Raw genomic sequence first — 72,089 nt, 5'->3', positions numbered from 1 at the left:
CATGCAGGGACAATTTCTACATGACACCCTGCAGTACACCACACTTGACATGTTTGACATTTGACATTTGAGAAGCTTCCATTAAAGAAAACTCTCTGAGTTCTATTAGATAGATAGCTCTGAATCCACGATATGTCAGAGGTTGAAAAGCCATAACACATACATTTTCTCAACAACAGGTTATGGTTACGGCTGTTGCGGTTATCATATTACCGGCACACCGGCAGTCATGATTCATGACCACAGTAAAATTCTAGATGACCGTTGAGTCACGGTAATCTCCTCTTATGCACTCTGGATGTGTTAGTAGTACCCAACTCGCAAACGATCATCAGGTTGCTAATGGCCTGGTACTCATGGTTCTATTGTCCCTCTGACCACTGTGACATCAATGCAAATGCTTTTGAAAATCACATCAAACACTTATCATCAAAACAGGATGTGCTTTTAAAACTAACACAATGAAATCGACAGGGCTTTCTAAGGTGAGGATTAATTCAAAACACCCATATGCCTTGAAAAAAAACCTGAATTAAAATAATGATTTATACAATAAATAGCCTACCACATATTACACATTACATAATTGGTTTAGCCTAAATTAAACAAATTCAGAGTTAGCCTACACTTACAGTGAATTTGTATTTGATTTTGAATAGCCTAGTAATAGGGAATTGTTAATATTTTCATACTTAATTGGCTCACACATGACCTTCAGCTACAGAATATCTCACCACTGTGTGTTTCCATCTCCTCCCCTCTCTCCTTTATTTCGCGCAGAGAGAGGGGTTGTCAACAGTTTAATTAAATATGTTTTGTTGTGAAAACATGTTAATATCAGTGGACTTTCAGTTTGCCGTTCTCCCAGGGAGAGATGGATGTCCTGAAAGAGACTTGCAGCAAGATGACACAAACTGTAAGTCAACGTGAGATGACATCAGCACTGTCTGTGAATCATTATTACAGATTACTGGGAAAACAGGTTATCTAGAGGGACAATCCAGGAGGAATAACATCGTTGTGGATGGCATACCAGAGTCTCCACATGAGAACTGGGCCGAGTCTGACGAGAAGAAAAAACGTATCACTGAAAAGCTGCAGATCATAGGAATATACAGAATCATGTCAGATTAATATTGATCACAGTGACACATGCTGCTCCTGGGGTCTCATTCGATTCAACTGACCGCCCACAATCAATTATTGATCATCCTTTGATTATCTGTTAATATGCTTTGTTTTTCTTTCCTTAGCAGGGCATCATAATGCTGCTGGTATCTTTGATAAGTTAGGTGTTGGTTGTTCCTGAGCTGAAATTTCCCTGACAATTTGATTCCCAGACAATACAAGAGCCATTATCTATCTGAACACCTGCCAAACTACATTGTGGCTCAGTTCTTATAAAGTATGGCACTTGCAACTCTAGGGTTGTGGATTTGATTCCAAATGGTGCCACCCATATGACAACGCACTACTGTAGAATGGGTGGAATGGCACTGGAGGGTATGGCTGCGGTTTTACTAACCAATTGTGCTATTTTGTGTGTTTTTTCGCATTGTGATTTTGTAAATAATATTGATGCTACCGTCTCTTATGACCGAAAAGAGCTTCTGGATATCAGAACAGCGATGTAACACCCTGGCTCTGGGACTCTATATGTTGAGCCAGGGTGTGTTCTTTCATTGTGGTGTATTTCTATGTTGGGAGTTCTAGGTTGTTTATTTCTATGTTGGCCTGAGTGACTCCCAATCAGAGGCAACGAGTGTCAGCTGTGGCTGGTTGTCTCTGATTGGGAGCCATATTTAAACTGTCTGTTTTTCCCTTTGTGTTTGTGGGTTCTTGTTCCGTGTTGGTCTAAGTTACCTAGGACGTTACGAGTCGTTTGTTGTTTTTGTTTACTGTCCGTGTTTATCGCTAATGATAAATAAACATGTTCGTTCATCACGCTGCGCCTTGGTCTACTTCCTACGACGATCGTGACAAGCGATTACTCACCTCGAACTGGACAAATATTTTTTCTTTAATGAGTCTGACATTAAGGATATAATACTGCTCCCAGACAAGGCCCAAATCCCAGTCATTCGCATGAAGAAAATAAGGAAATACAGGGGGCAGAGATCAGGGTGCCTTTCATTCGTCGGCAAGTGGGTAACCTGCCTCTTCCATCCATTCTATTGGCCAACGTGCAATCACTGGAGAATAACCTGGATAAGCTCAGTTCGAGACTATCCGACCAACGGGACATTAAAAACTGTAATATCTTATGTTTCACCGAGTCGTAGCTGAACCACGACATGGATAATATACAGTTGGCTCGGTTTTCCGTGCATCAGCAGGACAGAACAGCTATGTCCGGTAAGACGAGGGGTGGGGGTGTGTGTCTATTTGTCAATAAACGCTGGTGCGCGATGTCTAATACTAAGGTAGTCTCGAGGTAGAGTATCTCATGATAAGCTGTAGACCACACTATCTACCAAGAGAGTTTATCTGTATTTATCGTAGCCATCTATTTTCCACCACAAACCGATGCTGGCACTAAGACCGCACTCAACAAGCTGTACAAGGCCATGAGCAAACAAGAAAATGCTCATCCAGAAGTGGCGCTCCTAGTGGCCAGGGACTTTAATGCAGGCAAACTTAAATCCGTTTGACCTAATTTCTACCAGCATGTCACATGTTCAACCAGAGGAAAAAAAACTCTAGACCACCTTTACTCCACACACAGAGATCCGTACAAAGCTCTGCCTCGCCCTCCACTTGGAAAATCTGACCATAATTCTATCCTCCTGATTCCTGCTTACAAGCAAAAACTAAAGCAGGAAGTAGTGGTCAGATGACGCGGATGCTACGCTACAGGACTGTTTTGCTAGCACAGACTGGAATATGTTCTGGGATTCATCCAATGGCATTGAGGAGTATACCACATCAGTCACCGGCTTCATCAATAAGTGCATCGACGACGTCGTCCCCACATTGACGGTACGTACATATCCCAACCAGAAGCCATGGATTACAGGCAACATTCGCACCGAGCTAAAGGCTAGAGCTGCCGCTTTCAAGGAGCGGGACACTAATCCGGACGCTTACCAGAAATCCCGCTATGCCCTCAGACGAACCATCAAACAGGCAAAGAGTCAATACAGGACTAAGATTGAATCCTACTACACTGGCTCTGACGCTTGTCGGATGTGGCAGGGCTTGCAAACTATTACGGACTACAAAGGGAAACCCAGCCACGAGCTGCCCAGTGATGCGAGCCTACCAGACAGGCTAAATGCCTTTTATGTTTGCTTCGAGGCAAGCAACACTGAAGCATGCATGAGAGTATCAGCTGTTCCGGATGGCTGTGTGATCACACTCTCCATAGCCGATGTGAGCAAGACCTTTAAACAGGTCAACATTCACAAGGCCGTGGGCCAGACGGATTACCAGGACGTGTACTCAGAGCATGCGCGGACCAACTGGCAAGTGTCTTCACTGACATTTTCAACCTCTCCCTGACCGAGTCTGTAATACCTACATATTTCAAGCAGACCACCATAGTCCCTGTGCACAAGAAAGCGAAGGTAACCTGCTTAAATGACTACCGCCCTGTAGCACTCATGTCGGTAGCCATGAAGTGCGTTGAAAGGCTGGTCATGGCTCACATCAACACCATCATCCCGGAAACCCTAGACCGACTCCAATTCGCATACCGCCCCAACAGATCATCAGATGACGCAATCTCAATCGCACTCCACACTGCCCTTTCCCACCTGGACAATAGGAACACCTATGTGAGAAAGCTCATCACTAAGCTAAGGACCCTGGAACTAAACACCTCCCTCTGCAACTGGATCCTGGACTTCCTGACGGGCCGCTCCCAGGTGGTAAGGGTAGGCAACAACACATCTGCTACGCTGATTCTCAACACGGGGGCCCCTCAGGGCTGCGTGCTTAGTCCCCTCCTGTACTCCCTGTTCACCCATGACTGATTTGCCAAGCACGACTCCAACATCATCATTAAGTTTCCTGACGACACAACGGTGATAGGCCTGATCACCAACAACGATGAGACAGCCTATAGGGAGGAGGTCAGAAACAACAACCTCTCACTCAACGTGAGCAAGACAAAGGAGATGATCGCGGACTACAGGAAATGGAGGGCCGAACACTCCCCTATTCACATCGACGGGGCTGTAGTGGATAGGGTTGAGAGCTTCAAGTTCCTTGGTGTCCACATCACCAACAAACTATCATGGTCCAAACATACCAATAAAGTTGTGAAGAGGGCAGGACAACGCCTTTCCCCTTCAGGAGACTGAAAAGATTTGGCATGGGTCCCCAGATCCTCAAAACGTTCTACAGCTGCACCATCGAGAGTATCCTGACCGGTTGCATCCCCGCCTGGTATGGCAACTGCTCAGCATAAGACCGTAAGCGCTACAGAGGGTAGTGCGTACAGCCCAGTACATCACTGGGGCCAAGCTTCCTGCCATCCAGGACCTATATACTGGGCGGTGTCAGAGGAAGGCCCAAAAAATTGTCAAAGACTCCAGTCACCCAAGTCATAGACTGTTCTCTCTGCTACCGCATGGCAAGCGGTGCCGGAGCGCCAAGTCTAGGTCCAAAAGGCTCCTTAACAGCTTCTACCCCCAAGCCATAAGACTGCCGAACAATAAATCAAATGGCCACCTGGACTATTTGCATTGACACCCCCCCCCCCCCCCCCCCCCTTTTAGTTTTTACACTGCTGCTACTCTGTGTTTATTATCTATGCATAGTCACATTACCCCTACCTACATGTACAAATTACCTCGACTAACCTGTACCCCCGCACATTGACTCAGTACCGGTACCCCCTCAATATTGCCTGATTATTGTTATTTTATTATGTTACTTTTTTATTTTTTATTTTTTACTTTAGTTTATTTAGTAAATATTTTCTTAACTCTATTTTCTTAAAACTGCATTGTTGGTTAAGGGCTTGTAAGTAAGCATTTCACGGTAAGGTCTACACCTGTTGTATTCGGCGCATGTGACAAATAAAGTTTGATTTGATTTGTAAGTCGCTTTGGATAAAAGTGTGCTAAATGGCATATACTGTACATTATTTCTGTCACTGAGGATATACCAGGATATACGTTTATTTAACCCTATGTGACATTTATGTAAGCCTTATAGCTTAAGTGAGTGAATGGATAGTTCCATCATGTCACTTGTACTGTAACTACAGAATACCTCCTCTGTTGCCCTTGTTGTTGCTGTTGCTCAGGGCTCTGCCACTGAAGTGTGCAGTAGAGCCTTGTTATTGAATCCGTCTTCAAGGCAAAGAGGGTTTTGCTACACTGGCTCATAAGAGAAGCCCATAGCCTGGTCATTCATCAGCACCCTGTAGTGTGTGTGTGTGTGTGCGTGTGTGTGAGAGTGTACACGGCTCTACCTCACTCCTAGACCATAGCAGGGGAGCACAGTGGACCTCTAACGATGTGACACTCTCATAATAATGATGACGGAGTGTGCTCTTTATCAGTATGTGTGTGTGTGTGCAGCCTGTGTGTGTCTGACAAAATGTTGAAAAAGTCCAAACTTAATCTAACGATTAAACCCTGACGGTTGATAATGAGGTTGTGTTGCCTCCACTTTTTTTGTGTGCTTGTCACTGCTCATTATATTCCAGCAGAGACACCTGCAGTTTCGCTCTGTGCATGCAGTCCACACATTACATCAAAGAGTGGAGGCACTGGAAGCTTGCACGCTATATGTAGCTACTGTATAAGCAGTGGTAGGCTACACTGTGTATCCTGTCTAGCACTAAGCATACATGATATAAAAGCATGCAAATTTAACCAAATGTATATCTCTGGGAATATGCAGAATCAGGTCAGATTAAAATGACATGAAATAATGCATGTTCATAACGCAACATTTCCTCTTGTGAACACAGTTTACATAACAAGGGCTATACACACACTTCCCATGCTCATTTATCTTACATTCAATTAAATCCGCTCGGCCGTGTTTGTTTTTCCCCTCCTGTGTTCCAATTGTTCTATGACCAAAATCAATGATCCATCCAGTAATGTAACAAATGTATTCCTACACCACATTGATTGATGTGTATACAAAGGTGAGTGTTTATCCGATCAATTGAGTCCAGCCATCAGTAAAGAATACACATTGAATGCGTTATTGGAACATTTATATATTTCTAATCCCACTACAATATCTCTCTAATAAAGTAAAGTGTTTCACGGCCTAGGGAGATGGTAATAAGGCACTGAAAAACTTGGTGAAGTCAAGTGTTTTAACACCAGCGGAGTTGCCAACAACCGGATGCATCCGGTTTTCAGGGATACAGCTAATTCAACCTAGCTTCTTTTTCCACTTAAAACCGGATGTGGGAACTCCACTCAGATGTCTTTTTACGCCTGCTACGTTAGGTTAGTGTTTTATTTACAGCAGTGATCAAGTGGTAGGTAGTGAACTTGGATATTTACAGGATGGATCCCCAAATCAAGAAAAGCTAGAATATAAAACTGTCTAGCACACACTCTTTACAGTGAACTACAGCTATTACCATTGAGCTACACTCATGCCTCACAACAAGCATCTTGTAGGCCTAGATTGAAAATGGCGGACGGAGAGGTAGGTTACTATCAGCAGTCTAGCTGCTTCCTCCTGGAACTTTCAATAAATTCCCTGGTTTCCCAGAAATCCTGGTTGGATATCCTGCTTATTCCCTCCTGATTCCGGGAAAAGCAGGGAATTTATTGAATTTTCCAGGAATTTTGCAACCCTACCAGAAGGTATGAAACAGACTGGTAACCCTCCTACCTGGATTGGATCATACCAACTCACTTCTACAGAGAGTTCACATTATCTCTCTAAAACACATCACAGTATTACACTCATAATCAAATTAATGTCCTTCATAAATTCATCAGCATAGAGCAAAACGTCCATACAATTAATCAATCTCATACATTTATATTATCAATATAACAAACAGGGAGAAATTAAACCCCTGCGCCAAACTTGGCGCCTCCAAACTCGGTAGCTATGAATGCGCACCCAACCCCCCGACTGTGCCATTGGCATAAGATGTGGTTAGCTGATATGTAAAATACATATCCAGGCGTTGTAAGATATGGCATATGTCAGCAACGTCTGAGCAGGGGAACACGACTGCTCTCTGGTTAAGCATGTTTTCGATAATCTAAGTAAACACAAGAACTGGAGGATGCTGTGAAAGAAACAACGTGTGGATGAGCGAGCGAAGGAGGGCGCATGGCAGCAGCTCGATACTGAGTTTTCTGAAGTCCCACACGGAGATGGAAGTCATCATGTTGGAGGACCGAGCGAGGAAGAGGGCGGATGGCGAGAAGAAGCGAGGCAGAAAGAAGGGTGTGAGGTGCAAACCCAAACCGACTGCGAAATACAAGCTGAATACTTTCTCCTTTGGGTCAAGTACAGGAGAGAAAAATGCATGTTCCATGCCTGAAGACCCAGCGCAGTTGACGGATAGTGAACTTTAAATTTATCCTGACAAAAGTGAGGAGAAAGAACATGCATCGTCAGATGAGGTTAAGGCTTCCGAGCCCCACCCCAATGATCAGGAAAATGCCAGAGAATACTCTGGCCTAGTGGGAGTACAATTTGTGGAGAAAGTGGATCCATGCCTTTTGGCCAATCTGTTTGTGGTATCAGGCTGAGTGAAGAAGGAGTTGGGTGCTGTCAATTAGGTCAAAGTATCCAGAGGTGGACTTGTGTTAATTTTTTGTGTGTCTGCTGCTCAGAGGGAGATGGCGCTGCACGTTTCGAGTCTCGGGACGAAAGCGGTGTCCTGCTTAGCTCTCCGGAGCAGAGCGCTGCTGAAAGGAGTGATAACTGGAGTGGGGTTGAGTTTTAAGTGTGGAGTGGGGTTGAGTTTTAAGGTGGATCAACTGAAGTTGGGGATCCCCGATGTCTGTGATGTACGCTGTTTGGTGCGACACAGACCCGGTGGCGAGCGCGAGACTGAGGAGAACCTGTCTGTCCTTCTGAGTTTTGATGCAGAGTGTTTACCGGATAAAGTTATCATGTGAGAGCTTTTGTTCTGAATCCACTACATTGTTTCAGGTGCCAAGTTTATGGTCATGTTGCAGCAGTATGTAGGAAGGAGATTGAGGTGTGATACGTGTGCAGGAGGGCATGGGACAAAAGAGTGTGTAGTTTCGGTGGAAAAAGCTGAGTGTTTCATTTATGGGGGTGGCCATGTTGCTGGGGATCAGAAATGTCCTGTGCGAGTGAGACAGATTGAAGTTACCAGGGTGAGAGCAGTGCAGAAAGTGTCATATGCTGAGGCAGTGAAGAAAGTAGAGAATGTTGGGCAAAGGGTGAAAGGAGCCTGAGAGGATCCCTGTGAGTAGTAGGCCAGTACAAAGTGACCTGAACAGTTTGTGCTTTAGTAAGGTTGGCTTCTTGGCGTTTATTGCTATGGTCATTAATTGTATAACACAGATGGAAAGGAAATCCCAGAAGATTGATTTGGTAGTAACTTCAGCAGAGAAGTTTTTGGGTATCAGAAGTTTCAGTGCAGAAAAACAACAGGGGGTTTTGAGAGAAGGGGTTACAGCCTCCCAGGTGTAGGATCTGTTGGGGGCAAAGTAGTCGGAAGGGGTGGTGGGGTGTGTTGGGATGGGGATAGTGGTATATACTCTGAGTATCTCAAACATTAGGAACACCTTACTAATATTAAGTTGCACCCCCACTTTTGCTCTCAGAACAGCCTCAATTCATTGAGGCATGGACTCCACAAGGTGTCAAAAGCGTTCCACAGGGATGCTGGCCCATGTTGACTCCAATGCTTCCCACAGTTGTGTCAAGTTGGCTGGATGTCCTTTGAGTGGTGGACCATTCTAAATAAACACAGGTAACTGTTGAGCGTGAAAAACCCAGTAGTGTTGCAGTTCTTGACACAAACCGGTGCGCCTGGTACCTACAACCATACCCCATTCAAAGGCACTTTCACCCTTTGAATGGCACAAATACACAATCCATGTCTCAATTGTCTTAAAACTTAGAAATCCTTCTTTAACCTGTCTCCTGCCCTTCATCTACACTGATTGAAGTGGATTGAACATCAATAAGGGATCAAAGCTTTCACCTGGATTAAACTGGTCACTCTATGTCATGGAAAGAGCAGGTGTTCTCAATGTTTTGTATAATCAGGGTTAGATGGCGGTGCAATTTCCTTTTTTTCCCCATTTCCCTTTTTGTTGTAATCAAATGTGGAATGCACTTTCCAAACTGTGAAAGGCAGCAATGTGCAAACAAAGTGTCTAGTCTGCCGAAGAAGAAGAAGAAGAAGAAGAAGAAGAAGAAGAAGAAGAAGAAGAAGAAGAAGAAGAAGAAGAAGAAGAAGAAGAAGAAGAAGAAGAAGAAGAAGAAGAAGAAGAAGAACAAGAAGAAGAAGAAGAACAAGAAGAAGAAGAAGAAGAAGAAGAAGAAGAAGAAGAAGAAGAAGAAGAAGAAGAACAAGAACAAGAACAAGAAGAAAGAACAAGAAGACCGAAATCAAGCAAACACAGTAGTAGGTGATTTATTTTGCACATATTTCAAAACATGACCGATATTAGTTAGACAAGGACTTTGATAATAATGTTATAAATACTGGGGGTAATCCTACAGCATAAAATCAAATGTTTAGGCATAAATTAATATATGCATTAAATATATTAAATATTAAAGCATTAGACCTCTCACAAAAGGCGTCAGTCATACAAAAGTTATATTAAAATCCAAACTGGTTGTCTAGCAGATTAGTAAGAATGTCTACCCATGTTCAAGAATGGCCTTTTTCCCTTTATTCAGATTACAACCTCTCCCTTTTGGTTATTTGAAAATGAAATAATCTCCAAAATATCGCTATTTTTTAAACAAGCCATAGAAAGATTTTTGCAATCTCAGTTTAATCCACCAGAAAAAAACATAACAAATAATACAACAAATATTGTGGTTAAACTCATATACTAATTGATTTTAAAAAACAGTATAAAAAAAAAAAAAAAAAAAAAAGGTATAATCTTTGTAAATTATATCATAAATAGGACTGGTGGAGTTGTGTCACACATGCAGCTAACAAAAATATATGGAAAGGTCTGCTCTACCCAAAATTACAACCAACTAACTGCAGCATTACCGCAAAAATTGAAGAGGCAAGTGGAAGGGGGGAAAAGTAAGGAACTGCTGGCCCTGCATTAAAGACCAAAATTGGTTAAAGAAATTTGTGATCAATAAAAAACTATACCTGTTTCATTTAAGGACAAAAAAATGCACAGCTATGCCATATAGATTGCAAAATAGTCGGGAAGAGATTTTCAATGTACCGATTCCATGGCACATGGTTTATATTTATATTTTAGTCATTTAGCAGACGCTCTTATCCAGAGCGACTTACAGTTAGTGAGTGCATACATTATTTTTAATTTTTTTCATACTGGCCCCCCGTGGGAATTGAACCCACAACCCTGGCGTGGCAAACGCCATGCTCTACCAACTGAGCTACATCCTTGCCGGCCATTCCCTCCCCTACCCTGGATGACTTGTGCGCCGCCCCATGGGTCTCCCGGTCGCGGCCGGCTACAACAGAGCCTGGATTCTAACCAGGATCTCTAGTGGCATAGCTAGCACTGCGATGCAGTGGCTTAGACCACTGCGCCACTCGGGATGACTTTAAGAACTGATACGCAAAACAATGTCGGATTCAAAACTTGGAATTTTTCAATTTAAATTATTATACACAATTCTTGCAACCAATAGAATGCTATATACAGTGGGGAGAAGGTTTTCCTACTTACAAAGCATGTAGAGGTACACTTCAACTGTGAGAGACGGAATCTAAAACAAAAATCCAGAAAATCACATTGTATGATTTTTAAGTAATTAATTTGCATTTTATAGCATGACATAAGTATTTGATCACCTACCAACCAGTAAGAATTCCAGCTCTCACAGACCTGTTAGTTTTTCTTTAAGAAGCCCTCCTGTTCTTCACTCATTACCTGTAATGTAAATGATGTAATGTAAATGTAATTACCTGTATTAACTGCACCTGTTTGAACTCGTTACCTGTATAAAAGACACCTGTCCACACACTCAATCAAACAGACTTCAACCTCTCCACAATGGCCAAGACCAGAGAGCTGTGTAAGGACATCAGGGATAAAATTGTAGACCTGCACAAGGCTGGGATGGGCTACAGGACAATAGGCAAGCAGCTTGGTGAGAAGGCAACAACTGTTGGCACAATTATTAGAAAATGGAAGAAGTTCAAGATGACGGTCAATCACCCTCGGTCTGGGGCTCCATGCAAGATCTCACCTCGTGGGGCATCAATGATCATGAGGAAGGTGAGGTATCAGCCCAGAACTACACGGCAGGACCTGGTCAATGACCTGAAGAGAGCTGGGACCACAGTCTCAAAGAAAACCATTAGTAACACACTACGCCGTTATGGATTAAAATCCTGCAGCGCACGCAAGGTTCCCCTGCTCAAGCCAGTGCATGTCCAGGCCCGTCTGAAGTTTGCCAATGACCATCTGGATGATCCAGAGGAGGAATGGGAGAAGGTCATGTGGTCTGATGAGATAAAAATAGAGCTTTTTGGTCTAAACTCCACTCGCCGTGTTTGGAGGAAGAAGAAGGATGAGTACAACCCCAAGAACACCATCCCAACCGTGAAGCATGGAGGTGGAAACATCATTCTTTGGGGATGCTTTTCTGCAAAGGGGACAGGACGACTGCACCGTATTGAGGGGAGGATTGATGGGGCCATGTATCGCGAGATCTTGGCCAACAACCTCCTTCCCTCAGTAAGAGCATTGAAGATGGGTCGTGGCTGGGTCTTCCAGCATGACAACGACCCGAAACACACAGCCAGGGCAACTAAGGAGTGGCTCCGTAAGAAGCATCTCACGGTCCTGGAGTGGCCTAGCCAGTCTCCAGACATGAACCCAATAGAAAATCTTTGGAGGGAGCTGAAAGTCCGTATTGCCCAGCGAAAGCCCCGAAACCTGAGGGATCTGGAGAAGGTCTGTATGGAGGAGCGGGCCAAAATCCCTGCTGCAGTGTGTGTAAACCTGGTCAAGACCTATAGAAAACGTATGATCTCTGTAATTGCAAACAAAGGTTTCTGTACCAAATAGTTCTGCTTTTCTGATGTATCAAATACTTATGTCATGCAATAAAATGCAAATTAATTACTTAAAAATCATACAATGTGATTTTCTGGACAGAATCATTAAATAAGAGAGACAGAATCATTAAATAATTTGTTTTGGTACTGTCCATATGTAGCTTGTTTTTGGTCGCAGGTCCAGGAATGGTTGAAGAAGCACTATTGGGTGATTTGAAAAGTCATAGGTCAATCGATCAATAATATAATAATACTTTTAGCAAAAATGTTTATCTTTAATTTACAATCTGTAAAAACGATGAGAATAGAAAGATTCAGAACTTTTGCGAAACATCACAGCACAGTTGAAAAATATATGGCAAATGGAAATAAAAAATGGATGGTGTTAAGAGATAGATGGGAGGGGTTGAGTGGAGCTGAAGGGTGGGATTAAAAACAACAAGATAACTAATGTAAAATATACTGTGTCCGTAAAATGTACTATATAGGTTCAGAACTTTTGTGAAACAGCACCATAGAAAATACACACTACCAGTCAAAAGTTTGGGCACACCGACTCATTCAAGGGTTGTTCTTTATTTTTATTATTTTTTACATTGTAGAATAATAGTGAAGACATCAAAACTATGAAATAACACATATGGAATCATGTAATAAACAAAAAAGTGTTAAACAAATCAAACTATATTTTATATTTGTGACGAGTACTGAGGATACGAAGAGGCAGGACGCAGATGCAGGAATCAACAATGTTAACGTTTACTTAACACTGAGCAAGAGAACAACAAAGAGCGAGTACACGACAAGACACTAACAATCACACACAACATAACAGGGCTATATAGGGGTGGTGATGAGATGATGAGGTGCAGGTGCGCTGGAGGTGATTAGGGTGGGTTTGGTTTCCATTCCGGTATTGCCGAGGTGGTGCGCTCAGACTGGTGGCTCAGTAGACCGGCGAATCAGAACTCCGGAGGGGAGCAACGGGAGGAGATGTGACAATATTTGAGATTCCTCAAATAACCAAGACAGCTTTGCAGACGCATGGCATTCTCTCAACCAGCTTCACCCAGAATGCTTTTCCAACAGTCTTGAAGGAGTTCCCACATATGCTGAGCACTTGTTGGCTGCTTTTCCTTCACTCTGCGGTCCGACTCATCACAAACCATCTCAATTGGGTTGAGGTCGGGGGATTGTGGAGGCCAGGTCATCTGATACAGTACTCCATCACTCTCTTTATTGGTAAAATAGCCCTTACACAGCCTGGAGGTGTGTTGGGTCATTGTCCTGTTGAAAAACAAATGATAGTCCCTCTAAGCCCAAAACAGATTGGATGGCGTATCGCTGTAGAATGCGGTGGTAGCCATGCTGGTTAAGTGTGCCTTGAATTCTAAATAAATCACAGACAGTGTCACCAGCAAAGCACCCACTCACCATAACACCTCCTCCTCCATGCTTTACGGTGGGAAAAACTAATGTGGAGATCATCCGTTCACCCACATAGCATCTCACAAAGACACGGCGGATAAAACCAAAAATCTCAAATTTGGACTCCAGATCAAAGGACACATTTCCACCGGTCTAATTTCTATTGCTCGTGTTTCTTGGCCCAAGCTGGTCTCTTCTTCTTATTGGTGTCCTTTACTAGTGGTTTCTTTGCAGCAATTCGACCATGAAGGCCTGATTCACACAGTCCCCTCTGAACAGTTGTTGAGAACAGATGTTGAGATTTGTCTGTTACTTGAACTCTGTGAAGCATTTATTTGGGCTACAATTTCTGAAGATGGTAACTCTAATGAACTTATCCTCTGCATCAGAGGTAACTCTGGGTCTTCCATCCCTGTGACAGTCCCAATGAGAGCCAGTTTCATCATAGCGCTTGATGGTTTTTGCGACTGCACTTGAAGAAACTTTCAAAGTTCTTGAAATGTTCCATACTGACTGAGCTTCATGTCTTAAAGTAATGATGGACTGTAATGTATCTTTGCTTATTTGAGCTGTTCTTGCCATAATGTGGACGTGGTATTTTACCAAATAGGGCTATCTTCTGTATACCCCCTACCTTGTCACAACACAACTGATTGGCTCAAACGCATGAAGAAGGAAAGAAATTCCACAAATTAACTTTTAAGAAGGCACACCTGTTAATTCAAATCAAATCACATTTTATTTGCCACATGCGCTGAATACAACAGGTGTAGACATTACAGTGAAAAGCTTACTTACAAGCCCTTAACCAACAATACAGTTTTTTAAACAAAAATAATAGATTACAATAAAACAAAAACAGAAATAATAAATAATTTAAAATAAGTGCTAAGTAAAAAATAGATAGATAAAAAATAAAATATAGCAAATAATTAAAGAGCAGCAGTAAAATAAAATAACAATAGGGAGGCTATTTACAGGGGGTACCGGTACAGAGTCAATGTGCGGGGGCACCGGTTAGTCGAGGTAGTAGAGGTAATATGTACAGTACATGTGGGTAGAGTTAAAGTGACTACGCATTGATAATAAAACAGAGTACCAGCAGCGTAAAAGAGGGGGATGGGGTGGGGTGGTGTGGGGGGCCAATGCAAATAGTCTGGGTAGCCATGATTAGCTGTTCTTGAGTCTTATGGCTTGTGGGTAGAAGCTGTTAAGAAGCCTTTTGGACCTAGACTTGGCGCTCCGGTACCGCTTGCCGTGCGGTAGCAGAGAGAACAGTCTATGACTAGGGTGGCTGGAGTCTTAGATAATTTTTTGGGCCTTCCTCTAACACTGCCTGGTATAGAGGTCCTGGATGGCAGGAAGCTTGGCCCGAGTGATGTACTGGGCTGTACGCACTACCCTCTGTAGTGCCTTGCAGTCGAAGGCCGAGCAGTTGCCATACCAGGCGATGATGCAACCAGTCAGGATGCTCTCGATGGTGCAGCTGTAGATATTTGAGGACCTGAGGACCCATGCCACATTTTTTCAGTCTCCTGAGGGGAATAGGCTTTGTCGTGCCCTCTTCACGAATGTCTTGGTGTGTTTGGACCATGATAGTTTGTTAGTGATGTGGACACCAAGGAACTTGAAGCTCTCAACCTGTTCCACTACAGCCCCGTTGATGAGAATGGGGGCATGTTCAGTCCTCTTTTTTTCCTCTAGTCCATAATCATCTCCTTTGTCTTGATCACGTTGAGGGAGAGGTTGTTATCCTGGCACCACATGACCAGGTCTCTGACCTCCTCCCTATAGGCTGTCTCATCGTTGTCGGTGATCAGGCCTACCACTGTTATGTAGTCGGCAAACTTAATGATGGTGTTGGAATCGTGCCTGGCCATGCAGTCATGGGTGAACAGGGAGTACAGGAGGGGACTGAGCACGCACCCCTGAGGGGCCCCCGTGTTGAGGATCAGCGTGGCAGATGTGTTGTTACCTAACCTCACCACCTGGGGGCGGCCCGTCAGGAAGTACAGGATCCAGTTGCAGAGGGAGGTGTTTAGTCCCAGGGTACTTAGCTTTGTGATGACCTTTGAGGGCACTATAGTGTTGAACGCTGAGCTGTAGTCAATGAATAGCATTCTCACGTAGGTGTTCCTCTTGTCCAGGTGGGAAAGGGCAGTGTGGAGTGCAATAGAGATTGCATCACCTGTGGATCTGTTGGGGCGGTATGCAAATTGGAGTGGGTCTAGGGTTTCTGGGATAATGATGTTGATGTAAGCCATGACCAGCCTTTCAAAGCACTTCATGGCTACAGACGTGAGTGCTACGGGTCGGTAGTCATTTAGGCAGGTTATTTTAGTGTTCTTGGTGACAGGGACTATGGTGGTCTGCTTGAAACATGTTGGCATTACAGACTCAGTCAGGGGACATGTTGAAAATGTCAGTGAAGACACTTGCCAGTTGGTCAGCGCATGCTCGGAGTACACGTCCTCGTAATCTGTCTGGCCCTGCGGCCTTGTGAATGTTGACCTGCTTAAAAGTCTTACATCGGCTACGGAGAGCGTGATCACATAGTCATTCGGAACAGCTGATGCTCTCATGCATGTTTCAGTGTTGCTTGCCTCGAAGCGAGCATAGAAGTGATTTAGCTCATCTGGTAGTCGTGTGTCACTGGGCAGTTTGAGGCCAGTGTAGTATGATTAAATCTTAGTCCTGTATTGACTCTTTGCCTGTTTGATGGTTCGTCGGAGGGCATAGCGGGATTTCTTATAAGCGTCCGGGTTAGAGTCCCGCTCCTTGAAAGCTCAGTGCGGATGTTGCCTGTAATCCTTGGCTTTTGGTTTGGGTATGTACGTACGGTCGCTGTGGGGACGACGTCATCGATGCACTTATTGATGAAGCCAGTGACTGGTGTGATGTACTCCTCAATGTTATCGGAAGAATCACGGAATATATTCCGGTCTGTGCTAGCAAAACAGTCCTGTAGCTTAGCATCTGCGTCATCTGACCACTTCCTTATTAACCGAGTCACTGGTGCTTCCTGCTTTAGTTTTTGCTCATAAGCAGGAATTAGGAAGATAGAGTTAAGGTCAGATTTGCCAAATGAAGGGCAAGGGAGAGCTTTGTACGCGTCTCTGTGTGTGGAGTAAAGGTGGTCTAGAGTTTTTTTCCCCTCTGGTTGCACATTTAACATGCTGGTAGAAATTAGGTAGAACGGATATACGTTTCCCTGCATTAAAGTCCCCGGCCACTAGGAGCGCTGCCTCTGGATGAGCGTTTTCCTGTTTACTTATGGCCTTATACAGTATATTGAGTGCAATCTTAGTGCCAGCATCGGTTTGTGGTGGTAAATAGACAGCAATGAAAAATATAGATGAAAACTCTCTTGGTAAATAGTGTGGTCTACAACTTATCATGAGATACTTTACCTCAGGCGAGCAAAACCTCGAGACCTCCTTAGTAATCGATTTTATGCAACAGCTGTTGTTTACAAATATACACAGACCACCACCCCCCCCCCCCCCCCTTGTCTTACCGGAGTCAGCCGTTCTATCCTGCCGATGTAGCGTATATCCCGCCAGCTCTTTGTTATCCATGTCGTCGTTCGGTGAAACATAAGATATTACAATTTTTTATGTCCCGTTGGTAGGATAACCTTAATCTTAGGTCGTCCAATTTATTTTCAAATGATTGAACATTGGCTAATAGGATTGATGGAAGAGGCAGTTTACCCGCTCGCCGTCGGATCCTTACAAGGCACCCCGACCTACGTCCACGATACAGTGAGGGAAAAAAGTATTTGATCCCCTGCTGATTTTGTACATTTGCCCACTGACAAAGACATGATCAGTCTATAATTTTAATGGTAGGTTTATTTGAACAGTGAGAGACAGAATAACAACAAAAAAATCCAGAAAAATGCATGTCAGAAATGTTATAAATTGATTTGTATTTTAATGAGGGAAATAAGTATTTGACCCCTCTGCAAAACATGACTTAGTACTTGGTGGCAAAACCCTTGTTGGCAATCACAGAGGTCAGACGTTTCTTGTAGTTGGCCACCAGGTTTGCACACATCTCAGGAGGGATTTTGTCCCACTCCTCTTTGCAGATCTTCTCCAAGTCATTCATCAGTTTTGAGGCTGACGTTTGGCAACTCGAACCTTCAGCTCCCTCCACAGATTTTCTATGGGATTAAGGTCTGGAGACTGGCTAGGCCACTCCAGGACCTTAATGTGCTTCTTCTTGAGCCACTCCTTTGTTGCCTTGGCCGTGTTTTGGGTCATTGACATGCTGGAATACTCATCCACGACCCATTTTCAATGCCCTGGCTGAGGGAAGGAGGTTCTCACCCAAGATTTGACGGTACATGGCCCCATCAATCGTCCCTTTGATGCGGTGAAGTTGTCCTGTCCCATTAGCAGAAAAACACCCCCAAAGCATAATGTTTCCACCTCCATGTTTGACGGTGGGGATGGTGTTCTTGGGGTCATAGGCAGCATTCCTCCTACTCCAAACACGGCGAGTTGAGTTGATGGCAAAGAGCTCGATTTTGGTCTCATCTGACCACAACATTTTCACCCAGTTCTCCTCTGAATCATTCAGATGTTCATTGGCAAACTTCAGAAGGGCCTGTATATGTGCTTTCTTGAGCAGGGGGACCTTGCGGATTTCAGTCCTTCACGACGTAGTGTGTTATCAATTGTTTTCTTGGTGACTATGGTCCCAGCTGCCTTGAGATCATTGACAAGATCCTCCCGTGTAGTTCTGGGCTGATTCCTCACCGTTCTCATGATCATTTTAACTCCACGAGGTGAGATTTTGCATGGAGCCCCAGGCCGAGGGAGATTGACAGTTTTTTTGTGTTTCTTCCATTTGCGAATAATCGCACCAACTGTTGTCACCTTCTCACCAAGCTGCTTGGTGATGGTCTTGTAGCCCATTCCAGCCTTGTGTAGGTCTACAATCTTGTCCCTGACATCCTTGGAGAGCTCTTTGGTCTTGGCCATGGTGGAGAGTTTGGAATCTGATTGATTGATTGCTTCTGTGAATAGGTGTCTTTTATACAGGTAACAAGCTGAGATTAGGAGCACTCCCTTTAAGAGTGTGCTCCTAATCTCAGCTCGTTACCTGTATAAAAGACACCTGGGAGCCAGAAATCTTTCTGATTGAGAGGGGGTCAAATACTTATTTCCCTCATTAAAATGCAAATCAATTTATAAAATTTTTGACATGCGTTTTTCTGGATTTTTTTGTTGTTATTCTGTCTCTCACTGTTCAAATAAACCTACCATTAAAATTATAGACTGATCATGTCTTTGTCAGTGGGCAAACGTTCAAAATCAGCAGGGGATCAAATACTTTTTTCCCTCACTGTATCTCCGTCTCGCATTCCAGGTGACTACCTCATGAAACTGGTTGAGAGAATGCCAAGAGTGTGCAAAGCTGTCATCAAGGCAAAGGGTGGCTATTTGAAGAATCTCAAATATAAAATATATTTTGATTTGTTTAACACTTTTTTGGTTACTACATAATTCCACGTGTTATTTCATTGTTTTGATGTCTTCACTATTATTATACAATGTAGAAAATAGTAAAAATAAAGAAAAACCCTGGAATAAGTAGGTGTGTCCAAACTTTTGACTGGTAGTGTATACATGCATTAAGTGGGAACATGAATTAATGAAAACTGCGAGGCTGGCATCAAGACACATATTCACAATTTCTAATTAGGCCTAGCCTACATTATGCCGATTGCAAATCTGGGAAAGTTTAAACCGTTTTTATTTTATCAGTACTTAGAGTGGGGGTGCAATGACCGTGCAAGTATTGTCTGGTACATACAGTAGGCAGCTGGTTCGGTCCCATGGTTCTTAACTCCAGTCCAGTTTTTCCACAATGCGTGCTCAGCCCAAACGCAGTTCCATGCGATCTGTGATGCTGCAGCGGCTCACAGACCGTCAGGTACAGGCAGCCAGTAGCCTACAGACTGGGACGTGACAAACAAACAGTGGAGCTCCTATTTGTCTCAAGTCGAGCTTTCATTAGCAGAAGATAAAGCTAATATTCAAAGGTGGCGAATTGTATAGGATTATAACCAGGAAGTGCTTGCTGTTTTCTATCAACGCACTTTAAGGTAAATGCGCAAATTAGACATAATCTGAGTTTGGTTCGTTTCATTGTAAAATATTGAAATAGTTACATTTTTCATTTACTACAATGTATGCAATGACTATGTTACTATTGACAGCTGGCGTCTCTAATTTATAATAAGGTTGGGCTACTTTACTTTATGTTGCATTTTAATTAAACACATTTCATCAGATAATTTAATGGGACATTTTCTTTGGTTTATACACATGAACGAATTGGCTATTTTATCTTTGCAAAGAGTAATACTGAAACTAAATAAGGGGGGTAAGCAAATATCGCATGTCATTATGTTGGTTTGCTTTTTCCAGTTATAACCCATGACATGCCGCTTTGTTGATGTCCAGTCCATATATTCACACCTATAAGTGCATCAACCCTATTCAAGTAACTGCCAAGCTTACCATTCCGTTGTATTGCTTGCTTATTGAGTGACACATTAGCCTATCAAGTGATAAGAGTCGGTCCCGGAGGCATCACCGACGCACCACGATCTGAGTGAGCGAGCGCATCGTTATAGGACGGTGAAATAAACAAACATTTCGGTCCTGTAGCAAAGAGAAGCATTTTAACGAGGCAGCCTACATTTAACATACTGGTTCCGAGAAGGAGACTTGCGGTGAAGCAAAACAACCAATGGTATTGGGATACACATTGGGCTTCAGTGTATTCTATTCTACATCTGAAATTGATTGCTGGTCAAAATAACATCGCCTATGTATCCTCTTTATTGCCGGTTAGCTATGTTATGTTGCTTTATCTAATTTCCATAATTGAGCAAGTGGAAGTCAAATATAGACTTTCGACTGATGGATTGTAGGAGGAACGCATGCACCAACTGATATTAAAGGGTCTATTCTCATTTACAAGATTTAAGGACAATTTCGAGAGATTCTTGAGAGGTATCGAATCTCGAGAGACGTTACTGTAATCTCGAACGCTAGCTCACACAGTAGTCTGACAGTTGACCCCCTCTAAACAGGGCAGTGTAAACAGAATTGTCTCGTTGAGCCAAACATTCATACATACAGTTAACATACTAATGGCTAAATAGCAGAGCAATGTTTTTGAAACAGCTGTATATGTGTATGTATAGACATTTTCATTATATTTTAGAATTGTTTTATTTACCTGAAATTGCAGTAACAGCCTGTTAGATTCTGAAATTGTAGCAGTAGCTTTAAAAAACGGAAGCTCAACTGTGTTTTCCCCCAATTGGCTGCCCTGGGCCCCCATCCAGGCAATAAGCATGAAGCAAGAAGCTAGATAACCTCAAAAGGGAAATTACTGTTGTTTTTTTTTGCACTTTGGTGCAGTTTGAACAAGTACTGTATGTGGTGCATTTTCACAACTCTTAAGCACAAAAATCTAAACAGATCATCAAAATGTCTCAGGTTTCAAAACTCTAAGCACATTTAAAATTGACTGAGTACAACAAACAAATTCACAAAGTCACTTGTTCACTGCACCTAATTACTCTTTCAATTTGGATATACAATATATTCAATCTAAGCATCTGCTTTTCAAAATGCAATATCCGCTTTATTTTTGACATGATTTTCTTGTCATTTGTTAACAATATAATTAACTATCACTTAATCAAACTGCTCAAAACGAAGAACTCGTTAAGGTATATAGTTTGATAACTGCTGAACCCTGTACAATTCTATATTTTCTATACAATTCTACATAAATCTGCATTTAGACATCAATTTATGTTGGAAGGTAAAACCAAATCATATATGTATAAATACTACATTATCATTTTCCATCAGCCAGTGTGCTTCAATAGGACAAAGTGGAAACAGTCACTCTATGTGCGATCATGTGGAATTATAGTGTAGTGTACAATGCACTGCTGAAATACCTGGGTTGTATATAATAATATATTCCACTTTATCTGAATTTCATTGATACACTGTCAGCTGATGAATTTCAATGTAGGGAGACAGGTGATACTGTATCAGTTGACAAAGGTGATCTTGTGCAATGTTTCATTGGGCAGAAATGGCATACAACGCTGTGCTACATTTTTCCAGCAGCCAATGGCTTTACAATACCCCTATTTGATGATTTGTCCTACATACAGGTATGTACTGTATAACAACCTGTGATTGGATTAAAATGTGCTTGTCAAGTAAGTCAAATGTTGTATGGAAAATTACTATTCTTTCTATTCAGCACTTCAAAAAGAAGAGTTTAGAAATGTTTATGTTGTATTTTTGCTATTGGATTAAATGGTAGTTAAATTGACTAAATGGTGAGCATATCATTATCTGATGTATTGATGACTAAACAAAATATCCCCAAAGTGTATTGGTCACGTACACAGTTAAGCGAAATGCTTATGTCACCAGCTCCTAACGACGCAGTAAAATGTCAACAAGCATATAAATAATAACGAAAAACGAAAAAATAAGTTAACCCAAATAGCACTGTAACAGTAATCCAAATGCAATCTATATGCATATACACCAGTTGAATTTACACTATATACTAAGAATGATAGATACAGCAGTAGATGCACAATATATACAAAGGTATGTGGTCACCCCTTCAAATTAGTGGATTTGGCTATTTCAGCCACACCCGTTGCTGACAGGTGTATAAAATCGAGCACACAGCCATCTCCATAGACAAACATTGGCAGTTGAATGGCCTTACTGAAGAGCTCAGTGACTTTCAATGTGGCACCGTCATAGGATGCCACCCTTCCAACAAGTCCTGAGTGGCGCAGTGGTCTAAGGCACTGCATCGCAGTGCTAACTGTGTCACTAGAGATCCTGGTTCGAATCCAGGCTCTGTCGCAGCCGGCCGCGACCGGGAGACTCATGGGCGGCGCACAATTGGCCCAGCGTCGTCCAGGGTAGGGGAGGGAATGGCCGGCAGGGATGTAGCTCAGTTGATAGAGCATGGCGTTTGCAACGCCAGGGTTGTGGGTTCGATTCCCACGGGGGGCCAGTATAAAAATAAAAAAATTAATGTATTCACTAACTGTAAGTCGCTCTGGATAAGAGCGTCTGCTAAATGACTAAAATGTAAAATGTATGTAAGTCAGTTCGTCAAATTTCTGCCCTGCGAGAGCTGCCCCGGTCAACTGTAAGTGTTGTTATTGTGAAGTGGAAACGTCTAAGAGCAAAAACAGCTCAGTCTCAAAGTGGTAGGCCACAAAAGCTCACTGAACGAGACCGCCGAGTGCTGAAGTGCGTAATGCGTTAAAATCGTCTGTCCTCGGTTGCAACACTCACTGCCGAGTTCCAAACTGCCTCTGGAAGCAATGTCAGCACAATAACTGTTTGTCGGGAGCTTCATGAAATGGGTTTCCATGGCCGAGCAGCCGCACACAAGCCTAACATGCTACCCAGACCGCACGCGCGCAAGTTGATTTTGTCCCCCCACACCAGACGCAATCAGGACACGCAGGTTGAAATATCAAAACAAACTCTGAACCAATTATATTAATTTCGGGACAGGTCAAAAAGCATTAAACATTTATGGCAATTTAGCTAGCTAGCTAGCTTGCTGTTGCTAGCTAATTTGTCCTGTGATATATACATTGGGTTGTTATTTTACCTGAAATGCACAAGGTCCTCTATTCCGACAATTAATCCACAGATAAACCGGTAAAAGTTTGTTTTCTAGTAATCTCTCCTCCTTCAGGCTTCTTCTTCTTTGGACTTTATATTGCATTTGGCAACCAACTTTAAAAGGTGCAATACCACCACCAACTGGACTGGAGTGTGTCTTTCAATCACCCATCTGGATAGATGCTCCTAAAAACCAATGAAGAGATGGGAGAGGCAGTACTTGCAGCACATTGAGCGTCACAAATAGAACCAAGTTCTATTTTAGCGTCTGGCCACGCAGACGCTCGCGAGCAGCATGGGTGCAATGATTGAATAACATGTATGTGTACATTTATTTTACAACGCTCGCGCACGTGACGCATGCGGTGTGGTCAGCATGTAAGATCACCATGCGCAATGCCAAGCATCGGCTGGAGTGGTGTAAAGCTCGCCGCCATTGGACCTCTGGAGCAGTGGAAACACGTTCTCTGGAGTGATGAATCAGGCTTCACCATTTGGCAGTCCGACGGACTAATCTGGGTTTGGCGGATACCACGAGAACGCTACCTGCCCCAATGCATAGTGCCAACTGTAAAGTTTGGTGGAGGAGGAATAATGGTCTGGGGCTGTTTTTCTTGGTTCGGGCTAGGCCCCTTAGTTCCAGTGAAGGACAATCTTAACGCTACAGCCTATAATGACATTGTAGACAATTCTGTGCTTCCAACTTTGTGGCAACAGTTTGGGGAAGGCCCTTTCCTATTTCGTGCACAAAGCGAGGTCCATACAGAAATGGTTTGTCGAGATCGGTGTTGAAGAACTTGACTTGCCTGCACAGAGACCTCAACTCCATCTAACACCTTTGGGATGAATTGGAATGCTGACTGCAAGCCAGACCTAATCGGCCAACATCAGTGCCGACCTCATTAATGCTCTTGTGGATGAATGGAAGCAAGTCCCCACAGCAATTTTCCAACATCTTTTTGAAAGCCTTCCTAGAAGAGTGGAGGCTGTTATAGCAGCAAAGGGGGGACCAACTCCATATTAATGCCCATGATTTTGGAATGAGATGTTCGACAAGTAGGTGTCCACATACCTTTGGTCATGTAGTGTATATTACGGTGAGATATGTCAAGAATCCATTATATGAATAAATATGTGGTGTGTATAAGCAGTGTAACTAAAATGCAATATACAGTAGTAGAAATAATAGAATGAGCTATGTCAAGAATACAGCATTTACATTTCACGGAAAACTTAGATTTTGCATGAATGACTCAGGGGTGAAAGATGTCTGAAACCTCAATGAATGCACAATCACAAAGGTTCTGAACATAAGATAGGGGGCATTACAAGTGTTATCATTTTAGAGTTTTGGTACAGTTTTGAAAATCTACCACTTACTGTACATCTGAAAAATTCACCAAAGTTATTGAAAAAACTGCATAAAAATGTTCTGTTGCAATTTTTGCATTTACCTCATATAATAACTTCCAGGAAATGTATAAAATTAAGCGTGGTTTGTTCCAAGTAGGCTTGGGCGATATACCGTTTATAAAATATACCGGGGAATTTTGAAATACCAACAATAGTACTGTTTATCAATTTTGAGTTGCGGGAGTGCGTGCTACTCCACTGCTTAGAACTATAGGTCAAGTTTAACTATAAGAAATCTAAGATGTGTCAAATAAATTATATCCAGTTCAGGGCTCCAGCTATACATTTGGTTTCTAACTTGCTAGCTAAGTGGCTATATGTCAAGATCAAGCTTACTGGTTACAGCAGAGATATTGTGCACCCCCCCCCCCCCCCCCCCCCCCAAAAGATATATATATATATATATATATATATATATAAAAATTGGATACCGCCCAACCCTAGTTCCAAGGTAACTTCCAAGGTAACGCTGAAACTGTACTTTTATATTCGTATGAGAGGGGTAAACGTTCATGTTTGATATGCTAACGTTACTAGGTGTGTTATTGTCTTGCAAGCTACATTTAATGCGTGTACGAATGAGAAAATCTGCCCATGTTTGTGAATTGTTACTTTATTAGAAAGATGGCGCCGGAGGAGATGGCTGCCGTTTTACAGCCCTCTAACCAATTGTACTATTACATGTGTTTTTTCACGTTATTTGTAATTTATTCTGTACATAATGTTTCTGCCACTGTCTCTTATGACCAAAAAGAGCTTCTGGACAGCGATTACTCACCTCGTATTGGACGAAGATGTTTTCTTCAACGAGTCAGACGCAAAGGATATTCTACAGACACCCGACAAGGCCCAAGTCCCCGTCATTCGCATGAGAAAGAGACGGAGATATCGTGGACGTAGGTCGGGGTGCCTTGTAAGGATCCGACGGCGAGCGAGTAAACTGCCTCTTCCATCAATCCTATTAGCCAACATTCAATCATTCGAAAATAAATTTGACGACCTAGGATCAAAGTTATCTTACCAAAGGGACATTAAAAACTGCAATATCTTATGTTTCACCGAGTCGTGGCTGAACGACAACATAGATAACATACAGCTGGCGGGATATATGCTACATCGGCAGGATAGAACGGCTGACTCCGGTAAGACAAGGTGTGGCGGTCTGTGTATATTTGTAAACAACAGCTGGTGCATAACATCTAATACTAAGGAAGTCTCTAGGTTTTTCTCACCTGAGGTAGAGTATCTCATGATAAGCTGTAGACCACACTATTTACCAAGAGAGTTTTCATCTATATATTTCGTAGCTGTCTATTTACCACCACAAACCAATGCTGGCACTAAGATTGCACTCAATGAGCTGTATAAGGCCATAAGCAAATAGGAAAACGCTCATCCAGAGGCAGCGCTCCTAGAGGCCGGGGACTTTAATGCAGGGAAACTTAAATCCGTTCTACCTCATTTCTACCAGCATGTTAAATGTGCAATCAGAGAAGAAAAAAAAACTCGGTTAATAAGGAAGTGGTCAGATGACGCAGATGCTAAACTACAGGACTGTTTTGCTAGCACAGACCGGAATATGTTCCGTGATTCTTCCGATAGCATTGAGGAGTACACCACATCAGTCAATGGCTTCATCAATAAGTGCATCGATGACATCGTCCCCACACTGACTGTATGTACATACCCCAACCAAAAGCCATGGATTACAGGCAACATCCGCACTGAGCTAAATGGTAGAGCTTCCGCTTTCAAGGAGTGGGACTCTAACCCGTAGGCTTATAAGAAATCCCGCTATGCCCTCCGACGAACCATCAAACAGGCAAAGAGTCAATACAGGACTAAGATTTAATCGTACTACACTGTCTCTGACGCTCGTCAGACGTGGCATGGTGTGCAAGCTATTACAGACTACAAAGGGAAGCACAGCCGCGAGCTGCCCAGTGACACGAGCTAAATCACGTCTATGCTCGCTTCGAGGCAAGCAACACTGAAGCATGCATGAGAGCATCAGCTGTTCCGGATGATGATGCGATCACGCTCTCCGTAGCCGATGTAAGTAAGACTTTTAAGCAGGTCAACATTCACAAGGCCGCAGGGCCAGACGGATTACCAGGACGTGTACTCTGAGCATGCGCTGACCAACTGGCAAGTGTCTTCACTGACATTTTCAACATGTCCCTGACTGAGTCTGTAATACCAACATGTTTGAAGCAGACCACCATAGTCCCTGTGCCCCAGAACACTAAGACAACCAGCCTAAATGACTACCGACCAGTAGCACTCACGTCTGTAGCCATGAAGTGCTTTGAAATGCTGGTCATGGCTCACATCAACACCATTATCCCAGAAACCCTAGACCCACTCCAATTTGCATACCGCCCCAACAGATCCACAGATGATGCAATCTCTATTGCACTCCACACTGCCCTTTCCCACCAGGACAAGAGGAACACCTACGTGAGAATGCTATTCATTGACTACAGCTCAGCGTTCAACACCATAGTGCCCACAAAGCTCATCACTAAGCTAAGGACCCTGGGACTAAACACCTCCCTCTGCAACTGGATCCTGGACTTCCTGACGGGCCGCCCCCAGGTGGTAAGGGTAGGTAACAACACATCTGCCACCCTGAATCTTAACACGGGGGCCCCTCAGGGGTGCGTGCTCAGTCCCCTCCTGTACTCTCTGTTCACCCATGACTGCATGGCCAGGTACGACTCCAACACCAACATTAAGTTTGCCGACGACAGACAGTGGTAGGCCTGATCACCGACAACGATGAGACAGCCTATAGGGATGAGGTCAGAGACCTGGCCGTGTGGTGCCAGGATAACAACCTCTGCCTCAACGTGATCAAGACAAAGGAGATGATTGTGGACTACAGGAAAAAATGCATGCCCCCATTCTCATCGACAGTGCTGTAGTGGAACAGGTTGAGAGCTTCAAGTTCCTTGGTGTCCACATCACCAACAAACTATCATGGTCCAAACACACCAAGACAGTCGTGAAGAGGGCACGACAAAGCCTATTCCTCCTCAGGAGACTGAAAAGATTTGCATGGGTCCTCAGATCCTCAAAAAGTTATACAGCTGCACCATCGAGAGCATCCTGACTGGTTGCATCACCGCCTGGTATAGCAACTGCTCGGCCTCTGACCGCAAGGCACTACAGAGGGTAGTGTGACAGCCCAGTACGTGACTGGGGCCAAGCTTCCTGCCATCCAGGACCTCTATACCAGGCGGTGTCAGAGGAAGGCCCTAAAAATTGTCAAAGACTCCAGCCACCCTAGTCATAGACTGTTCTCTCTGCTACCGCACGGCAAGCGGTACCGGAGTGCCATGTCTAGGTCCAAAAGCCTTCTTAACAGCTTCTACCCCCAAGCCATAAGACTCCTGAACAGCTAATCATGGCTACCCGGACTATTTGCATTGCCCCTCCACCCCACCCCACCCCACCCCCTCTTTTACGCTGCTGCTACTCTGTTTATTATCAATGCATAGTCATTTTAACTCTACCCACATGTACATATTACCTCAATTACCTTGACTAACCGGTGCACCCGCACATTGACTCTGTACCGGTTCCCCCTGTATATAGCCTCCCTACTGTTATTTTATTTTACTGCTGCTCTTTAATTATTTGCTATTTGTATTTTTTACTTATCTATTTTTTACCTAACATTATTTTATTTTTTTCTTAAAACTGCATTGTTGGTTAAGGGCTTGTAAGTAAGCATTTCACTGTAAGGTCTACACCTGTTGTATTAGGTGCATGTGGCAAATTCATTCAAATTGATTCATTCATGAGTGTAATATGGTTTAGACTGTAGTTAATATCTTTTAGAGGAAAAGTTGGCGCAGTGGTCTAAGGCACTGCATCGCAGTGCTAGCTGCTAACCGGGAGACCCATGGGCTGCGCACAATTGGTCCAGCGTCGTCCAAGGTAGGGGAGGGTTTGGCCGGCAGGGATGTGGGTTCGTTTCCCACGGGGGGCCAGTATAAAAAAATAAAAATAAAAATAAAAAAACATATGCATTCACTAACTGTAAGTCGCTCTGGATAAGAGCATCTGCTAAATGACTAAAATGTAAAATGTAAAAATGTTGAAACATTTAAAAGCTTACTGGCTAGTCAGTGGCTACAGATAGGGACGTCAAACATTCAGCCTTCTGCACAGGCCCTATGGAAGCTCCGGTTAAATTGTGTTTAGGAGTATAATTGTTGAAAAAACTGTGAATGTGCTTAATTTACTATCATCTTAAATCGAAATATTGAATTATTTTGACATTGGGAATTATTTTATAAAACGCATCATTTCCCTATGGTATGACTACATTACAAAGAATAACGTTTTCACCACACAAGAATTGCAGGAAATACGAATCCTTTTTACCTCAGATTGGTGATAGTACAGTATAAAAGTTTATAGTCATCCCGATCTCACAAAATTGAATGCTTAAAACAGATTAATATCTTTGGTTTAGTACATATCGCCACGGTTATTGTCCCAGTTCCATTGATTTCAATAAAATATTGATGTGTGTGATTAATTCGTGCAAGCTATTGATTACAGTAGAACAAGCTAATCAATTTCAGTCTCGAGTGACTGTTTGGTAAAAGTTGGTGCATGTGCAGTTAGTAAGGTACTAATTTAGCAAAGTACAAGTAATCTGAACACAAGTGTGACACATTGGTGTGTAGGGCGGAATTTCTATGTCTTGGTCTTCAAAATATCACAACTTATTTCAGCATATTGATTATGAATTTGGACATTTACAGTAAAACCGGTGTTTTGACACTCGGCTATAAATAAAAAATGTATGACAACAGGAAGTAGCAATAGTATAATTTAACTGTTTTAGGAATATAAATGGTACTTTAAACATTATTTTTCAACAGGATTCTACTTAATCAGGTAAAAACCACTGAATGAGCCCAAAAATGTGCTATGATTGATTGATTTTGATGACATTAGTGAAATCGTGAAAATACATTTGTCTTGCCTTGCCTACTACTGGCTACTGTGATACTGATATTTACGGTAAATTTGGCGCTGCAGAGCAAGAAAGTCACATTGCCAGCCACAACGAAAAGTAAGACAAGGATGTAATGTAAATTGAAAAGTTTATGTACATATTATGTAAATTGAAATCTCATCGCGCTGCCTCTCCTTAAATGTTTGTCAATAAGAATAGCCCCTTTAGATAGACGGCGTTGGTCAAGTAATCGATAAACACTCTACAAGGGTTCACGAGTAAAGCGGTCTTGTAGCCTCTTCGCTCCGGGAGCGTATCCCTAAAACATATTTACGAGCCATCTGGTTGATCTATTTCCGAGAAACTTTTCCCAACACTGAAGGCATGCCTATAATCCAGAATGCCTGACCAGTCTCTACGGCTTATAAAATGTGTAAACTACGGTCTAAAAAAAATCGAAGCTCACTCCCTGTTACCATGTAGTGTATTTGGTAAACTCTGGAAGAGTTGTATATACAGTGGGGAGAACAAGTATTTGATACACTGCCGATTTTGCAGGTTTTCCTACTTACAAAGCATGTAGAGGTCTATAATTTTTATCATAGGTACACTTCAACTGTGAGAGACGGAATCTAAAACAAAAATCCAGAAAATCACATTGTATGATTTTTAAGTAATTAATTTTCATTTTATTGCATGACATAAGTATTTGATACATCAGAGCAGCAGAACTTAATATTTGGTACAGAAACCTTTGTTTGCAATTACAGAGATCATACGTTTCCTGTAGGTCTTGACCAGGTTTGCACACACTGCAGCAGGGATTTTGGCCCACTCCTCCATACAGACCTTCTCCAGATCCTTCAGGTTTCGGGGCTGTCGCTGGGCAATACGGACTTTCAGCTCCCTCCAAAGATTTTCTATTGGGTTCAGATCTGGAGACTGGCTAGGCCACTCCAGGACCTTGAGATGCTTCTTACGGAGCCACTCCTTAGTTGCCCTGGCTGTGTGTTTCAGGTCGTTGTCATGCTGGAAGACCAGACACGACCCATCTTCAATGCTCTTACTGAGGGAAGGAGGTTGTTGGCCAAGATCTCGCGATACAGGGCCCCATCCATCCTCCCCTCAATACGGTGCAGTCGTCCTGTCCCCTTTCCAGAAAAGCATCCCCAAAGAATGATGTTTCCAACTCCATGCTTCAAGGTTGGGATTGTGTTCTTGGGGTTGTACTCATCCTTCTTCTTCCTCCAAACACGGCGAGTGGAGTTTACACCAAAAAGCTCTATTTTTGTCTCATCAGACCACATGACCTTCTCCCATTCCTCCTCTGGATCATCCAGGTGGTCATTGGCAAACTTCAGAAGGCCTGGACATGTGCTGGCTTGAGCAGGGGGACCTTGCGTGCGCTGCAGGATTTTAATCCATGACGGCGTAGTGTGTTACTAATGGTTTTCTTTGAGACTGTTGTCCCAGCTCTCTCAGGTCATTGACCAGGTCCTGCCGTGTAGTTCTGGGCTGATCCCTCACCTTCCTCATGATCATTGATGCCCCACAAGGTGAGATCTTGCATGGAGCCCCAGACTGAGGGTGATTGACCGTCATCTTGAACTTCTTCCATTTTCTAATAATTGCGCCAACAGTTGTTTCCTTCTCACCAAGCTGCTTGCCAATTGTCCTGTAGCCCATCCCAGCCTTGTGCAGGTCTACAATTTTATCCCTGATGTCCTTACACAGCTCTCTTGTCTTGGCCATTGTGGAGAGGTTGGAGTCTGTTTGATTGAGTGTGTGGACAGGTGTCTTTTATACAGGTAACGAGTTCAAACAGGTGCAGTTAATACAGGTAATGAGTGGAGAACAGGAGGGCTTCTTAAAGAAAAACTAACAGGTCTGTGAAAGACGGAATTCTTACTGGTTGGTAGGCGATCAAATACTTATGTCATGCAATAAAATGCAAATTAATGACTTAAAAATCATACAATGTGATTTTCTGGATTTTTGTTTTAGATTCCGTCTCTCACAGTTGAAGTGTACCTATGATAAAAATTACAGACCTCAACATGCTTTGTAAGTAGGAAACACTGCCGATTTTGCAGGTTATCAAATACTTGTTCTCCCCACTGTAGGTGTTTCTTTTCACACATTGTATAGCCCGTAGTGACTGGTAAAGCATTCTGGAATATAGATTTGCTTTCGATGATGGGAAAAGTATCTCGGAAAGAGGTAAATCAGAGGGCTGGTAGCCTAAATATGTTTTAGGGATACGGGATGTAGCCTTTAGCGACAGGAGCCCAATGTGTACAGGTCTCCCAGAGTGAAGAGGCTAGCGGTCTTGGTGCAGTCGATTTGTTTAGGTGTTTTTTCTTAGATTGAATGATTCCATTTGTATAGAAAGAACAAGTCAATTACATTTTGGAATAAACAAATAATGAATTATGCAATGCCCGTGTTAGGGTTGCTGTTGAATCAATGAGTTCAGTCTGTTTGCTGTTGTTCAGAACAACACACTATGAGAGTTTTGGACCAATGGCAAATGTACTGCAAGCATGATGAAGGCTACATAGCTTACTCCATATCAATATGACGTCATTAGTACGACAAATATAAATATATGTATATGAACCCATTGTTCCCGTTCTGCTTTATCCAGCCAGTCAGTTGGTCCTCTTGGTCAGCCTACATAGAGTTGTGTTGCAGTAATCCAGCCCCCAACAACCAGAGATGAGGGTAGGATAAAGGCGTCAGCATGCTTCAGTTCGGCTGGCACCTAGACGAACTCGGCTAGCCTAACCGAGTGAGCGTGCTCGCATGCTCCCTTAAAAGACCTTCGCTTGAAAAAAGATAAATAAAACTACAATAGTACTGTTTGTCCATTTTGAGTTGCAGTAGCCAGTATACAATTTCTCATTGTCAGAATTAATCGAAGATAAATTAAGAAATCTGTCATTAATTTTGACTTTTTTGCCGAAGAGATCTTAGTCCTGCAATTTTACATCTAACTAAGATATTCGGTGCAGTATTTTTCAAGAAAGAAATTGTGCATGAAAATGAGTCGTCTCTCGTTGAATGACAACACAGACTTTATTGAAGAATCCCTTCTGTTGACCAATCACTGACGAAGGGGCATAAACTTCGGCTCCGAACTTCGGCTTGCCTCCCCAAAAATCTTTGTTTGCCCGAATATCCGAAAATAAAAAAGTCCAAAACGAACATTAACGTCACAAAATGTTGTCATAATATATGCACAAACTCTACCTAACTTTTTCGTCTGGGTAACATGCGTACACCTTAACACTATCAGAGTATATGGGGAAAAACGAATATCTGTTATCAGTGGCTGAGGTTCGTAAGGGCCCAACCCCACTCTGTATAGCCTGAGTGCTATGGACAGCATGAGTTAAGTGAGAGCACTGAACCCAGAGGAAGGAAATATTCTTTAGACAATGAGGAGGAAAAACATGCAACAAGCTAAAGGGTGGATAAAATCTAGGGCAGGAGGTCAGATAAGAGCTCAAAAGATAAGTACACACTCTCCAAGGGTGTCTCAGGGGGAGTTGGGATAAGCAAAAAACACATTTCCAATTCATGCATGCATATAATACAAACTTGTACATGTGTGAAATAGGACAAATCAAAAGGTCAAATACAGGGTGCTTATACAGTGGGGGAAAAAAAGTATTTAGTCAGCCACCAATTGTGCAAGTTCTCCCACTTAAAAAGATGAGAGAGGCCTGTAATTTTCATCATAGGTACACGTCAACTATGACAGACAAATTGAGATTTTTTTTCACCAGAAAATCACATTGTAGGATTTTTAATGAATTTATTTGCAAATTATGGTGGAAAATAAGTATTTGGTCACCTACAAACAAGCAAGATTTCTGGCTCTCACAGACCTGTAACTTCTTCTTTAAGAGGCTCCTCTGTCCTCCACTCGTTACCTGTATTAATGGCACCTGTTTGAACTTGTTATCAGTATAAAAGACACCTGTCCACAACCTCAAACAGTCACACTCCAAACTCCACTATGGCCAAGACCAAAGAGCTGTCAAAGGACACCAGAAACAAAAGTGTAGACCTGCACCAGGCTGGGAAGACTGAATCTGCAATAGGTAAGCAGCTTGGTTTGAAGAAATCAACTGTGGGAGCAATTATTAGGAAATGGAAGACATACAAGACCACTGATAATCTCCCTCGATCTGGGGCTCCACGCAAGATCTCACCCCGTGGGGTCAAAATGATCACAAGAACGGTGAGGAAAAATCCCAGAACCACACGGGGGGACCTAGTGAATGACCTGCAGAGAGCTGGGACCAAAGTAACAAAGCCTACCATCAGTAACACACTACGCCGCCAGGGACTCAAATCCTGCAGTGCCAGACGTGTCCCCCTGCTTAAGCCAGTACATGTCCAGGCCCGTCTGAAGTTTGCTAGAGTGCATTTGGATGATCCAGAAGAGGATTGGGAGAATGTCATATGGTCAGATGAAACCAAAATAGAACGTTTTGGTAAAAACTCAACTCGTCGTGTTTGGAGGACAAAGAATGCTGAGTTGCATCCAAAGAACACCATACCTACTGTGAAGCATGGGGGTGGAAACATCATGCTTTGGGGCTGTTTTTCTGCAAAGGGACCAGGACGACTGATCCGTGTAAAGGAAAGAATGAATGGGGCCATGTATCGTGAGATTTTGAGTGAAAACCTCCTTCCATCAGCAAGGGCATTGAAGATGAAACGTGGCTGGGTCTTTCAGCATGACAATGATCCCAAACACACCGCCCGGGCAATGAAGGAGTGGCTTCGTAAGAAGCATTTCAAGGTCCTGGAGTTGCCTAGCCAGTCTCCAGATCTCAACCCCATAGAAAATCTTTGGAGGGAGTTGAAAGTCCGTGTTGCCCAGCGACAGCCCCAAAACATCACTGCTCTAGAGGAGATCTGCATGGAGGAATGGGCCAAAATACCAGCAACAGTGTGTGAAAACCTTGTGAAGACTTACAGAAAACGTTTGACCTGTGTCATTGCCAACAAAGGGTATATAACAAAGTATTGAGAATCTTTTGTTATTGACCAAATACTTATTTTCCACCATAATTTGCAAATAAATTCATTAAAAATCCTACAATGTGATTTTCTGGATATTTTTTTCTCATTTTGTCTGTAATAGTTGACGTGTACCTATGATGAAAATTAAAGGCCTCTCTCATCTTTTTAAGTGGGAGAACCTGCACAATTGGTGGCTGACTAAATACTTTTTTTCCCCACTGTATTTGACCTGTTCCACACACACATGTACAAGTGTTGTACAAATGTGTTGGTGTGAAATGGAAATGTATTTTTTTGCATATCCCAACTCCCCCTGAGACAACCTCAGAGAGTGGGGTCACGGCCAGGGATCAGCAATTATTGACGCCCACAAAATTATTATTATTAAATTAAGTACATAGAAAGGGAAAAATGAATTAACAAAATGAAGCGAAAATAAACAAACAACAACAAACAGTCACATGCATACAGTAGTTATTCAGGGATGTCACAGTGTCTTTAATTGAGAGACGGTAAACTCTCACATAGAGCGAGAGGTGAGTGACACAGCAAGCCTACTGTAAATCACATGGCTTCACACAGTTTTAGTTAATTTGGCCCAGAACAAGTAGCATATTTAATGGGTTTTTCCCTCCTCCCATCGCACCAGCTTGCCTCTCTGAGAGGAGAAGCAGAACACGGGTCTTCCTTGCCGTCTCTTATCTCTGATAGTGGTAAACAATTCCCCCCTTAAATCAGCAGAATCCTCCTGCTCTGCCTGTCTGCCTATTCTCTTTAATTCAATCTGTGGAAGGTGAATGTTTTCCCTTGTTGTAGATGCTAGGTGCAAGCTGCTTCCCCCCTTAAGGACATTCTTCTGTTAATCTCATCACTGCATGTTGTTGTCTGCTGTGGCATCATGGGCTGTAGCATGGATGGGGCAGCCGCAATTACCCACTCTCCTCTCGCCTCGCCTGGCTTATTAGTTAATGATGGACTCTGTGCCGGAAACCTCTCCTCTCCGTGGTCTTCTACATGCTTCCCTAGGCTTCCATTCATCCTGCTGCAAATTGCATTGTGTATGTAGCAGGAGTTGGAACCTAAGTTATTTTCCAATCATTTAGTTCTGAACAGAACCATGATTTATTTCATTCCGTTCCACTGTTCCGACCTGCAAAATAAAGTTCTGAACCAGTTCGAACCCCCCAAAAAGTACCGGTTTATATAGTTCCTTTCTGTTCCTTTTTAAACCTCTGAAATTGTTTTATTTTTTCCTACATGAAATTACTTCACCAATCAGTGCGGATAGAGGAGCTTGCTATGGAGTGGGCAAGCTATTGTAGGGCGCGAGATGGGTCTGAAATTTTGCGGGTGGGGAGACAGCGAGAGAGGGTGGATGAGGAGGCTTGGCTTGAAGCGCTGGGCATCTTGTTATGACATGCATTATCTGAATTAGGCCAACAGAATTATACCTATGGAGAGGCGGCTTCTATGGAGGAACTTTGAATGTCTTTGAACTTCCGAGAGTTTACTTAACATTGGACCAGAGCTAGCTAGCCAGAATTAAAAACATGTCTTACCTTTTTGTAGTTAATAAATCCAATGTGAAACGTGATATTTATAGTATCCGTAACTATCATTGAAAAAGTTAATCCATTCTTCTCTAAATAAAAATCTCTCCCTCATTTCTGAATCACACTTGTAACGTCAATAGGCTACAGTAGCCTAAGCTTCGGAGGGGGAGGGACAGGTTGCCTAAACACGCACACACACTGGCAAAGATTTTCTGCTGGCAGGCACACACTGGAATACGTTTCTGAGTGACAGAGTGAGAGTTTTGCACAGGCACATTGTAGCATTTTTTGTGGGACTGAAAAAAATTCCCGGAATGTAAAATCATGTTATTAACCGGTTTACCATGCTTTTAAAATAACGGTTCTGTTCCGGAACAGTATAGATCACTTTCGTTCCCGGTTCTGATTCTGTTCCTCAAATGTTATTTTCCCATTTTCGGTTCTGTTCCCTGAACCGGTTCCAATCCCTGGTATGTAGGCCTATGTGCTGTTTTGCTGCAATGGGCCCCATTGCCATCACAACTACTGCTGGTGTTATAGGACAGAACAGAACTGTCCTATAAGGTCCTCTGGGAGTCATCATGACAGAGCGCTCCATAACTGGTTAAGGATCAAGCCTGTGAAAGCAATCAAAGGGGCAGTATTACACAGAGCAGAGCATCTCCCTTTGGTATATAGATCAGGAAAGAAAGCTAGAGTGGAATCAGAATCCGTCTGTCTCTGGCCAGCTATAAAGGACTTCTGTACTACACACTGATAATATGTAGTAATATGAAGATGGTTGGGTGCTTCCAGGTCCCTATCTTGTTTAGAAAGGGGCTTGTGGTTGATGTCTGTGGACACATAGAAAAGAAAAGAGCTGTACTCGCTCACGTCTTCGATACGTTTAATAAATATCAGCGTTTCGACAGCTAAGCTGCCTTCCTCAGTTTCATCTCATTTCATGTCTGTAGACACCCTGGGCGTGTTAGGTTAACAGTGTGTAGTTAAACACACTAGCGGATCGCAGCCATACGTTAGTCCACTGGTAAACCGAGTGTCCTCTATGCTGCCGATATATCCCAATGCAGACGGATTACAGGGAAAGCTTTGAAAGGGAGATGAGAATTTTGAATATTTGAACATCTTTTATCTTCCACAGCTGCTGCTCTTTTGCAGTCTCTCGTTCTCTCTCTCTCTTTTCCCCATGCCTGTCTCTGTGATGTGGCTGGAATACCCGAGGGGTCTTGCGGTTTTTACTCCATAATAATGTATTGTGTTGTTTGGGGTGCAATTGTGTGATCCCCGAGCCTCCAAGTTGAATTTGTTCAGGGTTTTGCACTCGTCTCCGAAGCCAGTAAGGACGTAAATTATAAATGGTTGCTGATTTGTGTAACTGAATGTGGGTAATACGCATACTCAACACTAAGTGAGGCCATCATTTTCATATCCTTATTATAAAGTTTATACTGTGAAATGTTGCTTGGCCAAACCATGAGGTGTCTATATCTCCCATATAAAATGAAAGACTATTAAAGAAGAAGGATGTATTTATTCCGCGTGCCGGAATAGATACATACTGAGGGCTTTTATAGGAGAGTAAACCACTGTCTGTGAGAGTGAATCTCACCCCATCAAATCCCTCCTATATAATCATATTAACACACTCTTCGGTTAATACTCACTGCCCTCTGAGGTTGTCGTTCTGTCTGTAAAGATTCAAAACAGCTCTCTAGGCAGAAATCTATAGGCTCTTTTGGCAGTAGTTTATAGGCCCTTTAGGCAGTAGTCTATAGGGCCTCTAGGCGGTAGTCTATAGGTTTGCTAGGAGTAGTCTATAGATTTGCTTAGAGTTGTCTATAGATTTGCTAGGCAGCCTTTCTTTTCCCAAAGTGTTTCTTTATTCTGTTGTGGTGAATCTGCCGTGTGCCTCGGCTTTAAATCACTATGTTATTGAATGTCACTGTAAAGAGCTTGTTTACAGTCTATGCTTCCCCTCAGTGCTCCCAGACAGACGGACAGTGAGTGGAGTCTCAGCTTGAAGCGTCTGTGTGGGTTGCTGCTGTTTTTCACCTACAGGTCTGATACGCCGGGGGCTGACAAGGCCCACATAGACCACAGAGATGCTATGACATAGTAGTGTAATCACATTCATTAGTCCCCTACAATGCTACATTGTCAAGTGAACTGGAAGAAAGACATTGTGTTTTAATGCTCGTCATAATTTACGGCAGTATGCTGATGGCTATACAAGTCAGAGTTCTCTTTCACCACTGGCTTCCTCACAGCGGTTCTATGATGACGCTTGACAACGGTTCTATTTCCACGTAAGGTACCATTAATGTCAAAGCGCGCTTGGCTGAGGTGCAATCTTTGCTGAGAGGCGGCTTTGTTGGCTTTTCACCTACAAAATTGACCACTCATTTGTTGATATAAAGACATAGGTTCGCATTGCCAAGAGACTGTCAATTCTGGAGGGACCGAGAGGGAGAGAAAGAGAGAGGATGAAGGCATGTTTATTTGCCTTCTAGCGATTGGAACACGCTCTGACTGTGAAAGCTAAAGGGCATGACCATTGTTCGGTAACATATTCGGTCAGCGAGGCCTTTGGCTGGGCCCAGCTGCATCCCAAATGGCACCCTATTCCCTTATATAGTGCACTACTTTAGTCAAAAGTAGTGCACTATAAAGGGAATAGGGTTCCATTTGTGACACACATTGCACACTTCCTTTACACACTATAGCCTGCTTACTAAATTAGTGTGCAGCATTATCGAGGGTGTTGTTGAAGGTATTGTAAAGCAGCTTTCAATATAGATGACAAGGTTGGTCCCACTGCAGGCGAGAGAAGCTTCCAGACACGTTTATGGTTTGTTTTTACTGTACTTTTACAAATCAATTCCGACTGCATTTTCTCCTTTAAAACAAGGATGTAGGTGGCATAAGGTGGTCAAGCGGTCTAAGCTGCCGCCTTTGGAACACATACTGTTGCATTATGTGTTAAAATCCGGCCCACTGCTCTTTCATTACACACTTTCCTCTATCTCTATATTTTCCAATAAACATAAACAAATAGGGACTGTCCCACTCCTTTAAAAAACAAGGAAACTCCCTAACAAGGATAGCGAAGGCAGAAATGTAAGTACACAAAACCCCCAGCACATCAGAGAGAAGGTACTGTATAGCAGGGTTGGGGTTCATTCAATTATAATTTAATTCCCTCTCCCTGATAATTATATTTAATTCAATTTAAAATCCAGCTCAGTCTTTGTATTCAGAGATAATTCAATTCCTCTCATTTCCAATGTTAGGTAGATTGCAAGAATTCAATTCTCAATTCAATATTATCCCCAATAATTCCACAAATTCCAATTTGAATTTCTTCAGGCATTCAGGCTGACCTCTTCAGACAGCCTAGGTATACTGGAAATATATAAATAGACGTTGAAATTATTGAAAACAAATCCTGCAGTAAATGTGTACTACTACTAAATGTACAAATATTGTTTTCCAATTCAATTCCAAATATATATTTTTGTTACAATTCAAATACAATTCCAATTCAAACAGTCCAAAGAGTCAAATTCCATAAATTGAAGATTGTTGAAATTCAACTTTAGTTTAACATACATTTTCCACTTCATGAGTGAATTCCAGAATTTAATTGGAATGGACTCCAACCCTGCTGTACAGTACTTCCTGTATCAGCCAACCTCTGAAATGCAACAGTACAGTGGGGGAAAAAAGTATTTAGTCAGCCACCAATTGTGCAAGTTCTCCCACTTAAAAAGATGAGAGAGGCCTGTAATTTTCATCATAGGTACACGTCAACTATGACTGACAAATTGAGATTTTTTTTCTCCAGAAAATCACATTGTAGGATTTTTAATGAATTCATTTGCAAATTATGGTGGAAAATAAGTATTTGGTCACCTACAAACAAGCAAGATTTCTGGCTCTCACAGACCTGTAACTTCTTCTTTAAGAGGCTCCTCTGTCCTCCACTCGTTACCTGTATTAATGGCACCTGTTTGAACTTGTTATCAGTATAAAATACAACTGTCCACAACCTCAAACAGTCACACTCCAAACTCCACTATGGCCAAGACCAAAGAGCTGTCAAAGGACACCAGAAACAAAATTGTAGACCTGCACCAGGCTGGGAAGACTGAATCTGCAATAGGTAAGCAGCTTGGTTTGAAGAAATCAACTGTGGGAGCAATTATTGGGAAATGGAAGACATACAAGACCACTGATAATCTCCCTCGATCTGGGGCTCCACGCAAGATCTCACCCCGTGGGGTCAAAATGATCACAAGAACGGTGAGGAAAAATCCCAGAACCACACGGGGGGACCTAGTGAATGACTTGCAGAGAGCTGGGACCAAAGTAACAAAGCCTACCATCAGTAACACACTACGCCGCCAGGGACTCAAATCCTGCAGTGCCAGACGTGTCCCCCTGCTTAAGCCAGTACATGTCCAGGCCCGTCTGAAGTTTGCTAGAGTGCATTTGGATGATCCAGAAGAGGATTGGGAGAATGTCATATGGTCAGATAAAACCAAAATAGAACTTTTTGGTAAAAACTCAACTCGTCGTGTTTGGAGGACAAAGAATGCTGAGTTGCATCCAAAGAACACCATACCTACTGTGAAGCATGGGGGTGGAAACATCATGCTTTGGGGCTGTTTTTCTGCAAAGGGACCAGGACAACTGATCCGTGTAAAGGAAAGAATGAATGGGCCCATGTATCGTGAGATTTTGAGTGAAAACCTCCTTCCATCAGCAAGGGCATTGAAGATGAAACGTGACTGGGTCTTTCAGCATGACAATGATCCCAAACACACCGCCCGGGCAACGAAGGAGTGGCTTCGTAAGAAGCATTTCAAGGTCCTGGAGTGGCCTAGCCAGTCTCCAGATCTCAACCCCATAGAAAATCTTTGGAGGGAGTTGAAAGTCCGTGTTGCCCAGCGACAGCCCCAAAACATCACTGCTCTAGAGGAGATCTGCATGGAGGAATGGGCCAAAATACCAGCAACAGTGTGTGAAAACCTTGTGAAGACTTACAGAAAACGTTTGACCTGTGCCATTGCCAACAAAGGGTATATAACAAAGTTTTGAGAAACTTTTGTTATTGACCAAATACTTATTTTCCACCATAATTTGCAAATAAATTCATTAAAAATCCTACAATGTGATTTTCTGATTTTCTTTTCTCATTTTGTCTGTCATAGTTGACGTGTACCTATGATGAAAATTACAGGCCTCTCTCATCTTTTTAAGTGGGAGAACTTGCACAATTGGTGGCTGACTAAATACTTTTTTCCCCCACTGTAGTTAAAGGAAGCAGAATGTTGATCTGTAGAGAATGATGTGTCTTGGACCCGTTGGTATACAAATCAGCCAATAAAAGCAAAGACCCTCCATATTGGCTGTTTACACACAAACAGGCTGCGTTTACACAGGCAGCCCAATTCTGATCTTTTGCCCAATTGAATTTTGCCCCATAATTTTGGGCAACCAATCACAGCACTCCAATGGATACCAAATGTCGTCGAGTCCAACACCTCGGACAAGCTCACGATTCGAATGCATAAACGCCAATGAAAGCTCTGGCGAAACGGAGAGCTTTCATAAAAAACTAACTAAATTGTTTAAATGGTTAAATAACCAGGGGTTGTTTATGAAATTATTATTTTGTTACATTGTTTGCTAGCTCAGCTGGTTAGCTAGCTCTCGGTCTCATTGACCACCAAATGTTGCTAACGCTAGCTAGCTAGCCAGTTAATGTAAGTTGTTTTCTTGAAATGTATGTTAGTTTGCTAAGTTAGCTATATTATGAATACAACTATCATCTGCTGTCGGCATCAGGATATGACTTAAGAGAACTAGTTAGCTCCAAAAGTGGTTAGTAGTGGCTTTGACAGCATGACAGTGCATTCAGAGCCATCCAGTGGCTAGCCATACTACAAACCTCATTGTACCAGGTTCCAGTGAAGCAATTATAATGACAGTCCACCACAACATATCCGATAGTATTAAAGTTTGAGATCGTTGTGAGGAGTTTTCTCCACTAGTTTGAATTGGGAATGGAGCGTCCCGCAATAATGTTGTCAGAGGTTGCAACAGTAACCAAGGAGGGCGGTGCTTAGCGAAGGCTCAATTATTGGCAAAAGAGCTGATCTGATTGGTCAAAAGACCAATTAATGAAAAAAAAAGATTAGAGTTGGGCTGCCTGTGTGCAGCCACATAGACGTATTATCTGATGTTAGATTGCTTGCAGCTTCCTAACCTCAGACACGACACATACTGGACCACAGAGAGAGTCAATGGCAGTCTGATCAGTCAGTCAATGATCTGATTAGTGTGTGTGTGTAGCACATGGGAATGTGTGAAACTTACTCCACAGCCTGAAGTGTCCCCACAGAATATCTAGCTTATCGCGTGATGCCGACTGGTAAGGTTTTTCAGGAGGGGCGGTCATGTGTGCTAGCAAGGCAGAGGTCCTGGGATCGAGTCTCGGTATGAGCCGAAACAGGAGGAAGTGGTACTTGCTAAGCAAGCAGCCTGAGGTCCTTTATGTGTGTGTGTGTCCATGCGCAGACATGCAGCACATGTTACACAATCAGCTCATTGCTCATTCAGCACAGTGATACCACTGAGCAAACAAGACCATGTCTTAAATTTAACAACATTTCAGCAGTCATTCTTTCTATCAGCTAAATAAATAAATATAGCCTATTCTGTCACGGATGGACTGCCTGGGGAGTGGTTTAAGGGGGACATTAACAGAATAATAATTGTCCTTTTATTGCCAATGGCTCTCTTTCACGTCTCTCGCAAAAAGAGCCTAATCAGATTTTATTGGCACTCAAATAGAGCTTTCCCGGTCATGCGGCTAATGTCGTTGTTCATAAATGATTCACAGCACACTGTTCTCTGTTATGATTGAATAGTCTTTTTATGTTAGAAATTCACCCGAGAGCTGAGAACCATCATCGCAGTATGGCTTGAGGTTCAATATATTTGTGGGCGGCATTAAAAAAATATATATACACTGCTCAAAAAAATTAAGGGAACACTTAAACAACACAATGTAACTCCAAGTCAATCACACTTCTGTGAAATCAAACTGTCCACTTAGGAAGCAACACTGATTGACAATAAATGTCACATGCTGTTGTGCAAATGTAATAGACAACAGGTGGAAATTATAGGCAATTAGCAAGACACCCCCAATAAAGGACTGGTTTTGCAGGTGGTGACCACAGACCACTTCTCAGTTCCTATGCTTCCTGGCTGATGTTTTGGTCACTTTTGAATGCTGGCGGTGCTTTCACTCTAGTGGTAGCATGAGACGGAGTCTACAACCCACACAAGTGGCTCAGGTAGTGCAGCTCATCCAGGATGGCACATCAATGCGAGCTGTGGCAAGAAGGTTTGCTGTGTCTGTCAGCGTAGTGTCCAGAGCATGGAGGCGCTACCAGGAGACAGGCCAGTACATCAGGAGACGTGGAAGAGGCCGTAGGAGGGCAACATCCCAGCAGCAGGACTGCTACCTCCGCCTTTGTGCAAGGAGGAGCAGGAGGAGCACTGCCAGAGCCCTGTAAAATGACCTCCAGCAGGCCACAAATGTGCATGTGTCTGCTCAAACGGTCAGAAACAGACTCCATGAGGGTGGTATGAGGGCCCGACGTCCACAGGTGGGGGTTGTGCTTACAGCCCAACACCGTGCAGGACGTTTGGCATTTGCCAGAGAACACCAAGATTGGCAAATTCGCCACTGGCGCCCTGTGCTCTTCACAGATGAAAGCAGGTTCACACTAAACACATGTGACAGACGTGACAGAGTCTGGAGACGCCGTGGAGAACGTTCTGCTGCCTGCAACATCCTCCAGCATGACCGGTTTGGCGGTGGGTCAGTCATGGTGTGGGGTGGCATTTCTTTGGGGGGCCGCACAGCCCTCCATGTGCTCGCCAGAGGTAACCTGACTGCCATTAGGTACCGAGATGAGATCCTCAGACCCCTTGTGAGACCATATGCTGGTGCGTTTGGCCCTGGGTTCCTCCTAATGCAAGACAATGCTAGACCTCATGTGGCTGGAGTGTGTCAGCAGTTCCTGCAAGAGGAAGGCATTGATGCTATGGACTGGTCCGCCCGTTCCCCAGACCTGAATCCAATTGAGCACATCTGGGACATCATGTCTCGCTCCATCCACCAACGCCACGTTGCACCACAGACTGTCCAGGAGTTGGCGGATGCTTTAGTCCAGGTCTGGGAGGAGATCCCTCAGGAGACCATCCGCCACCTCATCAGGAGCATGCCCATGCGTTGTAGGGAGGTCATACAGGCACGTGGAGGCCACACACACTACTGAGCCTCATTTTGACTTGTTTTAAGGACATTACATCAAAGTTGGATCAGCCTGTAGTGTGGTTTTCCACTTTAATTTTGAGGGTTACACCAAATCCAGACCTCCATGGGTTGATACATTTGATTTCCATTGATCATTTTTGTGTGATTTTGTTGTCAGCACATTCAACTATGTAAAGAAAAAAGTATTTAATAAGATTATTTCATTCATTCAGATCTAGGATGTGTTATTTTAGTGTTCCCTTTATTTTTTTGAGCAGTGTATATTGGTTTTCATACACAATGAAATGCTTTTATTTAGTGGGCCGCACATCTCGTATGTGCATAACCATTATAAAGCAATTGTATCTAAATGATACCCATGATGACGTGGTTATGTATAGGATATACTGTACACACAGTGGTTGAAATTGTGAAGATTTGTAACCATAGGGCGTCTAGGCTCAAAACATGTCTGTATGGCCCATGGAAGACTGCCGTTTTTTTTTTGTAGGCCTACAGTACGGATTGCGATGTTCAGGAGTCAGACAGCAGACACACCCTCATCAGCATTCAGTGCGGGGCTTTTAAATCTGTGTTGGCCTGCCCAGTACACTGCCCACAGTAAGGTCAGACTCATGCTCAGGAGAAGGGTCAGGGAGGAAGCCTATGCCCTCTTTGCTGGCAATCTGGGATGGAAGATAACTTAATGTAAACAAAGATTTAGACTGACTTGTGGTATGGGTGATCTAGAGGTCAGGGCCGCCGCCTACAGTACACAAGTATGCCAGTGTGGGCTCAAATCCGGCCCACTGCCTTTGTGACACACTCTATCTTTCCCACTCTCTCTCCTCTTTCCAGTAGAACATGCAAAAATACAGTGAGCTACAAAAGTATTGGGACAGTGACACATTTGTTGTTGTTTTGGCTCTGTACACCAGCACTTTGGATTTGAAATGATACAATGACTATGAGGTTAAAGTGCATACTGTCAGCTTTCATTTTAGGGTATTTTCATCCATATCGGGTGAAACTTTTAGAAATTGCAGCACTTTTTGCACATAGTCCCCCCATTTTAGGGGACAAAAGTATTGGGACAAATTTACTTACAGTGCCTACAGAAAGTATTCAGACCCCTTGACTTTTTCCACATTTTGTTACGCTACAGCCTTATTCTAAAATTTATGAAATGTGTTTTTTCCCCTCATCAATCTACACACAATACCACATAATGACGAAGCAAAAACTGGTTTGTAGAGATGTCTGCTAATTTATCAACAAACAAAAATGGGGAAATATCACATTTACATAAGTATTCAGACCATTTACTCAGTACTTTGTTGAAGCACCTTTGAAAGCGATTACAGCCTCGAGTCTTCTTGGGTATGACGCTACACGCATGGCACACCTGTATTTGGGGAGTTTCACCCATTATTTTCTGCAGATCCTCTCAAGCTCTGTCAGGTTGGATGGGGAGCGTCGCTGCACAGCTATTTTCAGGTCTAGAGATGTTAGATCGGGTTCATGTCCGAGCTCTGGCTGGGCCACTCAAGGACATTCAGAGACTTGTCCCGAAGGCACTCCTGAATTGTCTTGGCTGTGTGCTTAGGGTCATTGTCCTGTTGGAAGGTGAACCTTCTCTCCAGTCTGAGGTCCTGAGCACTCTGGAGCAGGTTTTCATCAAAGATCTCTCTGTACTTTGCTCCGTTCATCTTTCCCTCGATCCTGACTAGTCTCCCAGTCCCTGCCACTGAAAAACATCCCCACAGCATGATGCTCCCACCATCATGCTTCACTGTAGGGATTGTGCCAAGTTTCCTCCAGACGTGACGCTTGGCGTTCAGGCCAAAGAGTTCAATCATGGTTTCATCAGACCAGAGAATCTTGTTTCTCGTGGTCTGAGAGTCTTTAGGTGCCTTTTGGCAAACTCCAAGCGGGCTGTCATGTGCCTTTTACTGAGGAGTGTCTTCCGTCTGGCCACTCTACCATAAAGGCCTGATTGGTGGAGTGCTGCAGAGATGGTTGTCCTTCTGGAAGGTTCTCCAATCTCCACAGAGGAACTCTAGAGCTCTGCCAGAGTGACCATCAGGTTCTTGGTCACCTCCCTGACCAAGGCTCTTCTCACCTGATTGCTCAGTTTGGCCGGGCGGCCAGCTCTAGGAAGAGTCTTGGTGGTTTCAAACTTCTTCCATTTAAGAATGATGGAGGCCACTGTATTCTTGGAGACCTTCAATGCTGCAGAAATGTTTTGGTACCCTTCCCCAGATCTGTGTGTCCATACATTCCTGTCTCCGAACTACGAACAATTCCTTTGACCTCATGCCTTGGTTTTTGCTCTGACATGCACTGTCAACTGTGGGACCCTATATAGACAGGTGTGTGCCTTTCCAAATCATGTCCAATCAATTGAATTTACCACAGGTGGGCTCCAATCAAGTTGTAGAAAAATCTCAAGGATGATCAATGGAAACAGGATGCACCTGAGTTCAATTTTGTGTCTCATAGCAAAGTGTCTGAATACTTATGTAAATAAGGTATTTCTGTTGGTTTTTTAAATTCTAAAAACCTGTTTTCACTTTGTCATTATGGGGTATTGTATGTAGATTGCTCAGGATGTTTAAAAAAAATCAATTTTAGAATAAGGCTGTAACGTAACAAAATGTGGAAAAAGTCAAGGGGTCTGAATACTTTCCGAAGGCACTGTAAAGTAGTCAACAGTTTGGTATTTGGTCCCATATTCATAGCACGCAATGACTACATCAAGCTTGTGACTCTACAAACTTGTTGGATGCGTTTGCTGTTTGTTTAGGTTGTGTTTCAGATTATTTTCTGCCCAATAGAAATGAATGGTAAATAATGTATTGTGTCATTTTGGACTCACTATTATTGTAAATAATAGAATATGTTTCTAAACACTTCTACATAAATGTGGATGCTACCATGATTACGTATAATCCTGAATGAATCGTGAATAATAATGAGTAAAAAAATTACAGACGCACAAATATCATACCCCCCAGAAAATGCTAACCTCCCCTACTATTGGTTTGCATGAGAGGTTAGCATGTCTTGGGGGCATGATATTTCTACGTCTGTAACTTTCTCACTCATCATTATTCACGATTCATTCAGCACTATCCATAATCATGGTAGCATCCACATTCATGTAGAAGTGTTTAGAAACATATTATATTCTTATTTACAATATAAATTACTCCAAAATGGCACAATACATTATTTACCATTTCATTTCCATTGGGCACAAAATAATCTGAAACACAACCAAAACAAATATCAAATGCATCCAACAAGTTTATAGAGCCACAAGCTTGATGTAATCATTGCGTACTAGGAATATGGGACCAAATACTAAACTTTTGACTACTTGAATACACATATAATACACACTTTTGGTCCCCTGAAATGGGGGGACTATGTACAAAGTGCTGTAATGTCTCAACAGTTTACCTGATATGAATTTAAATACCCTAAAATTAAAGCTGACTGTCTGCACTTTAACCTCGTAGTCATTGTATCATTTCAAATCAAAAGTGCTGGGGTACAGAGCCAAAACAAGAACAACAACAAAATTGACTGTCCCAAAACTTTTGGAGCTCACTGTATATAAAAAAAGACTAGACCAACTTGAAATACCACCATTAGCAGTTGGACCAGACTGCAACAGGTAAAGGATTTTAATTGGCCCATCTGATGGACTAATGACCACCGACTTCCTGGTCCCGAGCTAATTAGACCGACATGTTCTCAATCATCACCTAAATTTAGAAGTCTCATTTGTTGATATCTTCCTTTTCGGATGTCGATATGAATTAACCCAGTTTGATGCGATTGTTGCCGTGCCCACACAGACCTTTAATGCTTCAGTAAGACGGTGCAAAGAGGAAAGGGGCCGCTATCGCCTGTCACTCTCTTTAACCTCCACGCTGCAACGGGGTCGCAGCCTGTGACTGCAATTACCCCGAGATCTTCACAGCACAGGAATTGATAAGGACTGTTGTCATCCAAACGGAACGCAGGACAGACATACAGACATCTTTCCATTGTATCCCAATTTAGATGATAAAGGCCTAATCATTCATTTAGAATGGATGAAATAGATATGTGTGTTCATTTGGTATGGGTAGAATCATACTAGGTGTATTTTAAAGGGTAAGGATCATCATGACACCCTAGTATGTCTGTCCGTCCTTTTGACTGAAGTAAAACCCCACAGCAGACAGAGTAACAGAATGCCAGTCCATTCATAGGGCCCATATTTATCTAGCATCTCAGAGTAGGAGTGCTGATTTAAAATCAGTTTTAACTTTTAGATCACAATGAATAACGTGGGCATGGGGAACCTGATCCTAGATCAGCACTCCTACTCTAAGATGCTTGATACATACGGCCGGCCAGAATCGAATCCCATGATTAGGACAGGGATGGTGACAGAGTTGGGTTAGAGTGGGTCTTTCCTCCTCTTGCCAGTCCCTCTAGTCAACAACATTTGCAGTCGGTGCCCTGTTAGCAGCTGGCTCCTCTTCTCTCCTCTCTTCTCCTCTCTCCCCCTCTCCCTCCCCTTCCCTCTTCTCCTCTCAATGCCTGTGACAGGAGAGAGCGAGAGAGGATGAGTCAGGAGAATGACGAAGATGCCCGCAGCACAGCACTCATATCAGAGCCGAGGCCCTGTCGCAAAGTAGCAATGCATGAGCACAATGACATAGTCCACTTTAATAATGTAGTTCTTCGCATGAGGTAAGAGGACAAAGCTTAAGTATAAGGTTTTTCATTTACTGCTCATACAGTGTTTAGTGTAGGCTCTAGGTAATGTGCAGCCTATGGTAGGTAATGCAACACATGTTTATTTTTTTGTGTGAAGACAGACAGAAATGTGGGTATATTCAATTAACACACTATCATTTAACTATAACACTACATGTGCAGCTAGACTGGAATTTGTTGATTTTCCTCAATTATTGTCTCAAATACTCTATTGACGTACTGGACTATAGGGTGACCTCTGACCCTTATAAATTGGACTCTCATCAGTGTTCGTCCATTGTATGCTGTGGGTGACAGGTCAGGTGCAGCCTGTCTATGTTCCAGAGGATTCCCACTCACTCCCAGACATTAGTGTAGTCTGCCTGGCTGTCACTCACTCAGGGAGATCCCTCCCGTGTCGTGAGAGCTGCTCCTGCTGCCTATTTTAAGTCAGGAGATTTATTTAAGAGCCCAATACACAAGATTAGCCGTGGAGGTACGCCTATAAATGGAACTGAAGAGCCTATTTGTGGATGTCTTCCTAAAGCAGGCAGCACATCTCCCTAACAGACTAAACGCTGTCTTGCTTTAAGTGCTCTGTCTGGCTAAGTGATGAATAGGACTTAAAGGGGAAAAAGTGGCTTCTTTCACAATGGATCCTGTAGGGGCTGATAATTGGGAGAAGGATTCTTAAACACTCTCATCACTTTAAAGTACACAGTGGATATAATGGCTAGTACCTTACAGCCTATATCAAGCTCATCCAAAACGATGAAAAGTTGTCTGGAGGACATGCACCCTAACCAGCCAGTAGACACTAGTTCACTCCCAAAGTCTCCATATTTTCCCAAAGTCTCCATGCCACAGTCATATACGGATGCAAAATTCTGGTAACTTCCCCAAAATGTTCAGTCCCGAGTGGAAGATCAGCAGGGAATAAACAATAAATCCTTAATTTAAAACCTGGGAATTTTGGGAAAGTTCCCACAATTTTTCAACTCTAGTCACATACAGTAGGCACTGGCCTTTAATTCAACATGGTCTGTGACAGTCAAAGACTTCAAAAAAATACATCTTAATGAAATTGTTTGACTGGAACTGGTTAGCACTATAGATGGACAGAGTGTTGGGGAAACCAAAAATGGCACCCGCCAGCCACCCTGCTGAACAAAAACAGCATAGACCAGCCTTCGTTGTGTTTTCGCTGGTGACCAGCATAAACTGGCTTGCAAAGTGATGTCTAATTCCTATTGGAATCCAGCCTGAGTGGGGACATCCAACAATTGGAACTTTCATTCACCCACAATCTGCATTCAGAATGACTGCCAGGGTTAGAAAGATTAATGAATGAGATTACCTAAACCATCTACAATAAACTTGAACAGCGATTTCAATAACGTCCAACTAAGAGATTGGATTAGTTAGAAAAATGTATGCTATTTATCTTTGTGTAGCATAAGATGAATTAATTGATTAATTTATCAATCAATGTAGGCTACATGCAAAAACATAGATATTGAAACGAAACATCTAACTGCAATAGAGAATGCAGGGAAATATGATAATGTTGGGCGTGGTTTTGCAGAACAAGTTTGACCAGCTAGACCATGATGGACCAGCATACACTCAAAAAAAAAAAAGGTTCTTGAGGGGTTCTTTGTCAGGGGTGAGGGTGATATGTGCAGAGATGGGCAGTATTTCTGGTACATGTATCTGAAATATGTATTTCAATTACTTCTGAGTATTTTGCTATTTGTATTACTCTGGGCTGAACTACACCAATGTATTTTTCAAAATACAAAATACTTTTGTAGACCATTTTTTATAGCAGTTCACCCTTTTGTGGCCCCCTTTCACCCTGCATTGGTATCAGACGTCTGATGGCACTATGGTGTGATAAATGAACTATGTAAACATAAATGTGTAGGTAAAAATGTACAATTGCAAAGCATGCTAAGTATTATTCTAATGAATTCCGCCCTGAAACAAGGTTTTGCCTAGAGGGGATACAGCTTTTGTGAAAATGTACTTTTCGTAGCAGGTTTAGGAGAACTTACACAGCAGGTTAGGATAATTAACGTAGCAGGTTAGGATAATTAGGTTAAGCTGTATCCCATCTAGACATGACCCTGAAACAAGGCCAATAATAATACCTAGTGTGCTTTGCAGTTCATTTTGGTATGTTAATTTTCACATGTACATTTACATTTTGGTCATTTAGCAAACACTCTTATCCAGAGTGACTTATAGTCAGTGCGTTCAACTAAGGTAGATAAACAACAACAATTCACTGTCATAGCATGTAAAAAGTTTCTGTAACCGTTAGTGAGAATGTTGTTGCTGTTCGGGCCGGCTACTTGCGAATGTATTTTAATAAAATAAAAATGTTTAATGTTGTAGTTTATTTTGATACATTGAGCTTTATGGTATTTTGTAATTGTATTTTGTCATTGTATTTTGGCATTTTGGCCCATCCTTGGATATATATATTTTTGCATATCAAGAAGTGTTCTTTAATGCTTTGATGGTTGTGAAGAACCATTATGTTCTTTGCCTCTCCACCATGTTATCCTTTTATGCAATGAAATGTTCCTGTAAAGTTCCTGTAATTTTACAGTACACTACAGGCTACTGGTTGCAGTGAAAGTAAGGTAAACAACAAGTTACTGAATTTTTACAGCTGAATTATGCTGTTATAGATGGGTTAGCTGACAATGCCACGAAAAAGATGTGCACACTTCCATGGGGCAGAAGTCAGTGTGTTGTTGTGATTCTGGATGGCCAGATTGCTAGCAAAAATGACAAGAAACTGCCATGTGGGGAATCGTAAGTGGCTCATTTCATCTTGTTCTTGATACCATGTCTTGTTTTGAGGTGTTTTGACTGATTTAATGTCATTGCTAATATGGCAAAAAAATATCCTAGCTAGCTAACCAACAACTGTAACAATGTATTTAAGAGACAAGTGCTCATTGTGCAAATATATGTTGTCAATAAACATTGGAGACGAAATATAGGTTACATGTTGTTAACAATCAAAGCCAACCCTGTCTGTTTTGCCCCATAGTTGCGCACGCATCGGTTTTGTTGCTAAACATCCAACCCGTCTATTGCTGTATAACTGAATATATAACTCTCTTGGGCTTTAAACTCACAACTGCTTGGTTGCTACTATAATGTCCTGCTACACCACCAGGTCTGTGGGCATGACAGAGATTGGCAACAGATTTAATGGCAAGAATACATTTCTGCACTTTGCTAAAAGTTGCCCATAATCAAGTCAATAATTGTCAGATTATCTGACAACACCAACGTAAAAACAGCAGTGCTCAGGGACACTTGATGTAAAGTGTGCATAAATGCTTTGGGGATTTGAACTTGCAAGCTTTTGGACAGAAGTGCATTAATGTTTCAGCAGTGCCACCAGGTACATCTTTATTACCAAGAACATACACTGAGTGTACAAAACATTAAGGACACCTGCTCTTTCCATGACATAGGCTGACCAGGTGAATCCAGGTGAACGCTATGATCCCTTATTGGTGTCATTTGTTAAATCCACTTCAATCAGTGTAGATAAAGGGTAGGAGACAGGTTAAATAAGGGTTTTTAAGCCTTGAGACAATTGAGACATGGATTGTGTATGTGTGCCCTTCAGAAGGTGAATGGGTAAGACAATAGATTTAAGTGCCTTTGAAGCGGGTAAGGTAGTAGGTGCCAGTGCACCGGTTTGTGTCAAGAACTGTAACGCTGCTGGGTTTTTCCACGCTCAATAGTTTCCCGTGTGTATCAAGAATGGTCCACCACCCAAAGGACATCCAGCCAACTTGACACAACTGTGGGAAGCATTGGAGTCAACATAGGCCTGCATCCCTGTGGAACGCTTTCGACACCTTGTAGAGTCCATGTCCCGATGAATTGAGGCTTTTCTGAGGGCAAAAGAGGGGGTGCAACTCAATATTAGGAAGGTGTTCTTAATGTTTTGTACACTCAGTGTATATCCACACACTCTCAAAATTAGGGTACAGTGGTGTTCCCTGTTGAACAAAAAGATCAAAGGTACTTCAGAGATACACATAGGAACGGTTCCTTTTATGGCACATGTGCGGATAATCTAGTATAATGGTACATTTTTCTACCCAATATTTTGACTATAAGGTACAATCATCACTGCAGTTTGAAATGTAGGTAGGGCTCGTTAGCATATTTCAGAGCCTGATCTAATAAATGTATATTTGTGCCAACCGTCAGTGGAAGTGTTGTACCAGATTGTGGTTGAGCACATCTTTTAACACTGTCAAATATCTTTGTAAGAGCACATGACAAAGAGCTGCACTGCTAAGAGGTTACTGTGCATTTTACAGCAATTTAATGGAATTTGGTTACCTGGAAAATCCAATACCACACATTACTGCCTACCACACTCCATATTTTCAAGCATACAATGGGGGGAAAAAGTATTTAGTCAGCCACCAATTGTGCAAGTTCTCCCACTTAAAAAGATGAGAGAGGCCTGTAATTTTCATCATAGGTACACGTCAACTATGACAGACAAATTGAGATTTTTTTTCTCCAGAAAATCACATTGTAGGATTTTTAATGAATTTATTTGCAAATTATGGTGGAAAATAAGTATTTGTCACCTACAAACAAGCAAGATTTCTGGCTCTCACAGACCTGTAACTTCTTCTTTAAGAGGCTCCTCTGTCCTCCACTCATTACCTGTATTAATGGCACCTGTTTGAACTTGTTATCAGTATAAAAGACACCTGTCCACAACCTCAAACAGTCACACTCCAAACTCCACTATGGCCAAGACCAAAGAGCTGTCAAAGCACACCAGAAACAAAATTGTAGACCTGCACCAGGCTGGGAAGACTGAATCTGCAATAGGTAAGCAGCTTGGTTTGAAGAAATCAACTGTGGGAGCAATTATTAGGAAATGGAAGACATACAAGACCACTGATAATCTCCCTCGATCTGGGGCTCCACGCAAGATCTCACCCCGTGGGGTCAAAATGATCACAAGAACGGTGAGCAAAAATCCCAGAACCACACGGGGGGACCTAGTGAATGACCTGCAGAGAGCTGGGACCAAAGTAACAAAGCCTACCATCAGTAACACACTACGCCGCCAGGGACTCAAATCCTGCAGTGCCAGACGTGTCCCCCTGCTTAAGCCAGTACATGTCCAGGCCTGTCTGAAGTTTGCTAGAGTGCATTTGGATGATCCAGAAGAGGATTGGGAGAATGTCATATGGTCAGATGAAACCAAAATAGAACTTTTTGGTAAAAACTCAACTCGTCGTGTTTGGAGGACAAAGAATGCTGAGTTGCATCCAAAGAACACCATACCTACTGTGAAGCATGGGGGTGGAAACATCATGCTTTGGGGCTGTTTTTCTGCAAAGGGACCAGGACGATTGATCCGTGTAAAGGAAAGAATGAATGGGGCCATGTATCTTGAGATTTTGAGTGAAAACCTCCTTCCATCAGCAAGGGCATTGAAGATGAAACGTGGCTGGGTCTTTCAGCATGACAATGATCCCAAACACACCGCCCGGGCAACGAAGGAGTGGCTTCGTAAGAAGCATTTCAAGGTCCTGGAGTGGCCTAGCCAGTCTCCAGATCTCAACCCCATAGAACATCTTTGGAGGGAGTTGAAAGTCTGTGTTGCCCAGCGACAGCCCCAAAACATCACTGCTCTAGAGGAGATCTGCATGGAGGAATGGGCCAAAATACCAGCAACAGTGTGTGAAAACCTTGTGAAGACTTACAGAAAACGTTTGACCTGTGTCATTGCCAACAAAGGATATATAACAAAGTATTGAGAAACTTTTGTTATTGACCAAATACTTATTTTCCACCATAATTTGCAAAGAAATTCATTAAAAATCCTACAATGTGATTTTCTGGAAAAAACAATCTCATTTTGTCTGTCATAGTTGACGTGTACCTATGATGAAAATTACAGGCCTCTCTCATCTTTTTAAGTGGGAGAACTTGCACAATTGGTGGCTGACTAAATACTTTTTTTCCCCACTGTAGTGGTGGCTGAATCATGTTATGGGTTTGCTTGGACTGACAAGTTTTTCAGGATAAAAAAGAAACGGAATGGAGCTAAGCACAGGCAAAATCCTAGAGGAAAACCTGGTTCAGTCTGCTTTCCCCCAGACACTGGGAGATGAATTCACCTTTCAGCAGGACAATAACCTAAAACACAAGGCCGAATCTACACTGGAGCTGCTTACCAAGAAGACAGGGAATGTTCCTGAGTGGCTGAGTTACAGTTTCGACTTAAATCTACTTGAAAATATATGGCAAGACCTGAAAATGGTTGTCTAGCAATGGACAACAACCAATTTGACAGAGCTTGAATATTTTTTAAATAATAAATGGACAAATGTTGCACAGTCCAGATGTGGAAGCTCTTAGAGACTTACCCAGAAAGACTCACAGCTGTAATCACTGCCAAATGTGCTTCTACAAAGTATTGACTCAGGGGTGTGAATACTTTAGTAAATTAGATATTTCTGTATTTTATTTTCAATACATTAAAAAAAAAAAAAAACATGTTTTCACTTTGTTATTATGGGTTATTGTGCGTAGATGGTTAAAAAAACATATATTTAATTTAGAATTCAGGCTGTAACACAACAAAATTTGGAATAAGTCAAGGGGTATGAATACTTTCTGATGGCACTGTAAATCAACATTTCAAAGGGGGGTTAAAAACTCAATTACGTGGACTAGGCACTTTACACAGAGAGAAATTTGACCAGTCCGACAAATACAACTGATGAACAAGTGTTGGAACACTTCCAACTACTTCACTTGGCTGATGCACTTGTGCCAGGATATAATCAGTGCCACCTGTTGAAGTTAGCATAGAGCTAAGTTGTACCATGTTATCTGATGGGACCAGCTATAATTTGGCGTTCAGTCACATGCAAGTAAATCAATGCTTTTACATTTACATTTTAGTCATTTAGCAGACACTCTTATCCAGAGCGACTTACAGTTAGTGAGTGCATACATTTTCATACTGGCCCCCCGTGGGAATCAAACCCACAACCCTGGTGTTGCAAGCGCCATGCTCTACCAACTGAGCTACATGGGGGGATAGCTTTTCATTAGTTGATAAGCATTTTATGCTCGAGAACCTATTTAAACCTGTACTCCGTAACAATCTGTTTACAGGTGATTTTGGAGACCCCTCTGGAAAGAATGCAGTATTTTTTATAGATTTGAACACAATATCCCAGAAACCCCAGCTCTCAATGGTAGTCGCCGCTGAGATGACGTTATAACAACATCCGCTCTTAGACTTTGTGTCTGTGTTATCTAGTGAAAACCCAGTGTAGCCAATTTTGACTTTATGGCTGTGGTAACTAGTGACAACCCAACAGAGTTTGAAAATGTGAGACTTTGAATGCCAATGCGATAACAGTTAAGGACAAGATTGAAGATAACTCGATTCCATTTTAGCAACAATGTCTTCGGAACAGGTAATATATATATATATATATATATATATATATATATATACAGTGGGGAGAACAAGTATTTGATACACTGCCGATTTTGCAGGTTTTCCTACTTACAAAGCAAGTAGAGGTCTGTAATTTTTATCATAGGTACACTTCAACTGTGAGAGACGGAATCTAAAACAAAATTCCAGAAAATCACATTGTATGATTTTTAAGTAATTAATTTGCATTTTATTGCATGACATGAGTATTTGATCACCTACCAACCAGTAAGAATTCCGGCTCTCACAGACCTGTTAGTTTTTCTTTAAGAAGCCCTCCTGTTCTCCACTCATTACCTGTATTAACTGCACCTGTTTGAACTCGTTACCTGTATAAAAGACACCTGTCCACACACTCAATCAAACAGACTCCAACCTCTCCACAATGGCCAAGACCAGAGAGCTGTGTAAGGACATCAGGGATAAAATTGTAGACCTGCACAAGGCTGGGATGGGCTACAGGACAATAGGCAAGCAGCTTGGCGCAATTATTAGAAAATGGAAGAAGTTCAAGATGACGGTCAATCACCCTCGGTCTGGGGCTCCATGCAAGATCTCACCTCGTGGGGCAACAATGATCATGAGGAAGGTGAGAGATCAGCCCAGAACTACACGGTAGGACCTGGTCAATGACCTGAAGAGAGCTGGGACCACAGTCTCAAAGAAAACCATTAGTAACACACTACGCCGTCATGGATTAAAATCCTGCAGCGCACGCAAGGTCCCCCTGCTCAAGCCAGCGCATGTCCAGGCCTGTCTGAAGTTTGCCAATGACCATCTGGATGTTTGGGGGAAGAAGAAGGATGAGTACAACCCCAAGAACACCATCCCAACCGTGAAGCATGGAGGTGGAAACATCATTCTTTGGGGATGCTTTTCTGCAAAGGGGACAGGACAAATGCACCGTATTGAGGGGAGGATGGATGGGGCCATGTATCGCGAGATCTTGGCCAACAACCTCCTTCCCTCAGTAAGAGCATTGAAGATGGGTCGTGGCTGGGTCTTCCAGCATGACAACGACCCGAAACACACAGCCAGGGCAACTAAGGAGTGGCTCCGTAAGAAGCATCTCAAGGTCCTGGAGTGGCCTAGCCAGTCTCCAGACCTGAACCCAATAGAAAATCTTTGGAGGGAGCTGAAAGTCCGTATTGCCCAGCGACAGCCCCGAAACCTGAAGGCTCTGGAGAAGGTCTGTATGGAGGAGTGGGCCAAAATCCCTGCTGCAGTGTGTGCAAACCTGGTCAAGACCTACAGGAAATGTATGATCTCTGTAATTGCAAACAAAGGTTTCTGTACCAAATATTAAGTTCTGCTTTTCTGATGTATCAAATACTTATGTCATGCAATAAAATGCAAATTAATTACTTAAAAATCATACAATGTGATTTTCTGGATTTTTGTTTTAGATTCTGTCTCTCACAGTTGAAGTGTACCTATGATAAAAATTACAGACCTCTACATGCTTTGTAAGTAGGAAAACCTGCAAAATCGGCAGTGTGTCAAATACTTGTTCTCCCCACTGTATATATGTGTGTGTGTTATAATACTCACGTTGTCAGCCAGAAAGGTAGCTAGCTAGCTAACTATATGGTTGATAATAGCTACTGTGAATTTCTCTGCCTGATACAAGATAGCAATATGATTGATGATAGCTTTAGTACATTAGTTATCACACTTGCGTAAAAAAAATGAATTTGGGCTCTGCATTCATGGGAAATAACCTTGGCTTTGGCACGCATTCAAGCCTTTGCCTTTTTGACTGCTAGCTATACTAGCTAGCTAATAACATTCTGGGATGGCCCCTTGATTCTCGAAAGCTATGGCTATGGAAATGTTGTGTACGGATTATAGAAGTGTTATACTCAACTCTTCTGCATAAAAATCCTTATTGGTTATACATAAAATACCATGTAGTGAGCATTACAATACAATCCTAATAACAGTGTTGTGAACATGCTTTTTCTGTAGGATTCCAGTTTTGAAGAGCCACAGACCGTCCAGGGGCACAGGCAGGGCTGCAGATAGAATTGGACAGGAAGACGTTTACATTTTAGTCATTTAGTAGACGCGCTTATCCAGAGCGATTTACATGAGCAATTAGGGTTAAGTGCCTTGCTTAAGGGCACATCGACAGATTCTTCACCTAGTCGGCTCGGGGATTAGAACCAGCGACCTTTCGGTTACTGGCACAACGCTCTTACCCACTAAGCTACCTACCGCCCTAAGACCTTGAAAGGGCTGCCCAAATGCAAGAAGAGAGGCTGGCCGAGATGAAGGTTAGTAAAACTCTTTCACCTGTGGTACGGTTTACCCGCTTCACGACATTATAATCATATCGCACAACATTTGGCTGCATTCTGTAATTTCATGTTGCTTTTTTTCTTATCATTACAGGCTAAATTGCAAGAGCTGTCCTTTGAAGAAAGGGGAGAGGTGCTGGAGTTGGCCACTTCCCGTCTACCTGAAGCGATTTTTGATTTCATGGAGTACCGGAGCGCTATCCCAGGGACTCCAGATAACCTCGCTGGTGCACCTGGATGAATTGCAGGAAGCCTCCTGCACCTTACAACACACAACTGCTGCCATTTCACCACTTCAATATTCTATTTATTTATTACCAAGTATGTTTACATAACAGATTAACACTTTCCACGACTAGACTGTATTTTATTCTTCATTTGTATGCAAATTAGGAAAAAATACTCAATTTGGATTTATTTATTTATTTTTTTTTTGGTCTGGGTGGTATTAGTTCAGTACTTTATCAGAATGTTTCCCTTACACTGTGTTTTTGTTATTTTGAGGAAGGTTATTCTTGTTAATCTCCCTAATAAAACTATTTGACCATCTGTTTAATCGGGCTGACTTGTTTTGTATTGTATTTACACCAGGGTAGTCCATCTGTCTTTCTGGATGTCTATCCACCTGTAGGTCTGCTAATTTGAAGTGGAAACCGTCAAGAGCATAGATATCCAGGAGAAGAGAACAGTTTAGTAAATCATTCTAAAAATCATTCCAAAAGTACAATAACGATGACTATATGCTAGATTTAAAAAAATACACAAGTATTGTTTCTCACAAGTTTGTTGCCCACACAAACTTCCCTTATTTATATGATTTATATGTTTGGTTGTAGGCCCACCTCTTTCAACAACATTTCTGAGTACTCTGTAGGTTTTTACACTTCCTGGGAACCACCAAGTCTGACAACAGGGAAAGCTCCGGTCCTTCCCAGCTCGAAGGTGTGTTTACTGCACCCTGTGTTGCGTGGCGACGTCTCCTCGAAGTTGTGGCACTTCAGGGAGACTTGGGTCATCTGATCTCAGGATCATTCTCCTTGGTAGCCCCGATTGAGAGCCCAGTCTTCTCAACACTGCTCACTTTAGTTCTGGGACGTAGGTGTAGTCCTTTGCAGTTTTCATTGTGTAGACACTTCACCTTGGAGACTTGTTATTGTAGAGGCTCCTTTAGCTGAAAGATAGAATAATATTTGGTGGATATTCTGTCTATTGAATTTCATTACTATCAGTGCAGAACTGTAGTGTTGACATCTGTTGAAAATATAACAGTGATAACATGTATTATATTGTAATGAGTTATAATGAATATTTTTGTTTTATATCATACAAATCTTTTTCACAACTGAGAGGACAACTAACACTTACATATTGTTGCCCTACGCGTTCTCCAAGGCTGGACGATAGTTGCAAAGGTTGTCGTCAAGTGCTGCCAGTAGGGTTCCAGCCTCATAGAATGGAGGAGGGAACGCTAACCGCATACATGAGTATGTGATTCTGGAAGGACTCCAGGTCAGATGTAGACCTAGATCAGTGTTGGCCTACTCCAGTCCTCGGGGCCTTATTGGTGTCACACTTTCCCCTAGCCCTATAACTATCACACCTGATTAAACTAATTGCATTCTAAACTGACGACCATGATTAGTTAATTATTGGAATCAGGTGTGTCAGCTGGGGCAAAAGTGTGTCATCAATCAAGCCTCCGAGGACTGGAGTTGACCATCTCTGACCTAGAGCAGAGATAAAACTTGCTAGTTTTAGAATGTTGTGTTGTACAACAGCTGACTAAAGACAGGGCATTCAGATCAAGAACACGAGATGTGCAGTAGAGAACATTTCCACAGTAATGGTGCCGCTTTACAATTCCGTTATGTAACTTTGAAACAAAGTTGCCACTTGTTGTAGAAAACAAGTGTCATGAAATACATGCACCAGAAACAGGGTACACTTTTTGACTGAAATGTCAGCAAGCCAGGCTAGCTATATACAGCAAAATAGCTAGCTAGCTCTCTGCTTGGCTAGCTGCTTAGCTGAACACAGAATGTTACCGCACGGTTCTTTGAATGGCTAAATGGATCCGTCTCGTCGCAAGACTTTGGCTACAGTTGACATGTTGAATCTTGAATACTCCAGCCAACGACATCAGACGCTCTAAAACTAGACCGTTCAGATCAAACAAACCATTGCGTCTCATCTTATGTATCTGAATTGGGCTTTGTGGCTATTCAGTGCCAGTACACTTGTGTGAACTGAAGTAGCTAGCTAGACAATATCAACGTGGTTTTCAGACCACAGACATCAGACATATAACTCAAAGTCAAGTAACGTTATGAAGTGAGGTTGACTCCCAAGTAATCCGAATTTTGCTGCTCTGCAAAACCACGGCCATCATTATCATTTTCCCCAGCATGCTCTATTGCAGTTAGATTTTTAGTTGTTTGTTTTAATCAATCAATCAATCAATCAATTTTATTTTATATAGCCCTTCTTACATCAGCTAATATCTCGAAGTGCTGTACAGAAACCCAGCCTAAAACCCCAAACAGCTAGTAATGCAGGTGTAGAAGCACGGTGGCTAGGAAAAACTCCCTAGAAAGGCAAAACCTAGGAAGAAACCTAGAGAGGAACCAGGCTATGAGGGGTGGCCAGTCCTCTTCTGGCTGTGCCGGGTGGAGATTATAACAGAACCATGCCAAGATGTTCAAAAATGTTCATAAGTGACAAGCATGGTCAAATAATAATCAGGAATAAATCTCAGTTGGCTTTTCATAGCCGATCATTAAGAGTTGAAAACAGCAGGTCTGGGACAGGTAGGGGTTCCATAACCGCAGGCAGAACAGTTGAAACTGGAATAGCAGCAAGGCCAGGCGGACTGGGGACAGCAAGGAGTCACCACGGCCGGTAGTCCCGGCGTATGGTCCTAGGGCTCAGGTCTCTCAGTTGGCTTTTCATAGCCGATCATTAAGTGTTGAAAACAGCAGGTCTGGGACAGGTAGGGGTTTCGTAGCCGCAGGCAGAACAGTTGAAACTGGAATAGCAGCAAGGCCAGGCGGACTGGGGACAGCAAGGTGTCATCATGCCCGGTAGTCCTGACGTATGGTCCTAGGGCTCAGGTTCTCAGAGAGAAAGAGAGAACGAGAGAATTAGAGAGAGCATACTTAAATTCACACAGGACACTGGATAAGACAGGAGAAGTACTCCAGGTATAACCAACTAACCCCAGCCCCCCGACACAAACTACTGCAGCATAAATACTGGAGGCTGAGACAGGAGCGGTCCGGAGACACTGTGGCCCCATCCGAAGAAACCCCCGGACAGGGCCAAACAGGAAGGATATAACCCCACCCACTCCGCCAAAGCACAGCCCCCGCACCACTAGAGGGATATCCCCAACCACCAACTTACAATCCTGAGACAAGGCCGAGTATAGCCCACAGAGGTCTCCACCACAGCACAAACCAAGGGGGGGGCGCCAACCCAGACAGGAAGATCACGTCAGTAACTCAACCCACTCAAGTGACGCACCCCTCCCAGGGATGGCATGAAAGAGCACCAGCAAGCCAGTGACTCAGCCCCTGCAACAGGGTTAGAGGCAGAGAACCCCAGTGGAGAGGGGAACCGGCCTGGCAGAGACAGCAAGGGCTGTTCGTTGCTCCAGCCTTTCCGTTCACCTTCACACTCCTGGGCCAGACTACACTCAATCATATGACCTACTGAAGAGATAAGTCTTCAGTAAAGACTTAAAGGTTGAGACCGAGTCTGCGTCTCTCACATGGGTAGGCAGACTGTTCCATAAAAATGGAGATCTATAGGAGAAAGCCCTGCCTCCCGCTGTTTGCTTAGAAATTCTAGGGACAATTAGGAGGCCTGCGTCTTGTGACCGTAGCGTACGTATTGGTATGTACGGCAGGACCAACTCGGAAAGATAGGTAGGAGCAAGCCCATGTAACGCTTTATAGGTTAACAGTAAAACCTTGAAATCAGCCCTTGCCTTAACAGGAAGCCAGTGTAGGGAAGCTAGCACTGGAGTAATATGATCAAATTTCTTGGTTCTAGTCAGGATTCTAGCAGCCGTATTTAGCACTAACTGAAGTTTATTTAGTGCTTTATCCGGGTAGCCGGAAAATAGAGCATTGCAGTAGTCTAACCTAGAAGTAACAAATGCATGGATTAATTTTTCTGCATCATTTTTGGACAGAAAATTTCTGATTTTTGCAATGTTACGTAGATGGAAAAAAGCTGTCCTTGAAACAGTCTTGATATGTTCGTCAAAAGAGAGATCAGGGTCAAGAGTAACGCCTAGGTCCTTCACAGTTTTATTTGAGACGACTTTACAACCATCAAGATTAATTGTCAGATTTAACAGAAGATCTCTTTGTTTCTTGGGACCTAGAACAAGCATCTCTGTTTTGTCCGAGTTTAAAAGTAAAAAGTTTTCAGCCATCCACTTCCTTATGTCTGAAACACAGGCTTCTAGCGAGGGCAATTTTGGGGCTTCACCATGCTTCATTGAAATGTACAGCTGTGTGTCATCCGCATAGCAGTGAAAGTTAACATTATGTTTTCGAATAACATCCCCAAGAGGTAAAATATATAGTGAAAACAATAGTGGTCCTAAAACGGAACCTTGAGGAACACCGAAATGTACAGTTGATTTGTCGGAGGACAGACCATTCACAGAGACAAACTGATATCTTTCCGACAGGTAGGATCTAAACCAGGCCAGAACTTGTCCGTGTAGACCAATTTGGGTTTCCAGTCTCTCCAAAAGAATGTGGTGATCGATGGTGTCAAAGGCAGCACTAAGGTCTAGTAGCACGAGGACAGATGCAGAGCCTCGGTCTGACGCCATTAAAAGGTCATTTACCACCTTCACAAGTGCAGTCTCAGTGCTATGATGGGGTCTAAAACCAGACTGAAGCATTTCGTATACATTGTTTGTCTTCAGAAAGGCAGTGAGTTGCTGCGCAACAGCTTTTTCTAAAATTTTTGAGAGGAATGGAAGATTCGATATAGGCCGATAGTTTTTTATATTTTCCGGGTCAAGGTTTGGCTTTTTCAAGAGAGGCTTTATCACTGCCACTTTTAGTGAGTTTGGTACACATCCGGTGGATAGAGAGCTGTTTATTATGTTCAACATAGGAGGGCCAAGCACAGGAAGCAGCTCCTTCAGCAGTTTAGTAGGAATAGGATCCAGTATGCAGCTTGAAGGTTTAGAGGCCATGATTATTTTCATCATTGTGTCAAGAGATATAGTACTAAAACACTTAAGTGTCTCTCCCGATCCCAGGCCCTCGCAGAGCTGTGCAGATCCAGGACAGCTAAGCCCTGGAGGAATACGCAGATTCAAAGAGGAGTCCGTAATTTGCTTTCTAATGGTCATGATCTTTTCCTCAAAGAAGTTCATGAATTTATCACTGCTGAAGTGAAAGCCATCCTCTCTTGGGGAATGCTGCTTTTTAGTTAGCTTTGCAACAGTATCAAAAAGAAATTTTGGATTGTTCTTATTTTCCTCGATTAAGTTGGAAAAGTAGGATGATCGAGCAGCAGTGAGGGCTCTTCGGTACTGCACGGTACTGTCTTTCCAAGCTAGTCGGAAGACTTCCAGTTTGGTGTGGCGCCATTTCCGTTCCAATTTCCTGGAAGCTTGCTTCAAAGCTCGGGTATTTTCTGTATACCAGGGAGCTAGTTTCTTATGACAAATGTTTTTCGTTTTTAGGGGTGCAACTGCATCTAGGGTATTGCGCAAGGTTAAATTGAGTTCCTCAGTTAAGTGGTTAACTGATTTTTGTCCTCTGACGTCCTTGGGTAGGCAGAAGGAGTCTGGAAGGGCATCAATGAATTTTTGTGTTGTCTGAGAATTTATAGCACGACTTTTGATGCTCCTTGGTTGGGGTCTGAGCAGATTATTTGTTGCGATTGCAAACGTAATAAAATGGTGGTCCGATAGTCCAGGATTTTGTGGAAAAACATTAAGATCTACAACATTTATTCCATGGGACAAAACTAGGTCCAGAGTATGACTGTGGCAGTGAGTAGGTCCAGAGACATGTTGGACAAAACCCACTGAGTCGATAATGGCTCCGAAAGACTTTTGGAGTGGGTCTGTGGACTTCTCCATGTGAATATTAAAATCACCAAAAATTAGAATATGATCTGCTATGACTACAAGGTCTGATAGGAATTCAGGAAACTCAGAGAGGAACGCTGTATATGGCCCAGGAGGCCTGTAAACAGTAGCTATAAAAAGTGATTGAGTAGGCTGCATAGATTTCATGACTAGAAGCTCAAAAGATGAAAACGCCATTTTTTTTTTTGTAAATTGAAATTTGCTATCGTAAATGTTAGCAACACCTCCGCCTTTGCGGGATGCACGGGGAATATGGTCACTAGTGTAACCAGGAGGTGAGGCCTCATTTAACACAGCAAATTCATCAGGCTTAAGCCATGTTTCAGTCAGGCCAATCACATCAAGATTATGATCAGTGATTAGTTCATTGACTATGACTGCCTTTGAAGTGAGGGATCTAACATTAAGTAACCCTATTTTGAGATGTGAGGTATCACGATCTCTTTCAATAATGGCAGGAATGGAGGAGGTATATCTGTTAATATCTGTGTTTTTGCATGTACATTGATTAATTCATGAATGAATTAATTTATCTTCTGCTACACAAAGATAAAAAACATACACTACCAGTCAAAAGTTTTAGAACACCTACTCATTTAAGGGTTTTTCTTTATTTGTACTATATTCTACATTGTAGAATAATAGTGAAGACATCAAAACTATGAAATAACACATATGGAATCATGTATTAACCAAAAAGTGTTAACCAAATCAAAATATATTTTATATTTGAGATTATTCAAATAGCCTTGATGACAGCTTTGCACACTCTTGGCATTCTCTCAACCAGCTTCACCTGGAATGCTTTTCCAACAGTCTTGAAGGAGTTCCCACATACAGTGGGGGAAACAAGTATTTAGTCAACCACCAATTGTGCAAGTTCTCCCACTTAAAAAGATGAGAGAGGCCTGTAATTTTCATCATAGGTACACGTCAACTATGACAGACAAATTGAGGAAAAAAATTCAAGAAAATCACATTGTAGGAGTTTTAATGAATTCATTTGCAAATTATGGTGGAAAATAAGTATTTGGTCACCTACAAACAAGCAAGATTTCTGGCTCTCACAGACCTGTAACTTCTTCTTTAAGAGGCTCCTCTGTCCTCCACTCGTTACCTGTATTAATGGCACCTGTTTGAACTTGTTATCAGTATAAAAGACACCTGTCCACAACCTCAAACAGTCACACTCCAAACTCCACTATGGCCAAGACCAAAGAGCTGTCAAAGGACACCAGAAACAAAATTGTAGACCTGCACCAGGCTGGGAAGACTGAATCTGCAATAGGTAAGCAGCTTGGTTTGAAGAAATCAACTGTGGGAGCAATTATTAGGAAATGGAAGACATACAAGACCACTGATAATCTCCCTCGATCTGGGGCTCCACGCAAGATCTCACCCCGTGGGGTCAAAATGATCACAAGAACGGTGAGCAAAAATCCCAGAACCACACGGGGGGACCTAGTGAATGACCTGCAGAGAGCTGGGAGCAAAGTAACAAAGCCTACCATCAGTAACACACTACGCCGCCAGGGACTCAAATCCTGCAGTGCCAGACGTGTCCCCCTGCTTAAGCCAGTACATGTCCAGGCCCGTCTGAAGTTTGCTAGAGTGCATTTGGATGATCCAGAAGAGGATTGGGAGAATGTCATATGGTCAGATGAAACCAAAATATAACTTTTTGGTAAAAACTCAACTCGTCGTGTTTGGAGGACAAAGAATGCTGAGTTGCATCCAAAGAACACCTTACCTACTGTGAAGCATGAGGGTGGAAACATCATGCTTTGGGGCTGTTTTTCTGCAAAGGGACCAGGACGACTGATCCGTGTAAAGGAAAGAATGAATGGGGCCATGTATCGTGAGATTTTGAGTGAAAACCTCCTTCCATCAGCAAGGGCATTGAAGATGAAACGTGGCTGGGTCTTTCAGCATGACAATGATCCCAAACACACCGCCCGGGCAACGAAGGAGTGGCTTCGTAAGAAGCATTTCAAGGTCCTGGAGTGGCCTAGCCAGTCTCCAGATCTCAACCCCATAGAAAATCTTTGGAGGGAGTTGAAAGTCCGTGTTGCCCAGCGACAGCCCCAAAACATCACTGCTCTAGAGGAGATCTGCATGGAGGAATGGGCCAAATACCAGCAACAGTGTGTGAAAACCTTGTGAAGACTTACAGAAAACGTTTGACCTGTGTCATTGCCAACAAAGGGTATATAACAAAGTATTGAGAAACTTTTGTTATTGACCAAATACTTATTTTCCACCATAATTTGCGAATAAATTCATAAAAAATCCTACAATGTGATTTTCTGGAGAAAAAAAATCTCATTTTGTCTGTCATAGTTGACGTGTACCTATGATGAAAATTACAGGCCTCTCTCATCTTTTTAAGTGGGAGAACTTGCACAATTGGTGGCTGACTAAATACTTTTTTTCCCCACTGTATGCTGAGCACTTGTTGGCTGCTTTTCCTTCACTCTGCGGTTCGACTCATCCCAAACCATCTCAATTTGGTTGAGGTCGGAGGATTGTGGAGGCCAGGCCATCTGATGCAGCACTCCATCACTCTTCTTTTTGGTAAAATAGCCCTTACACAGCCTGGAGGTGTGTGTGGTCATTGTCCTGTTGAAAAACACATAATAGTCCCACTAAGCCAAACCAGATGGGATGGCGTATTGATGCAGAATGCTGTGGTAGCCATGCTGGTTAAGTGTGCCTTGAATTCTAAATAAATCACAGACAGTGTCACCAGCAAAGCACCTGCACACCATAAGACCTCCTCCTTCATGTTTTACGGTGGGAAATACACATGCGGAGGTCATCCATTCACCCACACTGCATCTCACAAGGACATGGCGGTTGGAACCAAAAATCTCAAATTTGGACTCCAGACCAAAGGACACATTTCCACCGGTCTAATGTCCATTGCTCGTGTTTCTTAGCCCAAGCAAGTCTCTTCTTCTTATTGGTGTCCTTTAGTAGTGGTTTCTTTGCAGCAATTCGACCATGAAGGCCTGATTTACACAGTCTCCTCTGATGTGTCTGATACTTGAACTTTGTGAAGCATTTATTTGGGGAGCGATTTCTGAGGCTGGTAACTCTAATGAACGTATCCTTTGCAGCAGAGGTAACTCTGGGTCTTCTATTCCTGTGGCAGTCCTCATGAGAGCCAGTTTCATCATAGCGCTTGATGGTTTTTGCGACTGCACTTAAAGAAACTTTCAAAGTTCTTGAAATGTTCCGTATTGACTGACATTCATGTCTTAAAGTAATGATGGACTGTCGTTTCTCTTTGCTTATTTGAGCTGTTCTTGCCATAATATTGACTTCGTCTTTTCTCAAATAGGGCTATCTTCTGTATACCACCCCTACCTTGTCACAATACAACTGATTGGCTCAAACGCATTAAGAAGGAAAGAATTTCCACAAATTAACTTTTAAGAAGGCACACCTGTTAATTGAAATGCATTCCAGGTGACTACCTCAAATGCCAAGAATGTGCAAAGCTGTCATCAAAACAAAGGGTGGCTATTTGAAGAATCTCAAATATAAAATATATTTTGATTTGTTTAACACATTTTTGGTTACTACATGATTTCATATGTGTTATTTCATAGTTTTGATGTCTTCGCTATTATTCTACAATGTAGAAAATAGTAAAAATAAAGAAAAGCCCTTGAATGATTAGGTGTTCTAAAACTTTTGACCGGTAGTGTATATTCTTCTAAACCAATCCAATCTGTTAGTTGGACTTATTGCACCTGCTACTGAAATGGTTGTTCCAGTTTAGATGGTTTAGGTAGTTTCATTCATTATTTTCTCTAACCCTGGCAGTCATTCTTAACGCAGATTGTGGGAATACACTCTTGCTAGATTCCAATAGGAATTAAACGTCGCCTTACAAGCCAGCATAATGTGACTTGATGCTGTTTTTTCTTTAGTTTATGCTGATCACCAATGTCCAAAACACAGCGAAGGCTGGTTAACAGCCAAAACACAATGAATGCTGGTCACCAGCAAACGCAGAATGAAGGCTGGTCACCAGCGAAAACACAACTAAGGCTGGTCTGCCAGCATAACCAGCTAGACCGTGCTGGTCAGACCAGCTTGACCATCTAGACCATACTGGTCTACCAGCAGAATCAGCTAGACCATACTGGTCGGCCAGCAGAACCAGTTAGACCATGCTGGTAAGACGTGGTTGACCTGCTAGACGATGCTGGTCAGACCAGCTTGACCAGCACTGACCAGCATAGGCCAGCATGGACCAGCATAGACCAGCATGGACCAGCTTGAAATTTATGCTGGTCTATGCTATTTTTTTCAGCAGGGCAGATGTTCGCTACCCCCTCATCTTGAGTTTGAGAAATCCCCCCAAGCGTAATGCCAATCTTCACAGCAAAGGAACCCTACTGGGAACACCCTGCAGTGTAATGGTGAACTACTCATCTCCCTGTGTCTGTGAGCATCCCACACACTGCTCTCTCTCTCATTGCTGTGAAAGTCAGCCTTTTATTCATTAGAGGAAACATGTAATCGCGACTGCATGACGGATGGGGTGTTTGTGTGTTGATGGCCATGGACAGCCAAGCCAGTAGGCAATTTTGTTGCTTGGGGATGTGTGTGTTTTTCACAATATGTAACTTCAGCATGTTGTATTTTAAAGTTTTCGCTAAAAACATTGTATTTCAACGTTCTTTTTAAATGTGGTATTTTATTTTTTGGGTCTGTTTACTAAATTTATCTATTTGCATGTATTCCTTTTGGAGATTTTTGCGTATCTACAGTATACATTAAGCACTTTAATTTTGTCTTGATCATTTATGCATATTAAGAGATGGACAATTAAAAGTGATATACTGGGGTTCACAATTGTAAAAGCTTCCAGCCACCACTTGTTGAGTAACAGTATGCTCACAATAGGCATTGGCTATTAGAAGGACTCAGTAGTATGTCAGTACAGTAAGAGTTACTGAAGGCATCCACGAGGCACAGTCCCATTTCCATATAACATAAAAGCTCCACACTGCGTTTGTTAAACAACCATTTTACACATTCAGCAGAAACAGGCACACAGCCTTGCACGTTGACAGAGACCATGTTCCGCCTGCGCGTCTCTCTCTCTGTTTCCCGCCTGGATTAATCACATCCTTCCACTGCTCGTAAATAAAGGAGTAAAAAGAGAAGTGGGCCCTCTGATGTAGTCATAACATATACGCTGTAGATTTAGTATGTAGCGCCCTTGTGCTGAGGTACACGGAATGAACGGCGATGCAAGCCGAAGCAGGGCTCTAAAACTCTGCCAGATTTCATTTCATGCTTAGCCGAGCACGGCCTCTGAGACGGTGACATTTACATGGCCCTCTATAGCACCGCCAGTCACTTCAAGCCCACGGCACTGGCTAAATCAGGCAGTACTGCGGCCAGTGAATGGAGAGGGGGAGAGAGAGGGAGCGAGAGAGAGGTAGAGCGAAAGGAAGAGTGAGAGCGGGTAAGAAACACATGGAGAGGGAGAGAAAGAGGGAGAAATAAGGGTTTAGTACAAAATGGTCCATATGATATTAGCAGCGTCCTCTGTCCACAGATCCCCTCCATCTCAGTCCGTCCCCTTAGTCTGGCTTTACACATACACTATTCCAGGATTAATTACCTTCTAGCAACTCATTGGAGTTGCTGCTTAGACATTCTGCCACCATCTTGTTTTTCCCATAACAGAGGCTAATGTGCCAAACCACTAAATTATGCAGTGATAATTCATCATCACTGTCCCCTTGCCATTACTCTGAGACGATACCGAATACGGGCTGCAATATCGTAGCTGCCGCTCGCCTGCCAAGACCTTTTGATAAATGATTTGCTGTAAAGTCATTTGCCATTTCTCTCTTGTAATTACACACGTTAACGGGTTGCAACATTTAAAGAGAAGTTAATTAAGAAAATATCATTAGAATGCAATGAGATTGTACATGGGAAATAATGATGTTGCTCATCATGGGGGACGGGGGATTGTTTGTCATTCCAGAGCCAGCTTTTCCAGGGATTACTGCAGGGATCCATCCAGGGACACCTCGGCTGCATCTCAAATAGCATCCTATTCCCTACATAGTGCAATACTATAGGGCTCTGGTCGAAAGTATTGCACTATGTAGGGAACAGAGTGCCATTTGGGACGCAGTTTTGGGGACTTCAGATAGTGCCCTCACTGGCCTGATGATATCAGTGAGGCAGTCGGACAACCCACTGACACCTTCTCCATCTCTGATGATCACTTGATCACATTAATCCATTTTGATTTGGTTATGCTCTACCAGTAAATAGGCCTCAATTCCATTGGACTGTGTATTTACACAATATCAATTTTTTCCCGCATTCAAATAAAATCACAGCATGGTTTTGGGGTACTGTGCAAACCTATTACTAATACCAGATAGACTCCCCTAACTAGTAGAAGATGTCCACATAAGAAGTGTGTGCAGACTTTATAGACAAACACACTACGTCAACATTGCTATTGCAGGTTTGGTTGAAATGATTGAGTTGCTTACAGTCGTGCTCTCCGTCCTCTCTCGTCCCCATGTTCAGTTCATTCTCTGGTTAGCTCTGTCCCTGGAGTATGTCTCCGTAAGACTCAAGTAGTGCACTATAAAGCGGATAGGGTGCCATTTGGAATGAACACAGTGAGAAGATCCATACTTGGTGAGTGTTTGGGACGACACTCAGGGGAGCCCTCTAGGCAGCATGCAAACATTCCCG

Source organism: Coregonus lavaretus (assembly GCF_964263955.1).
Source record: "Coregonus lavaretus genome assembly, chromosome: 2".
Taxonomy (NCBI): Eukaryota; Metazoa; Chordata; class Actinopteri; order Salmoniformes; family Salmonidae; genus Coregonus; species Coregonus lavaretus.
This window is presented reverse-complemented; position numbering follows the sequence as displayed.